This window comes from Xiphias gladius, chromosome 5, assembly GCF_016859285.1.
Source record: "Xiphias gladius isolate SHS-SW01 ecotype Sanya breed wild chromosome 5, ASM1685928v1, whole genome shotgun sequence".
In the NCBI taxonomy this organism is placed as follows: domain Eukaryota; kingdom Metazoa; phylum Chordata; class Actinopteri; order Istiophoriformes; family Xiphiidae; genus Xiphias; species Xiphias gladius.
Genome location: NC_053404.1, coordinates 17,407,052 through 17,479,140, shown reverse-complemented (window position 1 = coordinate 17,479,140; position 72,089 = coordinate 17,407,052). Strand labels below are relative to the sequence as shown.

At 40.4% G+C, this 72,089-nt stretch overlaps 1 protein-coding gene and 1 long non-coding RNA gene across 2 annotated transcripts; both read right to left on the bottom strand.

Moving 5' to 3' along the window:
• Window positions 1–34,504: 34,504 nt before the first annotated feature.
• Window positions 34,505–38,625, bottom strand: LOC120790224 (dermatan-sulfate epimerase-like protein). The gene has a single exon (XM_040127584.1). It carries the CDS (start codon window positions 38,296–38,298, stop codon window positions 34,654–34,656), a length of 3,645 nt encoding a protein of 1,214 aa, XP_039983518.1. The 5' UTR covers window positions 38,299–38,625; the 3' UTR covers window positions 34,505–34,653.
• Window positions 38,626–40,411: 1,786 nt separating this feature from the next.
• Window positions 40,412–45,831, bottom strand: LOC120790225. The gene is made up of 3 exons (XR_005707515.1): window positions 45,812–45,831; window positions 45,188–45,238; window positions 40,412–40,822 (listed from the first exon to the last, which is right to left on the bottom strand). It is a non-coding gene; the product is annotated as an uncharacterized LOC120790225 (long non-coding RNA).
• Window positions 45,832–72,089: the final 26,258 nt, after the last annotated feature.

The window sequence follows — 72,089 nt, the reverse complement described above, 5'->3', positions numbered from 1 at the left end:
TGCATCGCCACTCAATATCTGAGAAGCTCAAGCTGCTTAATCAGTTGAGAGAGAATGGCGAGATATGGGCAGCACACAAATCAGGGTCATTTCATTGCTGATAATGTCCTTGAGGACTTTGTGGCGACTATAGACGGGGGAGGGGGGGGGGGTGTTTAAACCAGCCTCGCCCAGCCACCGGCAATGAGAAGCTCCATACAGGCTTTTCAGTTCCTGTAATCTTCACATCTGGAGCGAACCTCTAGCAACCAATTAACTAATGGCATTACACTTGAACCTAGCGTTAAGTTTTATTTTCAGCTTTCAAAAGTGTATACACACACACACACACACAAAATGGAGATCAATATGATTTGGCATTCAGTGAGGCTCTTGCCTAATATTGGAGGATTTGTTTGTGTTACAGAGACACCTACTGGTGCGGATCTGCCGGCTTTTAGCAGTCCAGTGCAGAAAGAGAAGGACTAGTGGACTGAAAACTCGAAGAGTTCACATTTGGTGTCGAGTTGTGTCCTCGTTTTTCCACATGGCTAAAACATGGACCGCGTGTGTGTTCTGTGTGAGTGCAGCTCATTGGTGCTTTTTACTCTGCAAACAAAGACAGATGTGTGTAGATTTGGATTTAAGATTCTGATTTAATTAGCTTGGACTCTTGGGGCTGCCTCTAAGGTAGTTGCTCCTACATGCTGCAAAACTCATTATGGATGAATTAATGAAGTGGGATGTACACTTGGCATCATCCATGTGGCATACACTGATGCATTATGTATTATTATTATTATTTTAGGGCCTGAGCAAATCAAGTTTGTTTGTCGGGGGTATATCAGGGACAGCTACGGAAAGGCACGGTGACTCTAAAATTGTAAGCACATCATATAACACTTAAGCGTCGTGTACCTTCACACCCCACATTCTGTTAGCTTATCCTATATCATTTTATATGATACATGCTGAGTGCTTTTTATATTCTGCTTTGGATTTGCACATCAATGTTAGCGCTGCCGCCGCTCCACATCCATCTAGTGTCTGGATTACATAAAATAATGTTCACTTCAGATTCCATTTATTCAACTAAGGGAAGTGCTTTACAGTCCATTTCCATTTCCTTTGATTAGATGTGGTTGCATCATAAAAGAAAGAAAAGACTTGAGGTGTTCTCGAGTCTGAGGGGGAATTTGTCGCACACCTCGTTTGTAAAACCTGGACATCACTAACATTTATTTATGCTTGTTAAAGGAGCAGTTTTTTTTAATTGTTTGTTTGGACTCGACTACTTAAAGCTGCACCAATGAATATATCTACGTTAATAATGGATAATGTGAGTGTGTCTGATTTGAAAGGAATAACTCGTAGTGACAAATCCACAGAGAATGTCACCGGTATCCGCAGGTTCCCTCAGGTCTACGGAGCATTTTAGAGTGTTTAAGCGTGACGGGAATTTTACTGTTAATTCACACTCACACCTTTACTCAACCCCATTTCCTGTTTTCAGCAACAACAACAAAAAAAAAAGACAGAAAAGCACTGGAAAAGTCACTTTTCTAAAGCCCAAGGTGACAATATAAAATAGATTTTTTTGTCCAAACAACACTCCAAAACCTAAAAATATTAATTTTACTATCACATAAGTCAAAGAGAACACAGCAAATTCTCACAATTTAGAGACGGTTGACAATGAATTTTGGGCATTTTTGTTTGAAAATGATTAATCGATTTTTCAAAATAGTTGTAGATTATTGTTCTATGGATCAATTCATCGATTAATCGGCTAATTGTACCAGCTCTAAACTGTATGCTACCTGCCCAGCAGCAAAAGGCAAACAGCTATAATTAGCGACTAGCAGGTCAACACTGTGTTGCACTCAGCAGCTAAAGAGCCAGATATTTTTCTTTGGAAATGATGAAGACCGAAAACAGAGCATAATATACTACATGACTAATTAAATTGAAAATTAGTGTACAGATGTGTGTTTTTGGTAACCCTGGAGTGCACTGCCGGAAAAAAATGTATCACCAAAGTCTAAGTATGTGATAATACTGCAGTGAATCAGCTTTGTGTGAGACCAGCATAGTACACCGTAACGTGCCATACCTATGTAATGTGTATATGGGCCCGTTGCAAATGACATGAGCTCTACTGTAGGTGATAAACTTCACCTCAGCATCGTAAATATCCCTGGCTTGTTTATGGCATCTTATCGCGCAGCGTGCTCAAAGATGCATCATTAATTTAAGAACCTTTCTAATGAATGTGAAATGAAAGACTTTGAAGCTAGCAATTTCTCTGCACTGATCATATAAGGCGAGACTGTAGTGTAGTGAGTCCATCCCAGTGTGCTTGTGAAGCTAGTGAGCTCTGACGCCCCACTTTGCTAGCCTCTCATCTTTCACCCATGACAGAAATTACATGATTCAGTGGTCCTGTGGACGAGCTGATGGACAGCCAGTTTCTAAAATGTTAATAAACACACCGTTTTATATAGCAGCCTTTCATTTTTCACCAACAAACACAGCTTTAACCTTGTCAGCTGACCCCCCTCCTGCTGCAGAGGTTATGGCTATACTGACATCTGCAATTCAATTCTCACCCACCCCCCTTTTCCAGCACAAAAATAGACATATGTGAAAACAGTCCCAAATGAGATTCAAAAGCAGCGAGTTGTTGTCCTTGTCACTTCTGATCTCATCGATACAGGCAGAGTATAAAAGCAAATAAACTGATGGTTAATGATTTTCAGCGGTGCACTTGACCTTCCCACTATACGAGTGCTTGTCCTCAAGGAAACGCTCCAGTGCGGCTCAAAGCTAAGTCCACTGGGCAAAGTACGTTTTGGATGCCAGACAAATGTCCCCATAAAGAGCTTGTTTTCGGCATCACTCAGTGCTCTGGGACACAAATGGTGTGTATGTTCACGTGTGCACAGAAGAATGCGATGAAGAAGTCCCATTGATCGGTGACATTTGCATCAATACTAGAAAGTGATTTGTCTGCAGAAATGGAAAAAAAAAACCAAAAAAAAAAAAAAAAAAATTTTATGGTCATGAATTTTATCAAAAATTATGATATTATATTACTACACATTATACTACATTTTGTACATGATGCGCAATCAGGTTTCAATATCCTCTCCTTTCAATATCTCAATCCTCAAAAAACAATGGAATATTGTGTTATGGGTCTTTTCATAGTCTATCTTTTTTTTAGTGGGATGGATGCTCTTCAATCAATGCTGCAGAAAGACACACAGTTTTTTTCGAGGGGTGAACTTTTCTTTTCAAAAAGCAGCTTTGAGAGAGAGAGAGAGAGAGCTGAGAGCCAGCGCTGCGAGTCGGTTCGGGTTCCTCTTATAAGCATAAACAACATGTCACAGTATTTTCTTCCTCTTTCAACACAAACTGGATATTCCGTCGCCTAATATGAGACAAGGATATTTACAGTAAGCCTACACTGTATCGTTTAATTGATTGTGCTCATCTCTGCCACAATAAAGAGGGCAGTGAATCTTGAGGGCAGTGAATCTATGTTGTAGTTTAAATATTGCTTTAATTAATGTACAGTGTAAGCATGAGGTCGTTAACTCGCTGCCTGGATGAATTTTGTAGTGGGGAAGGCAGCCGCACTTGGAGCCCACTGCACAACCTATTTGAAGACAGTGTCATCTAGTGGAACTCGTGTGCAAGTACACACACCGCTCGACACCAACTGTACCCTGTGTATGGGTGCGTTTCAGTCATGTGTTTGTGATCATGTGTGCACCAACCTTTTCAGACCAAAACAAAATCCCCAAACGTGTTGTGTTTAGGAAAATGAGCTAATGGAAAGGAAAACACTTGAAGATGCAGCTGAAAGCAAGAGAGTTTCTTTTTTTTTTTTCTTTTTGTCAAACTACAGGTAAGAAATACAATCACAAAGCTAAAATCAAAATTAGACTAAACAGGGTACCACAGTCATAGTGAGTGCAAATGTTGTGCATTTGTCTACTAAATGCGTTTGCCTTGTGATGTTATGACTGGACCCGTCTGAGATGCCGGCCCTTTTCCACCCAAATGCGTGCTGGGATACACACAACAATGGGAAATGGAATAATTAGGAAGTGCAGGTTTGTGTGACTGGGTTTGCCTGAGCTCAGTGCATGTGTCTTCATGGGAAGGGGGCATTATAAAATTAGGAGCTACGATCTAACAACGTGTCAGATGCTTTTGTATTGTAGTTTCATAGCCACTTGGTGGAGCTCATCCTCCTTTTCCCATTTCTGATCTAGTCTGTAGAATCACCTGATTTGCTCTAAGACTATATTTAATTTTCTACCCAGTGCTTTAACTAAAGGCCCCACAGTGCACACCCGCACAGGTCTCGGGACCGTGACTGATTTGACCTCAGGTTAAAGTTGGGCCAAATTTAGCCAGGAGCTACACAATGTCACCAATCTCTTGTCTAGTGTAATGAAGTATAAGCTGCGAGTTGCCACGCTCCAGCAAGTTCAAAAGCGAGACGGTTGTCAAAGTGCGCACATATCCATACAGTCCCGTGAAAAGGTTAATTCCGGCAAAATGAGGTAAAACAACTGTGTGGGTCTACCTAGGGCTTTAAGGCCAGGAGCACCTTTCTCTAATGCTCTGTGCAATAAGATATAACTTCTTTCTGCAGTGGCTATTTAGGCCATTTCCGCCTGATTTTACATACCTCTATTTAATGCTCAATGCACGTTACCTCTAATGCTGCTCACACCATCATGCCAGCAAAACAGGTTTACTTTCACTTGTGTGTAAAATGCTTGTTGAGTGAACGTTTCATATAATAAGCGCTCATAAAGTGACAATTAAAGTGTCACAGCATCCACGGCATTGTATTAGTGTCTGCAGGATTTGATGAAGATTATACTGACGTGACTGTCAGCTTTAAGCTGTATATGCTCCATGTGTGGTATAAACTCGATGCTTAAAAGGTAGCCAAAAACAAAAGTAAGTGGCTGGCGGAGCCCACTAAGTGTTGCTCATACCAAGTAATCTGAGGGGAAATGAAAAGAATATTATTTTCTCTTCACAGTTTTTAGATGTACACATCAACACAGTTTAGTCTGAGTTATTTTCAGCTCTTTTGAATGATTTCCCTTTCATCAATTTTAATGGGCTTTATAAGAAACAAGTGACATAAATTGCTGTAAATGATTCAGAGATTTATTGAATGAAACCTAATCAGTGAGTCAGTATAATGGAAGAGTACAGCATGTTGTTCTCATAAGATGGTTCTGATCTGAGAGAGGAACAAACATAGTTTGCATAAAAAGCTTTATTTTAAATCCATCAGAGTTGAGCTTATTATGTCTGACATTTAAAATCTGCCTTACCGAGTGGTTCCATGCCACAATTTCACATTACCAATCCGAAAGTATATTAGCAAAGAAAAGACAAATAGGACAGACAGCAGTGCTGTTTGAATTAATTTTCAAGGGTCTGTCCAATCTCTGGTTATGAACACAAATTATTCAAAATAATCCACAGCTTTTTACTTTTCATGCAGTACATACGGTAGTTAAGCCAATTTAAATGCTGTGCACAATAACCTGTTTTATTCGCATAAAGGGTAAAGAATCACAAATAAAAAATGTATGGGGTCATATCTGAGAACTACATTTTGGGAAACACACTTACACAATAACATTCACTTTCTCACTAAGATTTTGATGAGAAGATCGATACCACTTTTATACCTGCAGAACAAATATGCATCCACAGCCAGCAGCCGGTTAGCTAAGTTTAGCATAAAGACTGGAAACGGAGGTAAACAACCAGCCTGGCGGCTCCCTCCAAAGGTAACAAAATTCACCTAACCTTTAAAGATACTTAATTAACATTATATCTAATTTCTTTAATCCACAAAAAAAGCATAAAAATGACACGCCGGGCTATTTCCTGGCCGGGAGCAATGACTTCTGGCAAATAACTCCCTGTAAAACACTATTACACTTTGGATTTTGTATTGAATAATCAAACAACAACAAGATATAAAGTGAAAATTAGTGAACTTTAGAGGTGTTGGTAGGCAGATTTTTTTTTTTCTTTTTATCTTGGAATAGAGCCCAGGTAGCTGACCCAGTTTCCTGTTCTCATGCTAAGCTAAGCTAACCAACTCCAGTTTCCAGCTTCATATGTAGCGGTATCGATCGAGTGGTATCGATCTCATCTAACTCTCAGCAAGAAAGCACATAAACATTATATTTCCCAAAATAAACTATTCTTTTAAATCCTGCTGGATCACAGGCACTCTTGTGAAACTGTTCCACGTAGTTGTTTTCAGAATTTATTATTTATCCATGCGGCCTGCTATATGTAGCATTCTGGTAACACATTAGCTGCGGCTTCTAAAATGGAGTCTGGGTTAAGCAGGTTTCTCTGTCTGTGGTCTCCTTGGAGATGAAGGCGGAAGCTCTTGTAATGGACACTCCGTCTCGAATGAGTTATTGGCTGTTTGTTATTCTCTGTTGAGAGAACCAGTTTGAGGGTTAGAGAGCAGCTAGCTATTTATGCACGGCGCCTGAACAAACAAGTGTGGAGACACCTAGGCAGGGCCATCCAAAAGTAAAAAGCCCTACATACAGCTCTCTAATATCAAAAATCTCCTTTTATGTTTGTGTCATCAGTGGATTAAACAGTGTGTAAAGAGGAGAATGTTTTATATTACCTAACTACTACAGTATATTTCTCTTCCATTTAAAGAGCTACAATTAAAAATAAAGCCAGTTTATGCTATGGCGCCATAGGAAGGAAATGGTTTGATTCAAGTTCCCATAAAGTATTGGATCGAGTGTCACGATGAATATTCATAAATTGCTTTAATGAAGACCTCACATTGATTAAGCTTTTTCTAATGGGCTGTATCATAGTGAATGCCAGGACATAATTGGATTACGGTGACTTTGGGAAGTACTTTGAGATGGTGCCCACATTGGAAATGAAGATGTGCAGCCTGCTAACGGCATAATTGACAAGGATGAAGATGGATGGATCCAGGCGACTTCCAAGCTCGTCCTGCCTAAAGCAGAGGAGCCTGCAGCTGTGACCTGCGCACACCAAGGCAAGATTTACAGTAATTAGATTCAAAGGCCCTTTTTTTTTTTTTTTAGAAAAATCTGTTCCTGTCTAGATTCAGTGGAAACGCTTTTTATCCCGTTTCCTTTCAGGGTAGATGGGACTGGCAACATTTTTAGATACAATTCAAAGCAATCCCTTATAAATTACTAATTATTTTGGGCATAACTGAAAGATGGAGAATAAAAGTAGATAGAGAGTAAAAATCATTCACTTTTACTCCTACTCAGAAAACCGAACAATAAAAGCTATTTATCAAATTTCACAGAACTTGCTGGTCATTCTGTTTAATTTAAGAGCGCTTCAGAGGTCTCTTAATTTTCCTACTACTTTCATGTGTTTGTTTGTGTTGTCATATAGTTCTACATATTTCTGAACCACTTTGGATTGTAAATTGATTTCTACTAAGGACTTTCTACTCGACCCTCCAGTTGAGGTTGTGTCATCTTTGTTTTTATATCAAAATGTATAAAATGTTTGTCCATAAACTCTTGATTAATTGAAATGGCTTTCTATTCAAAGCAAGACCTACAGTAAACCATGGCCCTCATTACGTCTTCATTTGTATTCCAGACGCAGCTGGGCATTAGCTAATGTCAAAAATCATCGCTGTTCAGATTTCAAAAACGTCATTAGGGTTAAGCTCGTTATGATTTAAGAACCACTCTATGTATTCCTGAACTTCTACATATACAAAGCACATCATTTTAACAAATTATGCAAATCCTTCCATTCTTAATCAACTCTACGTCCCATTGAGGTCGGAAAGCCGGCTTCAGTCCTTTAGTGGTGCATTTCAACTGGCTGGCTGGCCACCAAGAAGCATCACTATGAGGCGAAGAAATTGCTGTTGTCGCACATGAAAGTGCTTTGAGCTATGCATCTAGCACGGACCGGGCTTTCTTGTTATGTTATCGCCGGGAGAGGCAGGAGCACAGCTGTAACATGTGGCTGCAGAGTTTTCGCAGTAATGAATGAGGTGATAGGCAAGCTGGAGAAACAAAGCTGACGTCTCCTGGGTCTGATTAAACTGTTGGTTTAATAAGCGTTTTGGCGGGTCCACAGAAACATGTCCCAGCGCTTGTCTTTGTGTAGATAAATGCTCGATTCACATCTAGATTTTAGTTGAATCCTCTGCTTTTCTGTGAAAATGCACTGAGAGACATAGTACTTGTTTTTCATTATTACTGGCTCAGAGATCTAAGATGAATATTATGAATTTGGGAAATTTTCATCTCTTCTTTCCTGTCACCCCCGAATGCATTACGCACCATGTACACAAAAGGTAGAAAACGAATTTTATTTTTTAGAAAATGCACAAATAAACACCTGGTGTCACCCTCCTTGAGCAATCGGTTACATAAAATCTTGGCTTGAAAGAGATGCATGTCATTCTGGGCACCTCCCTTTATAGGTGTGAGGGAATCACACCACGCTTTAGTCAGTGGCGGCATTGGAGCATTTTCCCGTCTTGCACCCCATGGGAACATTGCCCAACTCCCTACCATTATCTGTCTCAATAGCCACGTGTCTAAACATGACTTCTTAAACAAACGGGGAAACAGGGAGTGACGAATATTTTATATAACAGACTGCCATGAGAAAGTTCATAATGATCAGTCCACGTTTCAAGCTGAAAGACCTGTTCTTTGAGTTTTTTTCTTTGTTTTTCAGTTGCTGCTTCGAAGGATTTTCATTTTCATATTTTGTAAATGGTAGTTGATCATTTACAGTTGAGTATGACCCAATAATATACTGATATATATATGTGTATACAATCCTTTTTGAACCTGGATTTTTGAGTTGAACATTTCATTTCAACAAATTCATTCTTTACTCTTAATTCGGATACCTATTAGCTTCTGCAAAGTGTTGGTAACCAAAAAACAATTTCAAATCACAGAGTACAACACACCACGAAAATGCAAAACAAGTCAAGTGCAAAGATCAGAAAATAAGTGCAAATCTAGTTCCAGAAACAAATTGTCAGTATATAGCAACAAAAAGGAAATTAAAACCACCCAAAAGGTTCCAAAACAGCAATAACTAAAAATAATATTTAAGTGAGGGTCATCCATTTTGAAAGCGTATCAGCTTGTTTTCTGTCTTATGCTGGTGAGGTTCCTATTCCAGGCAGAACAAGCTCTGTAGACAACAGGTCTCATCATACAATTTGTTATATACTAGTTTCTTCCCTAGTATTTCCCAACGACATGTAACATGAAGTACTGAAGACTAGATCTGAATTTAGCATTGACCGTTTGTTAGCACTTGTTCCATATTTTGGAACAAACTGGTGGGGATGAGCAGCTGCAGTTACCTGAGCCAGCCAGGAGGTGGCAGCCATCGCAGCTACTACTACTACTTCTACTACTACTAAAGTGGAGTCTTACGGCCTCATAAATTGTCTCATTTTCATTGATTTGTTTACCTGAAACAGACAGGTACTCGATCAAACTGCTATTAGATGCTTCATGAAAACAGATTCTTTTTGGAAGGGTGAGCTAATCTCCTCTTGTACTTGCTATCGACAGCCAAGTACATAATCGATCACCGCTCTGGGAAACTTTGAGCGTCATGATGCCACTTGAAAAACAAATAACACCTGCCAAACGTAATAACAGTAAATATAAGTTACTTTTCTCACCAAGCTGGATCCACTCAGTCCAAATGTGTACGCCTGTGGAGAGTCCTATCACAGACTGTGCTCATTTCACACAATAAACCGAGATCAGGTGAATTAAGTGCTCTTCCAGCGTCGCGAGAGCAAGCTCAGTCCTAAGTCCCAAACAACCTTTGGTTACCATCTTGTTTTTTAACTGCACGGCTACTGCATGATGGGGAAAGGGTAAAGGTGTCCTAACTGTTCCTCTCATTCATTTAAAAAAAAACAAAAAAAAGTTTCAGCAGCACAGAAAAGAAAAAAATATATAACAAATGGATTGACAACTGCTGCTGCCTGCTTCTTGCTACTCTCAGCTGGATCCCTTTTGGCCACGGAGGGTCATAAACCGGGGAGGTCACAACGTGGAGATTGGTGTTGTTTTTTAAAGCAGAGAGAGGGAAAATACAAGGTATACTTCTGAACCATGACCTTGTGTCTGTAGTGGCTTCTGAGCTAGTTACTGATAAATATCACTCTAGCAGACAATGCCTGAAACCATGGGCGGATTACCGAACAGCCCTAATTGACAAAGGGCCTGGGGCCTGAGAGCTGAACTGACTGTTAATATTTCTTGTCTGAAAGTCAAACAGCTCAGTTTAAAAAAAAAAAAAAAAAAGATACAAAATGACTACAAAGAGATGCAAAGCAACCACAAAGATTAACAAAAAGTACGATTAAGGGATGCATCGTTTGTACATACGCTGTTTTGTGTCTCCTTCAGTCTGGGGGTCTCATGTAGGGGGCAGGAGGCCTTTTACCCGTCTATGCCCAAGGGCCCATTTTCTCATAATCTGTCCATGCCTGAAACGTTTTGTTTGAGCGACACTCCGGGCAGTTTAAATTTAGCAGTAGTACAGAAGTGTCGTGGCGTGAAATGACACGCAAAAAGCAAAAAAATGAGTAGTTATAGCACGCACAATGGCTTAATAAAGGACCGGGCTGCTGAAACACGTTGGAAATGTGTCAGAGTGCAGACCTTGTGAAAACCGTTACTCACGCAAATTACCGGACAAATACGGTCTGAAAAAAAAAGTATGTTGTAACCTTGCTTCCATTATCACACGAGGTCTCGAGAGCAGTCAAACACATCTTTCATGTGCTGACATTAGAGAAATATAAATAAGAGATAAATTTGCTCTTTGTCATTGTCCCTTCCAGAGGAGTCATTTGAAAGCTCTTTCATTGATGGTTTTTCAAAGGACGAGGCAGGCTTTGTTTTCATTGCGGCCTCACTTCTGTAGTATTTTGATAACTTTTCCTTTTGGAGGATGTAAAAGAGTGAATGAGGCAATCAGTGCTCTTTCATGAGAGGGGGCTGCACAAGCGGCCATGCAATATTAATCCAATCTGCGGAGGTGGTTTGGCTTCCAAGCCAGAATCTCCCAAGGGGACTTCTCCATTACCTCTCCCAGTTTATCTCCCATTCCTCAATACTTGATAAAAAAAAAAAAGAAAAAAAGCCTCATCCCACTCAAAAGTTACACTGCTTTTGTACTTTTGACTCATTCCTTCCTTTGTCTCTTGAAGATTTTCTGTTCTATTATTGATCAATGAGGCTGAAGCTGCTTTAACAATGCATCATGAATAAATTGTGTTTCATCAGAAGCTGATAAAAGATTAAAAAATACAACGATGTGTCCATTATTTTGATGTTGTAAGTGAATCTTAGAGGACAGGGGAAAAAAATAGTTAAATAGTTCAAGTAAGATTGATTACACCTTTAGTGTTTCTTCTAATTAAAGCTTTGGAAGAATGTCAAGGATAATCATGAAGAATTTAGGTAATCGTCACTTTTATTACCTCCGCCAACGGTGCTACATTTTCACCCGTGTCTGTTTGTTGGTTTGTTTGTGTATCGGCAGGATTACGCAAAAAGTACTGAACTGATTTGCACCGCACTTGGTGGAGGGATAGGGACAAATCCAGAAAATTTACTATAAATTTGAATTTTTTCCTATAAAGTCTGGTGTATGTTTTTTTGACTTTTGCCTTGGCGCAGGTATGTGCCCTACTGAGTGCCATTGTAGTTTTGTTATCTGATTCACTCTTTAGCTCTGCATTATACTGACTCACGATTCTATAAGAAAATGAAACAGTTCCCGCCTTTTATTAATTGCAAATGAAAACTGTCTATTTAAATTATAATTGTCAAGTTACAGCGTTTGTAAATGCAACCAGACTGTTAAGCCTGACAGGAAAAATTACAGTGAAATTAGTTTTTGCAGGCTGATAATAGTATGATTGTATTAAAGCTGTTGATACAGTAGCTTGTATTTTATGCCGACATTCAATATTTTTAAGTTTGATCGTTTTCAGGCCAAGAAATGACACAGACTGACAACCACTAAAGTAATGAGTTTGTTTCAAGGACGAAGCCTGACAAAGCATCAACATTGGACCCTGAAACTGCACTGAACTTTTAGGGGTTCCTTAAGGAATTCTTTACCACACCTATTGGATTAGGTTTAGTTCTATATTATGGATATGCTGGTACAGTGAAGAACCGAATAAGTAATTTATAGCAGAAAACACTGAAAGATGTTGATTTTGTGCTCATTAATGATTGATTGTCTATTGATGTTTCAGAGTGAAGAGGAGAAACATCTGCCATACCAGCAGTGGATAAATCTGTCCTACAAAGGCAGACAAAGGGTTTGAAGTTTTCCGGCAAACCGTAATAGATAGAGAGGTTGTAATGCTTTAATTTTATGCCTCTTCAGGCTGATTATCCCAAATCCTACAACCTAAAACCGAGAAAATGCAGATACTCCTCTCTCGCTTTGGGTAATCCTCAGGGAAAGCATGAAAATGCAGGATCTACAAATAAAAATGTGTTCTTTGTTGAAGAAAATAAACTTTATTTTGATTTACAGTTCATAGCTCATAAATCTCTCTCTGTTATGTGGGTCAGTTTGTCTATTAATGATATTAAAATCAAGATAATAGCTATAACCTTAGCAAATCAAATCACCAGATCAAAAGCTTCCATGGCTAACACTCTGTTAAGCTAGTCACTGTTACAGGTTTAGTTTATCTGGGTTTTTTTCCCCTATCATGGTTGGTTTTAGATACTGGCTCATTTAGTTGTGTGGAATAAAAAATAAAAATAAAAACTGATGATGTCAGTTTATCAAGATTTGATTTCTCTCCACATACAGATAACAGCTAAGGAAAAAAAAAAAAATCAGTAAGCACATTTTAGTTTAAGCAGAGGTTAGCTGTAGCCATCTGAGAAAGCATCAGCATGCGGGATTTGTTATGTGGAATTTTGAAGACAAAAATGAAGATTGAAATTTCTTATTTTTGAATTTCAGTATACATCTAGGAAAAAACAACTTAGTTTAAGTTTTAGATTTAGCAAAGGTTAGCACTGGCTAACCAGCTTCCAGTTACCAGTCCAGCTAGCTCTAATTTGTTAAACCTCTGTTGCTTTTTTGTATTGTAACTAAAAGGCAGTTAGAGCTCCGTTTTAGCTACTCGAAAAATTGGCATGTCTTGTTTTCACATAAATTATAAATTAATATCGCGTGACAATTTTTGGTATGGTGACAGACACCAAAAAGTCAGATTACGGTCATAACTCAGTTTTAATACATAGTTACTGTATTGTGGCTTCGTTGGGCAGGAAGGTCCAGTTTTTCTTATGCCATTTGTAAAATTCAAAATGCATCACACAGCTAGTGGTGGAAGTGTATAAATATTTGCATTAAAATAAACTAAATATATAAGTAAAAGTACCAACAAAAATTGCTAGTTTCAAAATAATATATGTTATATCATTGGATTATTATTGCTTCATTTATGTGTAAGAACCTCTTTAAAGTTGAAGCTGGTAAATGTGGGAGTAATTTTAACTACTCTATATATTGCTAGGCAGCTTAATGAATAGTAATACATCATAATTTTTTAATCATTTTTGTTTTAATAATCTGAATCCTCAAAGTAACTAGTAACTAAAGCTGTTAAATAGATTCTGTGGAGTAAAAAGATCAATATCTACAACATGTAATTTAAAACTAAAAACCATCCCAATGGATCTAGATGAGAAATCTGGAATCTAGTTGCAACAGTTTATATAGAAACTGTCACAGAGATATGTATGGGAAGTAGAAAGGTTTTATTTCAGCGTAAACTGGCAGCACTGATTTTAAAATATGATTTAATGAATAAGAAATTGGAGGAGCTGTCAAAGCTGACTGATTGGATTGAAAATGGCTCTAACACCTCCATACCTGAACATTTCATTTTACATTGTGGTTAATGAGCAAAATTAATTGCAGACATGTTTGCAGAGTGATGCAGACAGATGATTAACTTGCCATCTGCCCATACACTAATAACTCAGTTTCTGTCGTGACATGCTGAAATTAGGAACAAAATGCTTGAAAACCAAAAATTCAGTTGGTATTGTGGACTTGCAGAGGATAATTGAATGCATGCAGCGTTCAGTCTCTGGGCGTGACGGTACAAGACATGGCAGGAGAAAATTAACAGCTCTTGTCCACACGGCCTCTTTAGAGCGACCGTATCCCAATAGCACAGGAACACTCTCCAGTTGCACTATCAACAGTTTTAAATATTTAATAACCTCTGTCACAGGATCTCACTTTTGACATTGACATCAACCTCCAAAGTGTTTCCATTAGACGGCCTCTCATACTCCTAGCGCCGACAAATCTTTCTAAAGCACTTCACTTCAAAGATCAAATGGTCTTGAGCTCAGTCATAGCAAAGTGTAAATAAGAGCCCAATACTAGTGTCCCCCGACTAATTTGTCACTTTCGCATGGATGATCATAAGCTAGAAAGGCCAGGAAGTATGACTAAAGCGCTGTAAGGACGCCTGGAGACAGTCTTATGAGTTCTCCGAGGGTTTCTTGCCTGGTTGTCACCTGGACGACCGCCTCGGTGACAAACTTCACGCTTTACATCGGGGACTCTAGGGCCGATCCCAGTGGCAGTGGTGCTGTAAATAGCATGCTTTTCTCCCACGTGCCCCTTGTTCCTGCTGTTGGTTTCATATTAAGAAAAAACTCAAAAGGTTGCAACAGGATCAACAACCAAGTACGGGGAAAAAAATAGCAAATATATCTTGCACAAAAAAGCTCGATGGAAGGAATGGCACCATTAAAATGCAAGGCTCCCTGGAGTTAACCTGTTTGCACAGCTTTCTTATTTTTCCTTTTAAAGCATACCAAAGTGATAAACATTCATTTCTGAAGTTACGAACATTTGTTTGGCCTATTTTCTACTTGCCATTATTTTCTAAGATTATCATGTTTTATTCATTGGGTCGGATTTTGATTTCAATAATCCTATTGTTTTGCTCCAAAAAGTAATCTACATTGCAAATGAGGAAACCGGTGCGCCCATTTTTCCTGCATTTGACAGTCCTGCCAGTCCTGTCCCTCATATATGGGGGTGCTTAATTCCTGATCATTTTTTAATTACGACTCAAGCAGTTTAATATCACAGCCTGATTAAAATGTTATAGGACCTGGGTTCAGCAATAATTACAGAATGGCTGGCCAGAATCCGCAGAGTAAATTATTTTATTTGAGGAACATAATTACGTCTACAAAATGCATCACTGTGAATGATTTAACAGCACCTATCGTTCTAGAGGGGAGGTTTAATGGGTCATTTCAGCAAGCCCTCCTGAACATTATATTGACTTGGAATGAGTTAGGATCCCCTGCTGGATTCAGCAGGAGCATTGGTTATGGCTGCTGTTGTGTGAAAGCAGTGGGGAAAAAAATTTCTTAAAAAAGAGGAGCAAGGTTTCGTTTTTATGCAAAGAAACCACCGGTATTTCCATGAATTATAGCCCATGGCATATGTTTAATGTGTCATATGTTTAATGTTTTTATTCCATGAGCCGGATGTCGTAGAATATATCTCGTTATATTTTGCACATTCAAAAAAATTGAGGTTGTCACAGTCAGTTATGGGCAGAAATGAGTTTTGTTGTTGTTTTATCTCTGCATCTATATAGTTACATCCTAAGTTAGTCAGTAAGGGCTATAAGAATTAGGTGAAAAGTGCCACGTGGAATTATTTTTCCATTCAGTGTTAGTCCCCAAACGCATTGTGTGTATCCTGAAGGTCTAGTAAACGTGATAAATGCATTTCCACATTTGCAAAGCCTTTTTTAAATTTTTTGAAAAGACCGCCCCCACTCAAAAAATGTGTTTTGCTTATTGTTACTGTCCCTCATTTGTAGGTTAGAGCTTCGCCGTGCAGAATGATGCACATACAGAGTTTGACTCCAAGAGTCAAGTTTCTAAGAAGTCTCTATGTGCTCAACTGAAACCTGAGAAAATATACTATACCAAACGCAAACCTCTTTTATATCCTCCCAATCTCTGAGATTTAGATAGCATGAGCTTATGTTTTATACTCTGAGAAAGAGCAGTGAATCAAACAATTGACTGTAGTCCTAATTCAGATGCAGACTGCCATCAGTATTCTGTACGTGGATGCTTTTGCTTTACTTTGCGCTTGATGAAGGAAAATATGACCGAATAAAATGAAATCATACCTTTTAAATATTATTTGAATAATTGCGTAGTACAGGACATTTCCTTCTCAGCTCATATAACTAATAAGCAGGAACCATACTGTGAAATTAGTGTAGGAAATGTTACCACAGCAGAACAGTTCACCACAAATGTCAACTTTTAACTCACATTAATAAACAGGACACCCGTGTAAAATCCCCTGACAAGTTTAATAATATGAGGGAGAAAAGAGGAGGCGCTGTTGACATTTGGACTTATTTTTGGCATAATCATCTATGTATATTTCCGCCTGCCCAATTTCTTATCTCTGTGGTGCCACAAAACTGGAGCACAACAAAAGCGGTAGCAACATGTAAAGACATCGTCAAAAACAGTCAGAGATGAGAGGAGCTACTTTGATCTCACTTTTTGGCTCTTAACCTGGAATCAGGAGGAGTTGACGAGTGAAACTAAAAAAAGAAGCCTCTTTCAGATACACACCACTTACTGTCAAAATCTTTTCGAATGCCCCTATCAAGACATCTATCTGCTTTCGATGTGTGCATAGTTCTTTTGCTAAGGTTCTCATACAGCTTCTAAACCTATGGCATTACAATACCACCTCTCTATAGTACCTAGCTCTGCATTTGGACTTGGTTCCCACGATTGTCTGCCAGCTCCGTAGCAACACCTGCAGGTTTATGGGGCCAGCGGCCTGTTGCACCACCTGAATCTACTTAATGAGTTACTGCGGCGTGTCTGCACCAGTTTGCACCAAATCCAAGTGTGTTGAGACAAGTTTGCCACAGTCACTCTGACTGTTTCTTTGTGTACTTGGGACACGGCAGCTAAAATTACTTCTTAAAAGAGCAAAAAGGCGTGCCGCAACCAAAGCAATCTGTTGTTGACTAAGTCATGTAAATGAGTCACACGAATAGTGTCTGCAGCACATGGATGAATGGGAAATATACAAAGGGATAAACACAAAAGTTGAGTCCAGCCAAGCAGCATTACTGGCAGTTCCTATATGTAAAATGTAGACATGTAGACATGTAAAACCTGAATTTCCAAAGCTGCATGAGAAGAAACTTTAAAATCCATATATTTAATCCCTGCAAGTTCCAAACTGTCTTTGTTTTGAATATTTAGCACAGAGAAAAATAACATTATCCACAGTCTCCATTTAATTGCAAGTATCACAGTTTGCCCTTGGATGTGTTCTGATGAGGTATAAAGTTGAATTTAGTTTTGTCATATTCCATTCTCATCCTACTAATTACGCTCTTTTCTTTCCCTTATTTCCTAACTCCTGCTTCTTGTTGGACGGACCTGATATATGATCTCCATGCCCTAACCTCTTTCACTGCATCTTAATTTTCTTCCCAATGAAAGACTTTTTTTTTTTTTTTTGCCAAATCTATGTGTCTATGTGCTTTAACTCAGATTTGGCGTGTTGCTCCACTATTTAATCCCCCTGAACCCCTACTTGAGCTGGTACACATATGGCCATCCTGACAACCGAATAAACTGCCACATGGTCAGTTATTCTTTTTGCCATGTTAACTTTCATAAACAAATCAAAACAAACAATGTAAACCCATTTAACCTGATTACTTCCCGGCTGCTTTCTTTCTGCACATGCCCTCAGTCTTGACATAAACGTGTGGGATGTACGTTTCTCCACCTACAGAAAAAGGTGGCTTCCAAGCTGAACTGGTCCCCTGCGTGTGTATAATATATATATACACTATATATATATATATATATATATAAACACAATATATACACAATATATATATATATACACAATATATACACACATTTATATATACACACAATATATACACACACATATATATATATATATATATATATATATATATACACACACACACATATATATATATATATATATATATATATATATATATATATATATATATATATATATATACACACACACACACACACACACACACATATATATATATATATATTAGGAAGACTAATGCATGATGTATGCATGATGTATTCATCACTTTAGCACATGCCACACATTGATTAAATGTTAAATGTAAACACCAGATAGCATTAAACCACATCTCATGTAACCAGTTGACCCCAAATCTTCAATCGGAATGAAAAAAAAAAAAACGTGTGCGTGTAACCGCAGCTATTGACTATGAAACGCGTGTTCTTGAAAAGCTCTTGAATTTTAAGTGTTTTTGAGGGTTAATTTATGCAATTTAGAGTCACTATTTATCAGAGATGTTATGAAAGTTGCTGTGATTGTGTTTGATGTCTCCCTTTGAAGCTTCTTTAAAGCCTCTCTGCTGATACTAAAACAAATTGACTCCTGCTTCAAACCTATAGCCACATGTGCGCTGCTGTGAACTGTACTCATAAATTGTGGACTATACGGACTGAAATATGGAGCTAAAGAAATCCAAGCATGTGGTCGTCTGATGGACACATGTTTCAGTTGTTGTAGGGTTAAGGTATTTAGAGCGGCATTCTGGGTGGAAAATCTTGAGTAGGTTTCCAAACATAAGCAATTTAGTTGAATTTCTTACAACTAAAAACATTAAGATGATATATACATTAAGGATCAGATTTGCCCCTGCAAAAAGAGTAGTGCCACTGTGTCATTCTTTTTAAAGTGACTTTAAATGAAACACCAAACCTGAAGGCAAAGCAAAAAGCTAATACTAGATTCTTCATTTTTCTTAAATTCAACTGCACAACAACAGCAAACAAGTGGACGATACATATAGTGTAATACATCAGTGCTTTAAGTGTGTTTTTAATACTCAACTATGGGAAAAACTGAAAGAAGACCTCTTAAGGTCATCAGGGCAGTGTTAAAAGAAAGTCCACAAAAATTCAAGACAACACATGCCATTATAAATTGCATCAATAACCATGCCTGGTTCATTTTAAATGCTGCTGAAGTAGAAGTAGGTTCTTTATATTGATTGATATTGATAATTCAACACGTTCCTCATCCATCACTTTCAAAATATTGGATTCTGTTAATGAGAACTTTCTTGAAACAGCAAATGACCTCTTATTTTTTCTTCCTTTCTCATCAAATATTAACCCAGCATCTTTGCCAATACCCCTGATGAAAGTCTGTAATAAATTGGCATGGCAACCAAAGAAAGCGAAGCTAACCAGGTTGCTATTGACATTACGTCTGCCAGACGTTGGCACTGCAATCAGCCTGGGCTGAGAAGCCTTGATCAAAAATGAAGAAATCTAGTTTTCAGTCATCCCTGTTCCTACATGATCGGCTGTGAGTGAAGGAGCACATTATCAAAAAAAAAAAATGTATCATCAAAAAAAGCAGCCAAGAAAAGGTTCAAATGGATATCTCAATTGTGCATCATTAGGTTACAAGACCTTCGAAATTATTCAGATTTTTTTTAGTGGGTTTTTACAGCTATGTGGCTATTATATTATAACACTTATATATATGGACTGCACTTGTTTAGCACTTTTCCTGTCTTATCAACCACTCAAAGTGCTTTACACTACATGCCATTCACCCATTCACAGACACATTCGTACATCTCAGTCATACACACACTCAAACATATTGACGACACAGCCATCAGGCAGTATCAGTGTCTTGCCCGGGGGCACTCCGAGCCAGGAATCAAACCGCCAGCCTTTCGGTTAGTGAAGGACCCGCCTGAGCGGCCGCCTCCTGAGCGTCGGCTGCCCATTACGTGTCAAGACGAGAACACAGTACATATGGATGGCCTTTATCTAGCTTCCGTGATGCTCAAAGGATAGAAAAATTCACTTTGTCTGAAGACAAAAGTGTTTATAGCTGTTCTGTAATGACACATTCAAAGGTGGCCAGAAAAGCCTGTCACCGCAGAGAGAGGCATTCAAGACACAATACTCGTTCAAAAGGGGATCATTTTGGGTCAAAGGGCATAAGTCTGGTTTAATATGACAACAACTGTGAGCAGAGCATTATTACAAGCAGTAAACCAACATGAGGGCCGACAATCTTTAAAGGGAATCTGATTGATTTTTCTCAGGAATAAGCCATTATCTACAATCAGTGGTCTTCAGATGAGAAACGGCCGGTTAGAAGGACATGGCAGAGGCGAATGCACAAAACAGCTGCTGTGGTGTGGTCAGTTCTTACAAACAGCTTCAAGCTTATTTTGACAGATAACAAGACAGCAGAGGGACAAAGAGGCGATTCACAGGCTCATCTAAGTTTGTCAGATTTCATGATCCTGATTTCCCTGTAAGCAGCCTGTAAGACTCATCACACGTGACAACATACATAAATCAAAAACCTCATTTCTGTGTGCGTGTGCGTTTGTAACAATCCAGGACACTGTTTAGCCCACAAGATTATTATGGTGAATATTAGGGAAAGCTTCAAAGTTTAACACATTGAGGTGTTACCTAGAGCCTCTGGGGGCTGCATATAGACCTATGTTTTTAGCCACACATGGCTCTAAGGATGGCAATGTTGGCATGTTGGTCCACCACTTTGGTCCAGACCGAAAAATCTCAGCAATTATTGCACGGGATTGGGATTGGATGGATTGTCAATACATTTTGTGCAGATATACATGGTGCCCAGAGTATGAACCAAAAAGGATTTTGGTGATCCCATACATCCAGTGCCACAAGCAGGTCGACAATGTTGACCTGTCCTGTAGAAAATCTCAGTATCTAATGAATGGATTGGTAAAAATTGGTGCCACCAGAAGGTTGACATTGAGAAATGTCTCAACAACTGCTGGGTTGAATTTCCATGAAATATGGTAAACACATTCACATTCCTCTCAGGATAAACTGTACTAACTTTGGTGATACCCTGACTTTTCATCTACCGCCACCAACAAGTCAAAATTTCACTCTGTCCCAAAATTTGGTTTATGACCTAATACTTGCAAAACCAATGACATTCCCATCAACCTTAGCTGTACTTTGGGTTTTGTTTTTAGCAAGTGTTAGCATGCTAATATGCTAAACTACCTGGGGAAGATGGTAAATGTTACACCTGCTAAACATCATCATGTTAGCAGGTACATACTGAATACTATTCTAAAGAAACAGCAAGACCTTCCTTTAATTTATTTTTTATTTTTAAGTTATTAATTATTACATAATTGAAAAATGTCTACCCAGTACCCAGATTTAAAGGAATATCGTTTAAAAATCATGCTAATTCTCTGTGTTCCTCATTCAAATATAGTTAAAGGTCTCTAGTGCTGCAAAACCCTCCACATATAGTTCAATTTCACGGCTAGTTAAAGATATTATGAAAAAAACTATTATATATACACTGATGTCAGTGTTCCTCTCCTTTGCTGGATGTTATTACAAGATGCCTCTAAGCTTAAGTGATTATCTATTTAGGGCAGAATTGCTTAAAATAGTTTTCCCTACTTTTTCCACTACAACTGTTTTCATTTTACTGCAAGAGTAAGTGGAATATTTTTACTCATCCATATCCTGGCCAAAATTGTGTGTCTGTGTCTATGTCTGTGTCTCTGTGTGTGTGTGTGTGTGTGTGTGTGGGGGGCAGCTGAAGTCATGAAGTCGTGAACATAAATGCTGCATTCAACTTAACACATGAAATCGAACACTGCCAGACATTTTTCAGCAGACGTGGACATGTGGTTAATGAACTACATTATGTGGGTATTGGAGTTGGTTAATGCCCCAAGGACAGGAGAGGCTTTCACTTCACTCCGAGGCGTAATGGATTATTTGGATTGTCTGGTCACAAAGGATCCAAAAGAGAAATGAGCTCAGCTTTAATCTCACAACTCGATAAGAATATGTTGATGGAACAGGGCAATTTGATAGTTGTATTTTTTTTTAAACACCGAAAAGGTTACTCCTCTGTGTTTCTTTTTTTCCACTGGGACTAAGAAAAATCTCTTCATTGCACACCTGTTTACCTTGCACAGACCTGGTCTGAACAAGATAATCACTGCCAGTAGAGGAAAGCTGCTGCAGGGCTAGTAAACATGTGAATCTGCTGTCACGTAGTCTTCATTAGCAACTACTGATGGATTTTGCACCCAGTCATGACAGTAAACTGAGTGCATCTTGTTGTTTCCATTGTTAAATTTTTCTGTTTATCTGTCGTGTCTCCAGAGGGAGCTGAGAAATACTTAAGACTCCAACCTTTAACATGACTGTAAACAGTGTGTGACTGCAGCTTCAGCTCCGGGACTCATTATGCTCCACTCACTGCCACAGCACCAGACATTCAAAGGAACAGTACACATCATCTCTTTGCACACTACAGTTTCAACTCGTCACTGCTGCTACTTTTGTAGTTGGAAATTTTAGACACATTTGTTAATTTGCAGTGCCTGTGGACTAAGTGCTAGTGTCCAAATGTAGTATATCTGTCTATCACGTTATGTTAGCAGTGCACTAAGGTGCCTCAGGGCTCTGCATTATGCCAAGTTTACGTCACACTTGGTAACACCTTGATCTATGGACGATATGGAAGCTACTGCTGAATATGCAGTGATGTTCACCTTTGAGTCAGTAAATGTCACATGAAACTAAGGGTTAAAAACAAGTTTATGTTCTTTAGGCATTTTAAAATGTGACTCAGTCTGTAGTATAATCTATTCTGCCTTTATGAATTTCAAATTAATGTGGGTTTATATATAAGTCATTTGTTATTGGCAGCTGCCAGCTGGGCTTATATTTTCGCCTGGCATGACTTCAGACAATATCCCAATGGCAAACTTGATGGGTCTTAATGGAAGTTCACTGAGGAGAATGGACTAAATTTGCATGTTGACAAAGAAAGGGAAGGAAACAAGATAATGGTGGTACTTTGGCTGTGTCCCAGATCAGGGCCTAGATCCTCCTGTCCATATTTCTGGAACAAATGTCACAACTAGTCTGACTCACCAAATGTAGACTGTGGGTATAAGCCTGCAATTGGCCACGTGTCTCACACAGCATTCTCCTCCCCGTCCGCTATCTGCCTCTTGCTGTTTTCAAAACCCCTTCGCTACGGGAGGCAACAGCAACCTCCGGGCCGGCAACCTACATGCTGAAAATGGCAAATTTTGACGAAGATCTGGATCATGCAATCACGCAGTCGACATATGTCTTCTACTGTTTTTTTTTTTTGGTGGCGTTTTCTTCTAAGGGAATTAGCCATTTTCACGATTTTCATGATCGCTTCCCAGCGTGCAAATGTTCCACCAAAACAAGTTCCCCCCAACATTATTTTGCAGTGGCACTGTATCCTGGGCGTGGCATCACCCAAGATGACTGCAATTGGTTTAAAGAAAGACAAAGAAGCCAGAGCGATTTTTTTACCCTATAGGAGAATGATAATGGGCGCAGCCATATTTATTGTGTATACAGGACATACTGATAAATGCACTTGTGCTTTGACACTTTTTGACATAAAGTGCCTTTGCGGTCATGACCAGCTGCAGATTGGCCACGGCCATTAATGCTTGTATATTTCAAGTCTTTCCAATATTGTCATACTTGTATCTTTAGATTGGCTTTGTGTGTGTAAAGGAATGGTGTATTTGTGTTTGCTAATTCACTTTCTCTAAATTGCCCCTTGAGAAACAAAAGTGACACTTTAAACTCCGGCACCATGAAATGTTTCCACTTTACCACTCGTATTTACACTTTGTAGGCCACTGGAAGCACCTTCCCAGTGATTAACTTGGAAATTTCTGACTTTACCGGTTGACGAGGAGCGCCCGAATGCATCATTAGCTTTAGTCTGGGAGGATAAACTGTCTCATTTGAGAGGGGGACACAGGTTCAACCTCGCCTTCAGATCCAGCCTCTGAATTGAAACAGCTTGTAAAACCCTCTTTGGTGTTGTTAGCAAGTGATTATTTTTGCTAATTCGTTTTGGTCCTGTTGCTCATCTCCTGACAGCTTCATCTTTTATTTACACCACTCACCCGGTTTCGCAGGTGAAGACCAACTTCGGGGGGGGGGTCAACAATGCTCTCAGTCTCCCGGTACAAATATCTGCTATTGTTTAATACCAACTGACATTTTGTAGATTGCCTAAGATCATTACCTGGACTGCACTTGTATGAATATTATAATTTAAAACATCCTTGTGTGATTGCATATAAAGCAAATGTTTGGCAGCGTGTGCCTTGTGCAGAATAACAATCAAAAAACTGCACCATGCATCAACTGATTAAGCTGTTCACATAAAATGAAGCCACTGACTCCAACTCCGCACACATATACACCCACACACTCACACATCCTCCCCTGCTGTGGAGGATATTTTCAATTAATCAGGCTCTCTCATCAATAATGCATCACCCCTGCAGCCAGTCACTCTTCTTCAGCCATTTAATGAGGCAGCTCAGCCAGAGGGACACCATCCATGGATTACTCCTATTAAAGTCAATGCTCAGGAGCAAAGCCGCTGTGACCACGGCCAGTTATTAAAGTAATGCCATCATTTGTGCCTTCGAGTCAAATCAAAACCCGTCAAAGGCTGTTTGCAAAAGGACACGAATGACAATAAGTAAACACCCTGGGAGCGAGTGTGTGGCCATATGTGTCGTATCCCAGAGACCAAAAACCACAGGTTGTTAAAAATCTACTGCAGGAATTCAAGAGACCAAAGGAGGTTTGTTAGGAGTGATGAATTATTAAAAACCAACGTTAGTGTGACAGAGGGGAATGTCCCGGTTTGATAACACTTTAAAGTTAAATTGCAGTTCAGATTTAAGACATAACCCCAAGAGTCGGGAGAACAGCTGTTGAGAATAAGCTCAGAATAAATCTCCTAGCTTATACATACAGTAGATTCTGTGAAAAGTTTTGCAGTGTACATTCTCTAAATGAGGTGTGGAGCTGTACATGAGCCTAAGCATTTAGTGCATCACATATCTTTTTAGCATTCACGGCAGAAAGTGATTAAGTGGGAGATAAATTGGGTTAGCCCTGAAGTAAACATAGAAATACATTCCGGCCATGAAGCAACAGCCATTAGGTTCCTGTTTTCTTTGATTTCTCTGATACCTTTGGTGATAAACAAATATAAGTTTGGTATTTTCCAGTAGATTTGTCTTCTGCCATTACAAAAGGCTTGCCTGCAATTCAAAGTCACTGTATGGCGACAGACTCTGTCGCTAGCTCCAGTCCACCGTCCTCTCATTTCTGTATGTTAATTAGGTAGTTTCATAAGCCGCGGGATTTGCACAAATTTTTCACTCAATTCAAATCACTTTTAAACTTGTGCGGCATGTCTTTGAGTCAGTTTGCACCACCCCAGGTAAATTCCACTCCAATCATATTTTCCCATTGACTTCTTATGCAATTCTACTGCTTCTAAAATTCTCCTCACATTCTGTCAACATTACAGTAACGTCTAACAAAAATTTTTAATGCATTTCCTATTATTTCAAATTCTGCATTGTTCACATCCATATTTGCTAGCTTGCAGTCTTCTTCTTCCTTATCTTTATTGACACAGAAACTAAGTTTCTTGGAGTGTTACCCGATTACTTCGCTGGAGTGAAGCCTTTAGAAGGAATGTATATTGCACTGCTGCACGTGCTGTACAGGGGCCATAAGGTGCAAAACACAACAATAACAGAGCAAAACAGTTTTTTTGTTGGGTTTTTTTTTTTTTGGAATATCATTGTGGTTTCTGTAATAAAGTTGTGTTTTGTGAAAGGTTGCGTTTTCTCTTTTGTTAGTATGTTGTGTCCTGTGTTGTTCTGTTTTGCAACTCAAGCGTGCTGTGCATGATACAAACAAAACGCTGACCCACTCGTAAAACCATTGCACTTCAGTGCTACTATCCGTTATGTGTCCTCTTTAGTGGGATTTTTTTTTTTTTTTTTTTTCTGTTTTAATCTGCAACTGCACCCAAATTAAGGGACCGTATCCACAAGAAGGCAGGATGTGGTGATCAAGGCTGGATTACCAACCGGGCAAAGCGGGCAACTGCCTCTGGGGCAGAGCTGAGCTCAAGACACAGATCTGAGCACTTCTGCAGACTGGAATAGATAAAGCCGAACCATGTGGCTCTTGAGTTCGTCCCTTATCCTGCTGGTCATTGTATCCTGTGACAGAACAGGTCATCAACGACAATTCAACAGTCGGTGTAGCCTACAAATCATCACCACTGTGTGCCAGCAAAGATGACACCTCTTACTATCACCTCTTACAAGGTGACTACACCTCTGTTGTTGTTTTTTTTCCTTTTGTCTTTGACCTGTGTCAACTATGTCATGTTGTTTCTCATATTAAGTTCTTAGTATGTATTTTTCTATGAATTAATATGCAAAGGAGTCAAATCCCGTCTATAACTGCTCTCCAGACTAGCGGTGGTGTTGTCCTGGCCTTGTACATTCCTTATAATTTCTTATCATCTCCTCGCTTTTACATTTTCTTGCCAAGCAGGCCAATAATGGTGATCTCTAAGGACCACAAGCATATGAGCTGGGAATCTGACCATCTGGCTTCCTCTGCAGCTAAAATTCACGGGGGATAAAAGAAGAGTGACGAATGTCCCTCATCTCCTGCCGCCTGTCAGAAGCGAGATGTCTCTCTTAAAAATAAAACACTGTTGTCAGAAGCTATACAAAGCCAATAGTGCGATAACAAGGGAATGTAAGGCTCTCTTGAAAGTGAAGTGAAGGTCACCACAAGGGAAAAGAAAACTAATTTCAAGTTTGCATTCTTGGATTGATTCCAGAGGCACAGATAGCCACACTGGGTGGGACAGTTATGGGAAGGGGATGATATAAAATCTGTGTAGAGTATAATGATTTGCTTATCTCTGAAGCTCACAGTGCAGGCCCCCTGTCAATTCTTTATTGTAGGAAGTAGTTTTTCCATTTCTGCTCTTTCAAAAGCCTATGAGATGAGAATATGTAAGTGAGGACAGGGAGAAGAAGTCCTGCATCAGTTGTTTCATTTCTAAAGACTCTACGCCAAGCTGTTGCTCTACTGTAATTTCCAAGGCACACTGTGACCAATGTCATGGGGACCATTACTCCTCCTCAAGACATAAATTCCACTAATTAGAGATCAATGACTCATGCTTTATGTAATTAGGCCGGATGGGATGCCCCCACAAAAAGATATACATTCATCTCCTTTATCTATTTCCCTATCAGTTCTATTGTATATAACATAAAACACGAAAATGGTCCCATCGGCAGACATGCGCTGCCTAGACGTGGTTCAGGAGAGCGGTGGCCACGGCAGCACTTTGACAGCCGGGGTTATGGTTACTGGGTCCAAGTAATGAAGGACTACTGGGTGTGTCATCCAGGAAACCGGCCTCTCCCCTCGTCTGTCTGTTGGCGAGCCAGCTGGAATTCAATCCTACACCAGGTCTCAAACGCCTCTGCGTGGACACCCTTTGCTTTAATGGGCAGAAACAGCTCATTAAACCACAAAAGCAGGCTAACCCCTTTCCATAACAGAATTGGTAAACTCACATAAGTCAGACAACAGGTAAAATCATTTAGTGGATTTTGTGGGGTTTTTTTTTTTTTTTTTAATCTCTTTTTCCAGCTTACACAACATTCTGCACATTTTTGCACAGTTAGCAAACACAGTGGTTGAAATAGGAGGAAGGGAGGAGCCGGGCACAAAGTAATAGTACTGTACAGAGGCTCAATTTCCCACAGTCAGCGAGCGGTTTCAGCCCTGCAAACTGTCCATGATATCCAGAACAAGAGAAGGGATTAACCAAAATGTCAAGAGAGACAGGTTAAGCTGACAGGATATTGGTTTATACTGAAGGGTCTCACTTTCAGAGTCAAAAAGTCAGAAACTTCTTCCCTCAAAATGTCATGTTATATTGCTAAGCAGAGAAAAATTCAATACCTACAGACTTTCATTTGACTTTCAGACGGAGGAATTGTCAAAGAACCTCAAAGCTTTTGGGAATAGAGTAAACAGCACTAAAATCTATGTTTGCACAATAAACAAATGGAAGAAAATATCACTGAAATCTGCCAAGGACATTGAGAGACATTTTACACGCAAATCCTCAGAGAACACAGCATTTCTATTAATAGCCCAGCTAAGCAGTTAATGTGGAATTATTTCATTTTTTACAAATCCAGCTAGCAATCATATGTTCTGTCAAAATATCAAAAAGAAACTGGCAGTAAAGATTGCAAAGCCTCAAGTAGTTTTTTGATATAGAACTGTGGTCCTGCCTCAGTATAGACATATGCCTGAAGTGAAATTCAAAATGTCTCATTTGGTCTGATTTCCCTCCGCTATAAGACCAGACTAGGGTTCATTAGCAGTTGCCGCTGTGCTTTATTGGCACGGAAGATCCCATTTTCACTACCGAAATGACTTGCCACCAGCTGCAAATTGACAGTGTGCCATATTCCCTTGCAAGTCAGCTCTTATTAACAGCAATTCCTGGGATCTGCACCTCCCCGTATCCAAACTCAGCAGTGTCATTAGCAGGTAAATTTGAACAGTGGGGTCTGAGGACTTCACAGGCATTGTTTACCACGGTGAAAATTACTAAATATGGGAGAGTGGCAAGCTGCTTACACCTTGTCTGTACAGTCTGAATACGTCCCGTGACCCTCCTCTGTCATCTGAAGGACACGTTCGTATCAAGTCACGCACACCAAATTCATATATAAGTTTTAAAACTCCGAAAAATGATGGCGCCGCTCTCCTCTAGCGGGCTAATTCTCCAGCACAATAGACTTATACATTATCGATGATTACTCCTCTCCAGAATACCAGGCCGCTCGCTGACTGATGGTGACTGCAGCCAAGGTTAATTAATGAGCAGTGGCAGAAGCAACGGCTGCCGGCGAGGGAGAGGCTCTCCCGGGACCCACCAGTGGCAAAAGATAAAGGTGGAACAGGGAAGGGTATGACTACTCAGTTGAAATTGAGTCCCCTTTTCTATCTGGATAACCTCCGTGTACTTAATAGTCGGAGAAACCTACTTGATCACTTACCCGAGCTGCTGCGTGCAATTAGATTATAATTTAGCTTTTCATCATTTTCTCTGTGAAACCTTATTTCATGCAATGGTTATGTACTGGTTATCAAACATCAGAGATAATCTGTGAGGCAACCTTCCTGCTTAAATTAGTTCTGCACATCTTCTTCTTGTGATCAGACATCAAAAAGGTTTTAAGTGTATTTGTCTTTCTGTGCAGCAGACGTTCATGTTATTTTCAGATGACATATAGCTTTATTTTTATCCTTTCTGCTGGATGCCATTAAATTTAATTGATAGAGAATATCTATGCAGACTTAAATTTAATGTGTGTACTCACCTTATTAGCCCTTTAAGTGTCCTCGTGGTAAAAAGCCCGATGATAAAGAGGATCTGTGTTCCATCTAAAAATATAAAATTGGTACTGCTTTTATATAAGGCACTCTTTGTAAAGGGTAGATTGTATAGAATAGCTTCACTAATGGTTAGTAAATCACTGACTTGCTTTATAGATCAGTTATAACACATTAATAGGGAGCAATTATAATAATAAAAAGCAAATATCTTAACGTGCACAAATAAATGTCACTTTTGCAGTTAGAAATGTCAATAAAGTCATTTATACATAGTCAGGATCTTCTCACTTTCTAATAACCGGGCAACCTAAAAGCTTTTCTCAGTCAAGGCTTATATTATATAAAGTATTCAAGTAAAGACTGATTAAGTAATTAAGAATTAATAAAATCAGTAGTTTCAACCTATATACCTTGTGTAAAGGTTGACTATTGGATATAAGTGGTGTCATAAAATATAAATTTGGTGTCAAGTTTCTAACCAGAAAGCCTTTATATAGGTTTTTTAAGTTGTAACTAATAGGTTTATCGATGCTTGATAAATCCTTTACTAACTCCTTAACACTTCAGTTAAAAGACATTAACAAAAGCAACACTTGGCTTGAGAACAGCTTTTGGGTGCCAGGTTGTGAAAAATCTCTCCCATGGCTTTTAAGAAAGTAAGAAAATCACGACCTGTTATTCTAGACTTTATTGACAAGTCTAATCGCAGAATTGATGTTTATTAGCCCTTTTCTTGAGGACTTATCAACATTCATAACCACAGACTTGATGGCTTATTCGAAGTGTGAAACACATTCAGCAATGACTAGACTGTTAATGACTCACTAGCAAGAGAGATTTTTCGCAACCTGGCAACCCAAAAGCTGTTCTCAGTCATGGCCAGTAATAGTTAATATAATTAGTAAATGATCAATTAACCATTGGGTTTATAAATGTCAATGCAGTTAATAAATGAATAAAGGTACTAATGAAGGCTCTCTACTTTCTCACCTCCTAATCAAAAATCAAGAAAAGTAAGTGCGTCATCTGCAATTATAAATGTTAATAAGACACTAATAGAGGGGCTTTTCAGTCTATAAATGTTGATGAATAGTTAATAAATACAAAGTAAGTTACAACTTAGAAAATGTTTGAGGACATATTTGAAGGTGGAACCATGGAATATAGTTGTATAGTATATAAATTGTATCGAAGAGCTTTCTTAATGGTCAACAAATAATTTGTTAATACTTTATATATCAGTTATAAGCCATTAATAAAAGCATTTATGGGTATGTTGCCTGTTGTGAAAAATCTCTCCGGCTGGTGTTTATCCCCCTCCAGCAAGACAATTACTCTGTCTTTTACAGCTGCAGGGCATCTTTACCACAATCCATTTATTAGCTATTCATTCACTTTTGCAAATAAGCCATCGAGTCTGCAGTTGTAGCTGTTAATAAAGTCAGTAACAAAGGGTGATAAACACACATTCTGCTGTTACACCTGCTAGTAAAGCCACCGTTAAAGGGTCACGGGTCACAGGAACAGTTAGGGAAGCCGCCATCGATAATATGTACCTGTAAATGTTTACAAGTTATTGATAAAGAATGTTCTACAATACTCCATCAGGTCTCCAGTATCATCAGCAAAATATACTTCAAGTATCAAAAGTAAAAAATACATGTTCTGCAGAGAAATGTGTCCTTTGAGTGTATTATTACAAATGACATCACTAGATTTTTAAAGATGCATTAATGCTCAAGTAGCATTTTACTGTAGTAGCTGCTTGAGGTGGAGCTAGTTTTTACCTCTTCATACTGTATACAGTTACTGTTGGCAGTTTAGTCCAGTGGTTCTCAACCTAGGGGTCGGGCCCCCTCAAAGGGTCAGAGGACAAATCCGGAGGGTCAGGAGATGAATAACAGGAAAGGAAAGAAGACAAAAAACAAAGTTCTAATACACAAATTGGATTATTTATTTTTATTTATTTATTTGGACTTTGGTAAAAAGTAGAATATTTCCCTCTGAAATGTAGTGGTGTAGCAGTATAAAGTAGCACGAAATGGAAATACTCACGAAAAGAGTAAATATACTTAGTTACTTTCCATTACTGCTGGATTAAAATAATAACAACAATTAAAATTTTTATACAAAATCGCAACCCAAAACCTACCAATACTGGCTGATCGTCTCTGAATAATTAATTAACCGTTAATAAAGTAACTTGTGAGAACCAATAAATGGTATATAAAGTTGTTGCATAAGTGGTACCATCGAATCTAATAATAGTAGCTGCTGTAAAGGTGAGATGCATAACTGCATTTAATTTAAGTCATTTGCTACTTTAACACACTTGTCGATAAAAATCTGAATAAAGGGAAGGTTAAACTAAGCAGTGATACTGAGATTTTTTCCAGTTGACTCCCAGATCCAGAGTGAATCAAAACAAGTCTACTTAGCAGCCAATGAGTGCAAGTCCAGACTTATAGAAACCTCCCTTCCAAAGCATTTGCGTGAGGTTCTTTCAGTGAATAATGTGCCTCTGCATGGAAGGATTAGGCACAGAGGACCCTGCCAAGCACTGGAGTGTTACAGGAGGGATCAAGAACAAATGAGTAATGAAATGACTGACTCATTGAGACCGTTCTGAAACATGAGATGCGGCATGGGCTCTTTCGAAGCCGGCTCCCGGTAAGTTCTCATCTCAGCCGGAACATGACATAAGAATTTCCTGACATGTGTTTAATTGTTGGCTCCTCCTTGTCATGCACGTCACCCGTATAAGCAATTAGGCTCCTGTCATCCGTGTCTAATAAAATGGAGACTTCGCTGCTGCATAATTGTGGCAGCTCACAGGCATCTGCATAAGTAGATGTTTTACTAGTGAGTTAGCAGTAACCACAGTGAAAGAGAGCATGTGTGAATTAAAATCTATGTTCTGTCTTTTGTAGTCATAGATAATAGCCAGTTTAACACAAGCATATAAACAATTTCTGCTGCTAATGAGTACTGATGGTATATAATCACATGCTACACACTATTATCATAGTGCAAGATAATTCACTACACCCAAACAAAGACTGGTTGCCAATATATTCATGAATTTATTATTTTCTTTATATTATCTCCACCTCCTGCTCCAGAGCCCACAGAAAACCATTATAAAGAAATGATTGTAATTCAAGGCCACAGAAGCAAGGAACCATATCCCCACGAGCAAATACAAAACAGAGTTGGTAACAGGATTGCAACACCAAAGTGAAAGCATGTCTGCCAAGTCTACACATTCAAGGACCACAAACATCAAACGGTTTTTTTTAGGGAGTCAAGGGTTTCAGCGTTCATAGAGAAGAAAACAAACAGGACTGCTTCTAGCTGAGAGAAGATGGATAGTTCCAACATGGCCACAGTATGGAGGTTTTTTTTGCATACAGATGCAATGGAGAGCCTATAATCGAGTGCACCGTCTGCATGTTACATGTGACCCATTTACATTACAGAAATGGTTAAGCAAGACAGCATCAAAGGTTACTGAGGAGCGTACATTTTTGCCCAGGCCAAACAGCATAACATCACATAGTAGAAATGGTCTCTGACTTTTCTTTTTTTATTTCTTCCTTTAGCTATACTTAATATTCATCCTGTTTAGTCCACTGCTCGCTGAACTCTTTAAAGACAAAGGCCCAAAAAGATCATCGGATATCTGATTGGCCACGACAGGAAATGGAAACTTGTGCTGTCTGAATTTCCTCCAGGCTTTTATAGTGAGGATAGCACAGCTCTATAACACAGGGTAAGCCTCAGTTATGGCATTTTGCAGATTAATATGAGTATCTGAGGGGGATGCTTTGGAAATTGCTTTGACTAGAAATGTGTCAAGGCTGACAGTTTCTTTTTTTTCCAGTTTGATCCCCATTAAGCACTTCCCTCTGATCTAATGCAATGAATGCCAAAGGGAGTTATAATAATCATATTCATTCCTGATCCTTTGGGATATGTGTCTTTGGAACCCATAAATACTTAGAACTTTCTTTCTTCTAGACATAATATCTTTAGAGGTTTATATATCTTCATAGGTTTGAGATTTCCAAGCAAATCCAGTACATACAGTAAAGTTAGCCTTGGAAAATGCACTGAATCCCACATACAATCAAGAGTCCCTGTGAAAGTGCTACGCCACCAAACCGTCATGACATCTTTGAGCTTAAAATAAAATCCCTTTGCTGCTATGATGAAAATACAATCCATATCAATTAATTTACTCGTCTTTATCATAACAATAAAGCACTGCTGTCGTGTTCTTGTTCTCTGCTTTGTTTTGAGTCTATACATTGCAGCATTTCTTTCTACAGTTTTAAAGGGAAACGGCACTCAAAGTTCAGAGATAAAAATTCATGACAGCCAAATTATTCTCCCAAAACTACAAACTGGAAACCGAGACTGTGAATAAATACGAGTGTTATTTTCTTAATGAGCTTCACAAAGGATCTGCTCCAACAAGTAAATATCTCTTGATCCCCCCCAAAATAATTCCAGTAATAACAGATATGGATTTTGCGCAAGCATCCTTGTGACGTCACAGATTAGCGATGGGAAAAACGCTCATTTTTTAATCTCTAACTAAAACATACAGTAAATAATCTTCACTGAGAAACTGAGCTGTTCTAGGACGCTGCAATAACACAAAACCTATGCCGAAATTCAGTGGCGTTCCTCTGCATGTAAGACAGCAAAGGTCTAAAGTCTCCCTCGCTACAAGTAGGTGTAGAGAGCTGCTGTGGGAAAAAGAATAATAACAGAAGCTCCTTTCCACCTATTTTTATGTAATTTATTCCTCCCTCACCAACATCTGTTGCTGCAGTTGGTACAACACCTAACATACACCCCAAACAAATACAACTTTAACAAAAAGTTAAAAAGTTAAAGTTTTTAACAAAAAAAAAAAAAACTTGAACACAGACAGAAATTCCACCCGGTTTCCCCTCAACTTGTACCATTTTCTATTTAAAATTTAATCTCAGTGCAAAAAAAAAACAAAACAACTTTTCAGAACTCGGTGGCAGCTACAGTAAACAAGACAGCTCAATATCAGCTGACCAGCAGCATTAAGTTAACTGGCAAACCTTGTGTAACCCAGCCTCTTCATCACACTGCCACATACATCCTCTATTAGTCTGATGTCCTTTCGGGGCATTTTTTGTCTCCACATGTTAATATTGGCTGGTGAAATGTCTCCTTCATACATTAGATTGTACAGGTTCGTGGAGGTGGTGAAAATGAGTTGATTGAGGGCTGTGGGTGAGACAGGCACCCCCAGAAACGTGTGTATGCTTTCCGCTGTCTCTTGCGGGAAGTTGACCACGTCCTCAAACCTCACTTGGAGGTAGGACTCCTCGGGGAGGCTCTCGCCGACCCTCAGCACTGCTGCGGTGTGAGCCTGCCACAGGTGAGCCAGGATCAGGACTGGGTTTGTCTCCGAACGGGACAGCAGCCTCTGGATTACTTTAAACTCAGGCGCCCGACTTGGGCACCGATCCCTGACAGCATCCTCCTTGAATATCAAGGAAAGGTGCTGCGGGATGTTTTTAAGGGTGTAAAGGCTGGGTTTGCTGTTATAAACCATGAGATAAATCCACGCTCGAGGGTCTCTCACCATGTAGATTGTCCTCAAAGAGGGTCCCACCACCTCCTGAATGAAAGGCATTTTGAGTGCCCAGCTTCCACTCCGCATGTTGAGGACAACCCGTGCATCAGGGTACTCCGCAACATGGCGTCTCATCTCCCTAATGTACTCTGCATCTCTGTCCAGACTGGCCCTCAGTTTGCCCTTCAGCTCAGAAGCTGGCTCCCTTCTCCTGGATCTTTTCTTTCTGTCCCTGGAGGGGCCAACCCTTTGGGGCTGTTTGACCCTGCTGCCCTCCACCAGCTGAATATTTTGCAAGTGCAGCTTGGTGTTGTGGACCAGCGAATGCAGCCAGCCCTGAATAATCTTAAACCGTCCGTGCACAGCGTCTGACCTTGACCACTCGCAGGCATCGACCAGAGAGTCAAACTCAAACTCAGTCTCAGGAATGTCCACGTGCTCAGTGGGGACCCTTATGTAAACAAAGTCCGAGCTGTTGTAGAAAAGATGCTTGAGTATTTCCGATCCTGATCCAGGAAGGGTTGTTATGACGATGGAGGGGAGGGGGAGCCGGTGCTGCTCGTACAGTCTGATTTGTTTGTTTACTTCGCTTTTGGCACCCGCACCTTTCCATTTTACCCCACAGAGAAGCTGATCGCAGCTGTTAGACACAAACAGCAGCTCGGCGATCCACAGAATGAGCACAGAGAGGAGGGTGTAACGCATCAGTCTGCTGAAGCAGACGTAAAACTTTCTCTGCATGGTGAGGAACCCTATGGCTACGCAGAGAACAACCCCTGCTATCACATTGACTGTAAATCCAAAGTCAAACAGCTGATTATCACTACTGATTTGTTTGGGGATGAGTTGAGTCCCAAGACCATATCTAGTAATTTGAGATCTATCCTCAACTTTACAGTGCCCTCCAAATCCTAAATAATTGAACCTTGCCCCTATGTCTTTATAGTTTGTAGCTACAGAGACTATCTTCTCTGTGTTATTTATGGTTAAAGAAAGCTTGACTCCATTTTTGCTACTATCCATAAATTTACATTTGGACACTTTAACATATGGCCCATGTAAAACATAAGCTACTCTGCTGACTGTGCCTGTCATTGGGAAAGTGACGTTGACATACTGAGTCCACCTCTTTTTAAACTCAGCCGCCTGCTCCGCCTCCTGTATCCTGGTATCAGGGCTTTGACCCTGGGTGTCGAACCAGAACATTTTATAATGAGCATCCCACACGTCCATCATCGCACCGTTATATTTGTCCATGAATCTGAAAGGGACGTATTTAAAGTCAATGTCGAGATTGTGGAAAAAGGCGCTGAATGACCTCACGGGCGAATCACCCCACTTCTCCACGTGGTCAAGCACCAGCAGCGTCTGTGAGTTGAGCAGAACCAAGGCTCTGAACACACTCTTTAGTCTCATGGCAGGGGAGTAAGCCGACACAGCTTCCCCACTCACAAACATGGTGTCCCTGTGTGAGGAGGCGACAATCACCTCCCCTCTAGCGTCACCCACGCCTTCATCAGTCCAGCGCAGCCACTTAGCACACTCCCCCAACTGACCCTCCCATGGACTGTTACACTGACTGGTAGGAGAGGGGCTGAACACTAAAACATTGTTAAGATAGCTGTACTTTGGTCCATAAAGTGCCTCAGACACAAATACTTGTCCATTAGGAGCAAATGTGAAAGAGTTCTGGTCCGGGTGCTCGTGACCAGGGTTAAAGCTGTTCCAGCCATCCACCCAGGAGTAAGGTTTGTCATGGACAATGTCATAGACTGCACGGCCACCCAGCCTGCCAGACTTAAAGGAGACAAAAGTATTCCCCTGACCATTGGGAAGCCCTGCTCCGTAGGTAACCACACCCCAGTTTGAGAAAATATGCATCCTCGCCTTGCCAAAATCGTGGGGAGGCTGTGGTGTGAGGTGGGAGTTGTACCAGATGTATTCCGTGTGAAGTGTAGCCCAGCGCTGGGCAGATGACTGCCCCATGGGACCATCCTTGGGTCGGTGCTTTCTAATCTGTTGTGCCAGCCAGTTACCCGTTCCGTTCCTCATGATGAATGTGTCGAGGAAAACAAGCTGACTCTCTGGCCCATAAAACCAATTGTAGTTGGAGTCTGCGATCCCAACTGTTCTCTGAAAGCCCGGCAACAGAGTGGCATAATAAAACCAGAAGTGTCCACGCAGCCAGTTGTTCTGCATGTTGTCAATGTTGAAATGGCGCTGAGCTAAGAAGACATACTGTGTGATGGACTTGGCTGTGTAGCTCCCATAGGCAACTCCTTCATCCAGAGACCCATCAACAACATGATTTAGGAGAAACATAGTTTTCTCCATGTAGTTCACTGCCACTTGCTTCCAGATCATGGACTCTGGGTCATCGTGTGATCCAACCACTATTGCACCAGTCAGGATGGCTAATATGTTTGTAGTTTGATGATTCTGGAGATACTGTTTCCCCCACCCTCTGTACTTAGAGAGCTCATACAGCTCTTCTGTCTCCGAGCGAATTTTCTTGAGGTAAACATTCCTTCTGCGCTCATCCAGCTGAGAGTAAACAAAGTCATAAGCCGTAGCAAACCCAGTGAGAGAATGCGCCATGGGGACCTCATCGTTAGGGGCACTGGTCACCTTCCAGTCGGGGTATTCAGCCATCCTGTCCATAAACTTGATAAGAAATTGCAGGGCAGCAGAGTCTTCTGGGCACAACAGGCAGTAGAGAGCCAAGGGAGGCAGGTTGTTCCCATAAATCTCATTCCACTTACTTGTAAACTCCTCATGTTTCACAGGGGGCATGTAAAAGGGGACATTAGACAAGATCGTGAGCACAGCCGCCCGGATAACTTTAAATATGTGACTGTGGGTGGTGGAGGACCTTTGCCTCAGGTGCAGCACATCCACTTGGTTAAAATATAGGTTGGGATGGGAATCGGCAGACTGGAGTTTCCACTGCTCAGCCGCTCTGTCTCGGGTGAGCTTGACCTGCAGCAAGTCATCCGTAAAAACGTCTCTGTCTGTGGTGTTGAAGACCCCCGAGAAAGCAGTCCCCACTGCCAACAGTGGTAGTAGAAAAACAGCATATATAACCCAGTTCACTGCCATGTTGCCTTGCATTAGTGGTTACATTTTACTGGATTCCAAAATTAGGCAGCTGATTGTGTTCATCCTTTAGTTGTATTGTCCCCATAACTTAAAAGTCCAGGTTATATTTGTTAGGGGTGTGATAGTCCCTAAAATTGATATTTTATAAAGACAATATAATGCAATACCAAGGTCCCAGGCATGATAGCCAAGAAAAGCGGAAAAAAAAACTTTAGTGCAAGAGCAAACACTATCCGTATCCAGCTGTAACAATCCCGAAACTGTTTCCAAAGGCAACGGAACACGTCACATTAAATAGAAAAACGTCTGATGGAAAGCAGATGTGTCTGTTCTGCTTTCCGAATTGAAATTCAAGATTTAAAGAAAAAAGAAAAGCCGTCGTCCTACGCCCGCTCGTTTCCCTCCGTCCCCGCGGTAACGTGTTGCTCGTGAAGACCGGCGTGTCCCCGGCTTCGCGCGCGCCAGCACCTCACACTGATCTCCCTCCCCGAACGCATTTCCTCGCGGCCAAACGCCCGTCAGCCCCAGTCCGTGTCCGGTCCGACGGCGGCCACCCAGAGGCTACGTGTGCAGCCCGAGCGAGCTGCGACATCCACGGGCATGAACCTCAGCGAACGAGGCATCTCCGCAGAGAACATTGCTCGGTCCCCCCGCTGCAGAGACTCCAAACTGCCTGGTGCTCAGAATCGCACATCCTGATCGGGGAATTCATCAGTGTGCATTGTTTTTTCTTTTTTTTGGGGTTCTTATCTTTTTTTTTTTTTTTTTGGTTTTTTGCTCCAGGCTTTACCTTCCGCGATTAGTACGGCGAAGTCCGAAAAGAGGAAAGTTATCGTCACTCCTCAAGTATTCAAAGAATGAGACATCCCCCCCCCCTCCTCATTGTCCGCAGGAAACAGTAAATCAGCCTCCCGAATGATGGACGATCCACGTGTAAATCTGCTCCGTCTGTAGGGATATTTATGTATCCGCTGCCGTTGGAGACACACATCTCACGAGTAAGGCTGTGCGTGTGTGTGTGTGTGTGTGTGTGTGCAGTCTCCGGATGCGTCTCCGCTGTGTCCTCCCGACTGTTCAACACAGTCAGTTTGATTGTTTTCCCGCACTGGATGGAAAAATTTCCACCGTACAAACTGTAGAGGGAGCCGTGACTTCAGAAGCCCAGCCTCGTGTCTCTCGTAGAGAGTGGGAAGTTCTGAATAATCATTCCATAAAAATCTTCAGGGCCCCCCCCCCGCCTGGATTCCTAACAGGGTGGCTGACTGGTGTTAAGTTCCTGCTCACTATTAAGACTGAGACTGCAGGAGGAAAATCAAACAAGTGGCATTAAAGCACACTCTTTTTTTTAATTATGTGTAATAGAACCTACACTACTCATCCAGCGTGTCATTTAAGTTAACATTTTACAGAAGTGCTCGTTTGCAACAGGCAGGAAAGGGCACAAAACGGGGAGAAGGGAGATAATTAACAGGAGGCAGGAGAATCAGCAATGTAATAGTAAAAAGCAACATGGCCAGGGACAATATGCCATCGCCCTCCCTAAAAGACACATAACCTATGTTCTAAATATAAAGCCATACTGGCCTACAGAGCCAAAAGGCACTAACTATTAATTGGCTAAGTTTGAATTAATATGCATTTAATGAAAGGTGAAGTTATTAAAACTAGCTCATTACTTCAAATAGACAGGAAAGCTGGGGCAGAGACAAGAGCATATTCTGTTTATAGATACTGCGTTTTCCCTGCAACCTTTGGAGTCTCCAAATACAGAGCACAGTCATGATTAATCATCAGCCTAAAAAGGTGTAAATTAAGGCTTTAAAAAAAAAAAAAAAAAATTATATATGTATAGCAAAGTTTTGCTATATTTTTTGTTCCTTTGTAGGGATTGAACAAATGAGATACAGTATAGCTGCTGGCAGACAGATTTTGTTACTTGGAGAGAGCCGTGCTGTTACGAGTGACTGTGATTCTTCTTGTTCAACCTTTTGTGCACCATTTGGCATTTGTACCTGCATTTGTAGCGATACAACATGAATACATATTACACAGATGACAAGCATTACATAATAGATCCCATTCACATATTTAATTTTGAAATTATTTCTTTTATTTTTTTGCCCAAAATGTCATTGCACCCTTTTATCAGTTGCATGCCTCTGTGATATATTTCATGTGGCAACAGAAAAGGCCTCCAGTAAACTCAAAAGCATCCCCCCTTCGAGAAATACGTGACATTTGCTCGTTCTCACACGCGGCACCATGGACTCCGATCACCTCATTCTGTGTATATTAGGTTTCTGTGCAGCATCTTCATTCAGTGATGGATCGTTTTCTCTATACCCAGTTCACGTGTGTTCTGCAGCACGCCAAATCCACGGGGAGCACTGTTTCTCTTTTTCTTTTCTTTTTTTTCTCCCCACAGTTCGAAAGCACATGCTGCAGACAAACAGTTGGTCTCCTCAGGATCGCTGTGAGGACACACGCATAGTAATCCCTCTTAGGACTAAAGTCTTCCACAGTGGGAGAAGATACACTGCAAAAAAAAAGATGCCTCAGTTTAAACAGCGATGATAATAATAAAGTCACCTCAGTCAAGTCTCTTTTTTTAAAATGAAGACTTTACTTCAGGAATCAGGAAGAGGCTTGAAAACCTTGCAAACAACTGACAGATTTTTTAAAATTTACTGATTGGTCTTAATTTTTAGCATACTGTATGTTCCTTCACTGCAGCAACTCTGTAAAGGAACAAATCACCAATTAATTGCCCCTTTTTACCCTTATATTCCATTGCAATTATGTAATCTGACTGAATATCTATAGTTATGTCATTATTACTATACTCTATATGTCTTCTATTCCTGCACAAAGTGTCGGCAACTACGGTGGTAACTAGCGGCCACAGCAAGTTCATTTTCATCGTCACAAATCCCAGACCTTCATTCAGAGATAAAACTACTGTAACCTGCTGTGGAGAGCAGGAACTCTATGTCACTGTCTCTGTAGTCGGAAAGAAACTCAGTGGAAGAGGAGCAGTAGAAATCCTTTACACCAAATGGTTGAGAACAGGATCACAAGCTGAAGACAACGCACTTTTGTCCAAAGTTGCAGTACCGCCAATGGCCACTAGGCGATGGTTCCAAAAAAAAAAAAAAAAAGAAGGAAAGAAAGAAAAGAAAGGATGTTTCACTATGACCAGTCACGACAGTTGCTGCTTTCTTGCTCAAACTCAGCTCCAACTAGGCTCCCCTCTCTGCCAGCAAGATGTAAACCCAAATCCACGCTTCAGAACACCCTTTCAAACACTTTTAGGAGACCTTGCCAACATTACATCCATGTTCTATCAAGAGCTTGTGGGCTACTGCTAAGTATGGCTATATCAGGGGCTAATTAAGGCTTTTATTTTCCAAAGATAAAACAGTGGTGGTGTATTTCTACAGGGGCCCCGAGAGCTCAGCGCACTGCAAACACATGCAGACAGACAAAATAGGAGCAAATGATGAAAGCATCAATTTAGGGAAGAAAACGCTGTGAAGTGAGAAAACAGAACTAAATACAGAAATGCTGCAAGAACACAGAACACAATGGTAATTAGTTACAGAACAACAAAAGTTTACTTGAGGTGTGTTCATCAATTTTTAGTGTCCCTGGTTTCTTTTCAGCGCGTTTCTGCTCTGCTTCTGGTTGTGATTTCTCACTTCCCCCTAAATGCTGCACATGTGCTGTCAAATTAGTGAAAAGGTTTTGCTTCATTTGTGTTTTGTCTATTTGCATGTGTTTTCTTAAGTTAAAGTGCGTTGGGCTATCAGAAGCCCTCTTATATTTGGGTGGAAAAAAAAAAAAGAAAAAAAAAAAAAAGAGGTGCTTACCCTCCTGGCTTGTTAGTCAGTGGCTAATACTGCAGTCCCCTAGCAGCATCAGTAGCCACCAACTGTTCTTCCTCAACATCTGACATGCATTTTCACTTTTGAGAATGGGTTAAATTGGCGTATATGCTAGAGAAATCTAACCCCCTGTCCTGCATCCATTTCTCTGGAGATTCCTCTTACTCTGTGCCATCATAACATTACTGCCTCACCCCAGTGGCGATGGGTGAAGTCAGGGAAACGTACACACATTCACTTTCTTTCCTCTAGTATCCTGCATCTTACAAAATGCTGTTGTTAGACAAAGAGACTTGCAGGAAACTATGTTGCGGTTGGTCTTCAGGCAGCAAAAAAAAACAAACTCCAAACCCCTTTCTAATGGTCACTGACGTCAGTTACTTCAGTGCTCAGTTATCATGTTACATACTGTGAGTAATCGGGGCGGTCCTCTGACGTAAATTTCTTGTCAGTCAGTGGTATGAGTGCCAGTTCAACCTCCTTGCTGAACTTCTGTGATTTAAACTCACAATGTTTGTTTCTTGAATATAAGTGTAGGGGCTTTACTTTTCAGAAAAAGCAAAAAAAAACTCAGGCGGTAGGGTGGAAAAATTCACTGAATTTAAACTGGATTTTAGAGGCTAGCATTTTCCTTGAATTTATAAAGTCCTCAAGCTTACCATGTTGTGTAAGATATTGGCAGTTTTTGGGCATTTCCGACATAAATGACACTGCAACTCAGCAGTCTAGCTATCAATATTGAAAAAAGGCTGATTTTTAAAACTGAATCCAAGTAAAACACTTTAAATGGAAATTTTTTTCCCCCCCTTTGCAGCATGCACCCTTCTGCTGCGTGCGCTGCACAGACTCTCACTTCCATTAATTGTCCATCTGTTCAGGCTCCACGTTTCTCAGCAGAGTACTTTTGACTAATTTGATCTCAGTTTAGTTTCCTCTACTTACATTATGTCCTGCCTTCACTGGGAAAAAGAAAAAAAAAAAAAAAAATCAATCCTCCAAATGAGCTCTGAGCAAAAGGAATGTTTGACACAACCACCATCCTTTGAAATTTTGCACCAAAACTAACTGGAATACCTTCTAATCGTCACATCACTGCGTGTCTCTTCCTCCCAATCAGACTTCTACTGCAGAGAACGAGTGAGCATCCTAATTAGAGGAAGCCTCAGTGTGGTGAATGATGTCAACCACAGTAAACTAACACTCTAATCACTCTGATCACAGCTGTTCGGGCCTCGTGTTGAGCAGTAGGTCTCCACGTCGTCGCTTGCCACTGGTTGCCATGGCGACATTTCAAGCACGTTTGATCGTAGAGGAGAGACGGTAGACTGCCAAGAACGTGTCAAACATGGATCCTGAATGCACCGCTGATTGACAGGTGGCAACTAGTGTCCCCTTGCCTGCTGAAGCTCTCCTGCTGTTTATTCCGACTGTTTGAAGCTTTGCAAATCCGGGCTTTGCTTGTTGAGTTAAACAAACTTCCAGCCATACAAATTGAAAGGAGAGGTGTGTGCTGACAGGCAGTGCCCTTATTAAAAATATGCCGTGCTGGGAGCAAAGCGATGTGCGAACCGGGCCCTTGAAAGACTCCCCTCTTTCTCTGCCTGCAGAGAATTTCAATTTCCCCTAAGAGTCTCAGGTTGCTCAGCCTGCCTGTGTCCTGCGTCCAGTTCTCTGGGTAGAGGCAGAGGGAAAATTGGCTCCAACTGTTCAGGTTTCAGAGATGGTCTCGGTGCCTCCTATGAGGGCGTCTGTCAATCACAGTAGTCTCTCTGAAAACAAACCATGCCGCGGCACTAAACCTTTCAATCTACTCATCCACAGAACAGGAAATTGTTTTACCTGATAACCCTGGAAATGAAATTACTCAATAGAGATGAGTCTTCCATAATAATAATAATAATTAAGTCCACCCACAATTTTTCTGGGGGATTAATGAGCTTAGTTTATCAAGCCGTACTATCAAACCGTGTAGTTTTCACCCCAGTAAACGAAGGGGAAAGACTGGCGCTGCTCCAGTAGCAGTTCTCGATTTTAGAGCATAATTCCCTTATATACACGTTGCATGCTGTAGTAGATCGCACGTTCCTTCACAATTGTAGCTGGTTGTTAATGACTGCACTGCGTTACCTTTCAGTGGCCTTCGCATCTGTCTGCTGTCCTCAATACCTGCTGCTTAACGTGGACTGACATCTGTTGTCGTTCCCCTTTGCTGATGTCGTTTCATCCCTTCATCGTACACCCCCCCCACCCCCATTCCAGTCTGCACATCACCTCTGTCATTTTGTTTGCACATTTTCTTTGCTTGTGTGAGTTTTCTCATCATTTCCGTCTTTGCAGTTTACACAACACCTGTGACATTTCCCATAGCTTCCATCAAGTGGAAACAAGAACAGACAGCAGCTGACATCAGCCAGTGGGTAAGACGTCAGACAGATGCAAATGCAAAGTACCAGTGTATGCTTTAAAACCCAAAATGAGCATGTAACACTATTTTGACACCTCAGATTTATCTGTTTCTTTTAACACGCCCTGATCCAGACATCCACATACAGTCTCAGGTAACTCAGTCAAAGAAAATATGGCTAAACACCAAAAGGATAAATCCAGTTATTTTAATAGTTTTAGCGAGCCTTCCTGTCGGTAATCATTATTCCAAGTCCTTTATCTAGTGTAGCCTTGAGGAGCAAAAAAACAACAACACTGGAAGATTAAAACAGCACAAAAAAACATAACATTTTAAGGGACATTTTGATTTTGAGACATGTTGAAAGTAAAGGTGTAAATGCTTGGCCCTTTCAGTGCCAGTCAGCAAATCCATGGTTGTTTACTTCGAAATAAAGTATATAGTTTTCAGATATATTTTTCTAAAGTTTTTTTTTTAATCCCTCTTTACTGTGTGTGTGTGTGTGTGTGTATGTTTGACCTCGTTGGCAAGCTGCAGCGCACAGCACACTGCCCTTGCAGGGATAATAAAGTTGAGCTGAGCTGAACTGCATTAACAGTAACACTGTACTCACGAGGTTAAATGCTGACATCTTTGAAGGTGGGCGACACCGCACAAAAGGAGTCTGACAAGATGAGAAACATGAGCGGTCGGACAATCAGACAGGAAGAAAAACTACTAGCCAACAAAAGAGTACTACACAAATGATCATCATGTACAGACTGATACGCTTGTTCAACTTTGACACATTGTACCTTGCATAGTTGTATACATACAATGGGTCTGACTGTGTTCTGTAGACAGTAAGGACCACAATTCACTGGCCCGTTTTTGAGCAATTCATCGCCTGTCACCAGCAATGGCTAATGTGCAGAAACAAAACCTTCACAGGGTTGCTCTTGCACAGACACTCTCTGTGCCTGTGTAACATCACGGAAAAAAGTCACTAAATGTCCCACACTGGCATACATGGTCTCAACAGTACACTCTAGCGTTGCCAACACACAGCAGCCCTGCTACACACATACTACTACACAAACTACTCCTCTAATTAGCAGAATCACGCATAAAAATGAAAAGAAGTGAAGGGCTAAAGTGTAAAAGTCTCAATCCATGGACTTAACACTTGCTTAAAGTAATTTAACATCACATATACAGCAAAAAGACTGAACATAAACAGAGCAAAGGAAATACATACCTTCCCAGAGGAAAGGTCCTTAATGAAAAGAGGAAGTAAAGTTCACCGAAGTGCGACAAGTGCAGTTCATAAAATAAGACAAGTGCATATTATAATACATTACACTTCCCTATATAGAAAGGTGTCCAATCTTTACACGAAACCATATTTACTCCCATTAAAATATATTGACAACATATTGACAACACTTTAGCAACGGAGAAAATAGGAAATATACAACACCGGAAATGCCAACTTGTACCTTCCAAAATAAGAGTCTCACACATAGGGGTTTACAAGGATGTGCAATGCCCATTTTATAATATAGCGAACATATCACACTGCACATGAACACAGTTTCCCTGTGCGATGACAGATTTTAACTGACATTTTGAGTGTGCTCACCGTCTTTTGTTTTTACCTCCAACGTAAGTGATTTAGTTTCTCTGGTTTGTTTACAATACTGAAAAAAGAATCAGTTTGACAATGAAGGGAGAAAATTAATGTATGTGTGTAACATCGACGATTCACCGATGAGTTCTGCTCCACAGGGCCCATGAAAAATTCAGAACACGGGCGGCGTTGGTACAGTACCTGTTCAACTCCTCGGAGGTGTACAATAGGCTACAAGTCCTGAAACCTTCCATGAATATTTCAAAATGCTCATTTCGGCATCCCAAAGGATAATCTTAATTTTAAAACAGTACACTTACGTGAGAGCTGAAAGGAAGAGAAGATCAAAATTGTAAAATCTCTTTAAAACACGATGAACCGAACATGCAGCCGACTGAAGCTCACAGTAGTCCCTGTCACGGCTTTTGTCACAATACGGTGCATCCTCTGCTCTGATTGATTTAGTTGTTTCCCCATTTGCTGATACAGCTATGCAGATATTGGTTTATGTAACACGAGACATTGACTCCGTACTGAAGCAAACAAACAGCCCTCAAAACTAATTCCAATCCTGAAGAGTGACATGTGATTTTCTCTGAGGGTTCCACATTAAACGTCCCACTGTGACTGATACATCATTCAATGTTGTGGTTTAGCATTTTGCAGAGTGAGATTACAACACCATCGATGTTAGGTTTTTACACCCGAGTCTTTCTCGCTACTTTCAGAGAGTCTGGGGTTTAATCTGACACTGTCAGGACTCATCTTTTCGCAGAAAACACATCAAAGGGTCGGGGAGAGAATCAGTGTTCTCCTAGGTGCACATTATTCAAATGGGCAAACTTGCTTCTCATAGTTTGGGCTCTACATCTTGCCAGCTTCTGCAGCTGACATGTTGCTGTGAAGCAGGGGGAATAGGAGATGAATTTCTAGTGTCATTCATGGCAGCATCCAGTGGGAAACTGCAGTGTCTCTGAAAAGGGACTAAGAGATGAGACGCAGTGCAGAGATAACTGTGCCTACTTCACATCATGCAATGTGTTGGCAGGAGAGCACAGACCTCTTCTACAGCCTGCACCACTGGCCCTATTCCCTCGGCTCTGTCTGTGATGCACTCAGAGTGGTGTATGAGAGCTTTACATAAATTCATGAGACTATTTGGCCCTAATTAAAATCCATAAACAAGCGAACTGCAAGTTCATCTGCAGTTCACAGCAAAATGTCTCATTGATTTCCTGTGTTCTTATAACAGCCAAGGAATTCTGAATGGTGGCCTTTCAGGGTAAATTCATTGGTTTACAAATAATTTTCCCCTCCAGAAAATCCATTTGTAAATGAATTGTTATGATTCATGGTTTTTGTATCTTTTTTTCTGGTGATCTTGTCTGTAAGAAAATATCTCCCGATACTATGGGTCCTGCATCCACCTACTGTTTAGCCAGAAATGGATCTATGGATGGTAATGTTGGTCTGTTGGTTCTCATGACATTTTGTACAGACATTCATGGTCCCCAGAGGATGTACCCTAATGACTTTTGCGATCCCCTGACTTTTCGTCTAGCTTCGCCGTGAGGTTGAAATGTGTGGTTTGGAGCGAAATGTCTCGACAACCTTTGGACAGATTGCCATGAAATTTGTTTCCGACCTTCATGTTCCCCTCAGGATGAGTTGCAAGAACTAGAGCTGCAATGGTTTGTCAATTAATCAATTACTCGATCCTCAAAAAATTAATCAGCAACTATAATTGATTAGGCATTTCAGTCCTGTTTTCAAGCAAAAATGCCAAACATTTGATAGTTCCAGGTCCTCAGTTGGGAGACATTGCTGTGTTTTTTGACTTTGCATTGTAGTAAACTGAATTTCTGTGGGTTTTGACTGTTAATCAGACAAAACAAGACTTCTGAGGCCGTCACTTTGGAGTCTGGGAAACTGGGATCACCAGTTTCACTTTTTTCTGATGTTTTAGAATGATTTTGTTAACTGATTAATTGAGAAGTTAATCGATAATTCAAATTATTGTTAGTTGCAGCCCTAGTAATAACTTTTGTGATCGCTAACCTTTTCCTCCAGGACCATCACCAGGACAAAATTTCAATTCGTCAATATTTTGGTTTATGATCAAATACCTGCAAAACTAACGATATCCCCAACAGCCTCAGCTTTTTTGTGTTTGGTGCCAAATAGCAAATGCTTAGCCTGCTAACCAGCTCAAAACAACACTGTGCCAACAGAGCTGCTAGCATTTCTGTAGACCCTTAAGGTCAAGCCATGCCTGAACAGAACTAGTTTGCATGCCCCTTTGTCTGACCACATTGGAAATCCAAAGTGTTCGTAGTTGTTCTGAAATGGCCACACTGAAAGGAGGAGTGAAAAATCTGCCATCCCAGAGAGGGACAACATGTAAATATGAGGATAATTGTCATCCCTGGAAGGCATTTATAGTTTGGGGGAAAAAAACGGGAAAAAAGCAACAGATAGTTGTGTAACAAATTTAAAAAGAGCTACAGAGAGAAGCTGAATACTTGGCTCCTTTCTCAGCTCACAGGGTGTTTCTGAAACTACTGGAACCATTCAACAAGCAGGTCAGACAGAGTATACTGGCAGCTTTAGTCTTGTTGTATAAAAATACAAACTTTATACTGTATCACCAACTCTGACTCAATGAACACACACACACACACACACACACACACACACACACACACACACACACACACACACACACACACACACACACACACACACACACACACACACACAGGGGTCCAAAAGTCTGAGACTACTTTCCCATTCTGTATGTAGAGTCATATAAATAAATTCTGGTTTTGCTGGTATGAGAAAATACATAAAAGCCATCGACCTGTTTTAATTTCCATCTCTAAGGTTTTCAGTATGTCTTTTTTGTCAGACTGCCATCATTTCCTGCCTGGCAGACACAGAACGGTGCTCGGAGGCCTTGCCTGAAGAAGCAGCTCTGCAGGCCACCGAGACTCGAACTTCAAAAGGAGTCAATATTAGGAGTGACCAGTAGCTGAATGTTCCCCCGCATAATTCTCTGGCAAGGCTGAGCACTAGTGCTCCCTGCTTTGTTTAGGTTGCAAGCTTGGCCCGCAGGCAGTGTGATGTTGTGTGGAATGAGTTCTTCGTACTAGTTCTCTCAAAAACACACTATGTTCTTCTTCAAGTGATACTGTTACCATACTTTAAATGCATTGGATTCTGTCAATGGGAGACACTTCAACAGCCAAATCGTAAAATTAAGATCATTTGAAAAATAATTATGCACAGTAAGATGGCCTGTCTTGTAATCTGTTGGAGGAAATCTAGAATTTTTCAAGTTTAAAATTGCTTAGGAAAGACAGGTAGGGAATAAAAAGCGGAGTAGATTCCCTGTTAAGATGTGTCTGCAGCGTACTGAGAATGTTGAGACTAAACCACACTTTGATGAAAAATGGAATTATGAACACAGTCTTGTCCTCACTGAAGGATGCCTCACCAGAAAGAGGCCTGCCTTCCTGAACCTTGAAGTAAATCCCTTGACATATCCTGATGCGATTCTTAATTAAATCTGAAGTTTCTTACAAAAACATGGAAACTTTCCCCTCACAGGGAACATCCTTTTTTGACAGTGCAGTATGACTTTTAAGGGCATGTCTTAATTCAGCTGAAAAATGCCACCAAATCAATTTAACCACATTATGGTAATCACACCTAAGAAAAGTTTCTGTCACTACATGTTTAAGGCTACACATCAAAGTAACTGCCTGGTTGCCAAAAGAGTGTATTGATAAGATAAAGTGTCTGATTAAATAAATGTGTCAGCCAATGATTTGTATTCCCAATGCCTGCAGTAGCTTTTCCTGCCATGGTTTGGATCCACTCTTCTCTGGCAGCAGAGTCAGTGCTAATTACAACTTATGTAATGATTTGGAGAGATAATCTAGGCCTTCCATATTTATGATGGCACTGACTGCCGCCTCAAACATATTGTCAGACTCTGACAAATGCCGGTCATTGCAAATGATGCCTATTATTGCTAAGCTCTTCACTGGAAGACCTCTTGTGCCTTTTACAGGAGAGCTGTCATTTGGCAAGACATTTCTGATTTTTTGTGTTTGTAAATGGTGAATAGAATCTGCTCCGTTGCCTCTTACGAATAAATACAGATAAAACTTTGTAATCATGCCCAACAGCGATGTCAAGGTATGCGGACACACCCTGGAGTACGTGTCTACATCACTGCAGCAAGATCAGAACTTAAACCAGCGAATACAGGATTTTCAGCTAGAGGAAGCCAATAAGCATATTTCCCAAAATGTCAAACTGTTGCTTTAAATTTCCATCATATACCAACCAGAAGCACACAACCTCAATATAATGCTGATGCATTTTAAACTCAAAAGTCAAGAGCAGAACCACTGTCTAGCACATTTCCTTTAAATAGCCCAGGTTCTCTACAAATATAACATGAAATTGCAATGAGAATGAGATTATGCACGAGAGAAAAATTTTTTTTTCCAGTGTTGGAGTCAAAGAGGAATATTCCCTTAAGTCTTCTAAATACTTGTTCTTTTGTATGAACAGCCCTCCATGTTAAACCCCCATCCTCTTTTTAGCATATCTTTTGTTGCACTTGAAAATTCTCCTTGATCCTATGGCCAGTGTTTCAAACTTTCTTTTCAATCCAGATGTTTGGTGTTTTTTTTTTTTTTGCTGAAATAAACACTGATTTCTATTTGGGTTCTGTATAAAAAAAAGCATAGCAATGTGATTACATTTTCTCACCAGACAAAAAGTCCCTGGTGCCATTCAGACAGTCAGTGTTGTTGTTACCTTAATAACAGCCCATACTTATCATTTACTTATCATTTTTATATAAATTTGACGGCAGCAGCAAGACGGCCTTTTAAACAGATCCTGCAAGAGACATTTACAGGTGTTATAAGAGCTCTGGGATTTAAGCAAACTTCAGGAGCTGAGTGAATCCAACCATCCAACAGTCTGTCAGCCTGCTCAACCCCTGACAAGGAAGAAATCACATTATAGCCTGCTTGGATTGATTAGCTTCAGGCTCCTGACTCTTGATTGGCAGCTTCAATTCTGCGACACTCTGCAGGGTAACGTAGAATGGTGTCTCAAAGTGTCTCACTGATTGAGCTCCCCAGACCACAGTGAGGACAGGGAAAAGTTGGACAAAATTTTAAAATGTATGCAACCAGGTTGGGATATTGCTATGAACACGTCCATATCATCAGGGCTACAGCCACCATTGAGGACTCTGAGGTCATGACCTGAGAATATAGGGTTTTAGCTACCTTGGATTTTAGATTCTGCAGTTAAAAACATACTCCAAATATGGTAGGCTGATTCTAGTATTTGGCCGACAACATAAACAAATAAATAGATAGAATTTTTAAAAATGAAGGATTCAACACCTGACCTCTGTCTTTCAATATTATTTGCTACAACTCTCCATATCTTTTAAGATAAAGTGGAACAATTCTTCAGATATAAAAGTGACTGAACAGACTGAAAGGTTTATGAGGATGTACGTGTTATTGCAAATAAAAGTATTAAATGTATATAAGCCAACATTTTAATACACTTTTGCAGTCTGATATGCAAAGGAAGTGTTGTAATATGGCTGCATTGACGAGGAAATTCCAAGCATCGCAGGCAATTACATTTTTTTGCATCACTGCATTTTGTAATATGAAATTGTCACAGAGGTAATTTGATGCTTTTCATGCTTTCAAGGAAGACTGAGCTATTCAGGAGAAAACAAGAGCAAAACAAATACCTCTTCCTTCAGTGCTCCTTCAGAGGCTCCACCCCCCAAAATTCGTAGATGTGCATTGGCACGGCGATGACACAATGGCAGAATTCAGAGCGTCTCATACAGCGTGGATGTGGATCCTCTTTCTCATAGCTGAAGCATAAATAAACATAATATAATAGTGACAGTAGAGAGGACTGTAGGTTTGTAGCTAGGCTAAGAAGGACGGTAACATTAGCTGGCATAGCATTTCGAAATTTTGCATCAATCCAAATAATCCCACTGTGCTATTGAACTTGAACTTGAACACTTGAACGTGTTTTTAGGCCTCTGGGTCTATAAAACCCTTTGCATGTTTACAGACATATACCATGATATAGAGTAACGAGGCAGCAAACGGTTGCAGTTGTTGCTGTGAAGCTAACAGGCAGAGAGGAAGAGAGCCTTCCCAGAGCCAGCGCACCAGCCGCCGACAGCGATACTTACAAATCTCCTGCTGCTATAGCTAACATCACACTGACAACATATCTTGGCAAACTAGAAAAATACGCTGAATGTCCGTGGGCAAGTAATTTAACGTTACCGGTCACACAAATGGGACACAGGTGCCTGCTTGCTAACTAACCGTTAGGGATTAGCTATCACAAACCTTTAGCAAACAGGACAAAACAATACTGACCTATTGGCTCGGTGAAACATAGCAGAACTAATGTTATCCACCTGTCAAGCAGAAACAGAGTAGCCTCAGAATCCATCTTCATGCCTTTAAACTGTGGCTGGAAACTCTCACCGACGGTAACGTGGCTCTTCCCTCTTGCCTGATCATGGCATTTCTTTTTCAGTTTTTGTCCGTCTGACCTTCTCCTCTATAGCCATCTCTTCTTCTTGACAATTCGATTATGCTGTGGAGTATAAACCGCCATCATGCAGCCGCCGGTTGATGTTCATTCCATGCATTCACCTTAACATCGCTGCTGGTCTTTCCATCTGAAGTCCCAATCAATCTATTTCAAATCTCTACACAGTCTGGCGGTGGCAGAAGGGTAGACTCCTCCTTTTCCTTCCCCTGGTAATCCTTAAATTGGCACCATCCCTTAGCATGTGCTAGACTTACCATCTCTCGCTCCTACTGCCCCCTTTCCCCCCATCTCATCTCTCCTCCATTTTCTTTCTCTGGTCTTGTACACGAGCACAAACGCCCCCTGTTACTGACTGGCTGGATTAGTGTTGTGCGGCTCGGTCCGAGCCACTTTGTTTGTTTCCCCTTTACAGAGCCAGGACCGTGTAGGAACACCCCGGATTTTTTTCTCAGCGCACACACAGAACAGGCAGCTAGTGGACCATGAGGAGATATGGACAAAAAGTGTACTGGATTACAATTCCTTACTATAACTTTATCCACGACTAAAACATTATGTAGCCCTGCATCAGAGAGAGAGTTTAAAATTGAGAGTTTCAAGGACTCTCCGGCTAATGAAACCATTTTGAAATCCACAGAATAAAGTCAATAATTCATGGGTCTCAAATGTTAAACAAGGTTGGCTTTCTCAAGGTTGCCTTAATGAAAGATTTACAAGTTTGAGATAGGATGTTTTCACCGTACTAGGAGGATTAGCTGCTCATTGAGTGAAAATGCAAGTGTCTGGAGAATGGATATGGCATTTACCCCATACTGTTAGCCAAATGCCAATCTAAATGTACTCAAAATGATAATTCTTACATGCTAATATTTAGCAGGCACTATGTTTACCATTTTTTTCCCGTCAGTTTAGCGTATTAACATTTGCAAATTAGCAATTAACACAAAGTATAGCTGAGGCTGAGGATGGATATTAGTTTTGCAGGTATTTTCACATTAGTAACACTACTGGACAAATTAAAGTTTGACCTGATGATAGCGCTGAATGAAAAGTTAGAGGATCACCAAAGTTATTACAATTTATCACGAAGGGATTTCCAAGTTTCACAGAAATCCATCCACTGGCTGTCGAGACCTTTCACTCAAATGTCAACCCTCATGGTGGCGCTGGAGGAAAAGTCAGGGGATCACCAAAGTCATTAGGATTCGTCTTCGTCTGGGAACCATGAATGTCTGTACAAATTTTTGTGCCAATCTATCTGATAGATGTTGAGATATTTCAGTCTTGACCAAGGAGGTGAACCTGCCAACATCGCCTCACTGCTAGTGTGGCTTAAAAGAATCAAAGTCTCCACAGTGTAATTAAAAATATCAATATTGTTTTAAAAATTGTGCAAAGTGAGAGTAATTCGCAGTGCTGTTTGTATTGATTGCATTTAACATCACTTAACTCTTTTTGTTGTGTTTTGCAGTTCACTTCACTCAGCGTAAATAGCATGCTTACCCCAGCATATCTGTTGTCTTTGCTTATTCATTAGGCTGGTCTGTAGCATAGAGGTCACACCACGTGCCTGATAAGGTTGTCCTTCTGCCTCCTCCACAGCTGATTTGATCAATCTACATCATTACAGCAGCGTAGGGCAGCCTGCAGGGAGAGCCCACTTAATGCCCTGTTCATTGTATATCTTGACTAGTTGCTCAAACGTACAAGGATAAAAGCACTTTTCTGTTCTGCCTGAAGTCCCCCATTACTTAGTCGAATGTCACATGGACATGAACACACATACATTAGGAATATCTGGGTAGCTCTGTTATGATGGCATCTGTCTGAATCCAGTCTAATTTATCCTGCCAAGAACAACTTCTAGCCAAAGATCAGTTTGTGAGAAGCCTGCTTTTTTTTTGTTCCTGCTTTTTCACATTCTTGGATAAATGGCACCAGCAGTAAGCATTTGCATGGTTAGGCAGAGAAGGCCCATTTATCTTAATCAGGACTAATATCACCATCAGGGAGATAGAGGGGCTGAGCTATCTATCACATTCCTCCCTGGCTTTCTTGGGGAAAAAATTGCTTTCGATCAATCTCCAGAAGCAGATAAGTCCACGGCAGAGACCTAGAGCTTCATCACGTCAATGGAGGGCATTTTGGGGGGGGGTGGCAGGGTTGCCAGGTCAAACTCCATCGGAGGTATTAGCTATTAGAGACCACACAGTCCGCACTGAATCAAAATGATCGCTGATGGTAATGTTTCCTAAAACATCAAGACTGCTATTTTTTCCATTTTAGCTTTCTCTCTTAACCTTACACTATTGATTTCAAATACTGTGAGAATGTATGGCTGAGTCTAACCCTTGCATTGATGTTAGTATCATAGCATATCATCCTATAATGACCTAAAGAAGGTTCACTTACAATTTGGCAGGCATCAGTATTCTGCAAATAAGCTAGTGAGTGCAATGTGCTGAACAAATCTACCTTTTGGAGCGGTTCATATTTCCCTTTCACTCACAGCATTTTTCATTTAGCTGCTAACTTAATAGCCCTTCTAAAGCAATTAATTTGGAAGCGATTTGAAACTTCTATGGTGTCACTTTGTTCCCTCATTATTTACATGCAAACTCATTTCAAACGAAATTAAAGTCATCCATGTTGTGAGTGACAGTCTTTTAAAGAGCATCTAAAAAAAGCTTTCATTGCAGAGAGTGTGAATGTGCTGTCAAATGTGATTGCTATACCTCAGAGGACATGACAGATTGGTGCTTTTAATGGTCCCATAAATGTATATTTTTCCAAAAGCGGATGCAAACCAGCAAACACATTTTCCCAACAAACGGTGCAGTGAACGCAGCAGAGCAGATGGCATATGTCAGCACAGCGACAGTCCACTGTCCAGGAATTGTGGGGGAGTCGCTGAGACCAAGACAGGAGATCAACCATGCGCTTGACACAGCAGAGTGGCTCAACAGACCTGGGCCACCGCACCCAGCTCCCTGGAGCCTCTCATCCCTCGTCACAATCATTCCACCGCAGACCAACCGTAATCCTATTTGTTCAAATAAATAATGAAATAGCTGCAGCCCCACACGGAGGCACACAGAGGGTGGTAATTGCTGCATTTCAGAATGGATCAGATGGGCTCTGTGGGAGGCTGGCTCAGCTCCACTGTGACCTTGTGTGTGTTTGTAATTTTCCACAAGCTTAGTGGATATGCAGCAAGCAGGGGCCCTCAGTGGGTGCACAGGAATCCTAGCACCTAGTCAGTGTGCCAAGGCCATCCGAGTGAATGGTTCGGTCGGATGGAGCTTTTCTCACGACTAAGAAAAATTTAAAAAAATAAAACACTAACAAGGGAAAGATGACATGACAGCCATTAGGCAAGAGCAAGGCTGTAGAGTGAGTGTTATGTCCTTTGCTCTGCTCTGATGCACTGTAATGTGTCTTGTTCAATTTGTTTACGTGCAATGCCTGAGCGCATTACAAGGACTTGTGAGGGAGGAAAAAAATAAAATTTTAAAGCTCTATCCTCCAATTTAACTTGGACTTCACTCTTCTGCAGATAAACCTGTAATACCAGACCTCAGAGTTTTTCAATTAATGTTTATCCTGTCCTGCCAGGCAGTGTTTGCCCTCATAATCCCATTATCCCTGACAAAATATTCAGTTATCTGTAATATTTTCGGATGCCATCCTGACCAGTCAAGCTTTGGACCATGCTTCTTTCACTGCAGCCACAGTGCTGTTCACCATTGGCGGCACCATCTATTTGCATGGTGAAATACTGCACTAAGGTAGGTTTTCCCAATTGGTCTAAATGGTTCGTCATTTTGTGAAGTTATAGCCCGTTGTTGTCAGTAAGGTGTTACTGCAGTGACTCTCATGGCCCATCTCTCTATATTGCTGAGACGTTAAGCAGAGTCAGGGACGGGTCAAGCCAGGAAATGTCGCTAGAGAATGAATATGACTGATAGACTGCCATAACCTTCCACAATGAACACTTCAGCCTCCCAGTTCTTTAAAATGGATATGAGAACACTGTATGAGAACACTGTAAAATGTGTCCAGATATACACAGTAAGTGACCACAGTGAAATCAGTAACATGCATTTCTTGTTAAGTTTGATATTTAGAGCCAAAATATCATGAAGCCTTTTGTCTAGCATAATTAACCCACATTGAAATAAAGGTGCTTTAAACTAGATTACACAGACTAGACATGACATGACAATTACTCAGCTTTAGAAGTGTTGGTAGGCGTATTTTATCAGTGCTGTTTACCTGGCAACTGCTACAGTGGTACGTAATCCACTGTAAAACCAAGACTTGTACGTTTTTACACCACGTTTTTTTGTACAGGTTTAAACATATAAGATACAGTGTTTTAATTAAAGCTTAGACCTATATATCCATTTGTTTAAATGACAGGCCAATCAATCAAACAAGTAGTTATATACAAATATTTTCAGTTCTTTGTTCTGATAGAATGGGTCGATATTACCAAAAAGAAAGATATCAACCAATACATATGTGATTTCTTCTTATTGATTATAAATGTCAAAGATTTTCTTTTGTTATGTAAGTGGTATATTTATAGATTAATTTTACAGTTAATAACCCTTTCAAAAAATTCTAACTTATATTCTATATGAGCGTGTTCAAGCTATTCATTTAAACTACTGTATGATGTTTACACAGAGTAAAATATTGTGGCTGCACAATTCCATCAGTTAGAATTTTCTAGATGCCTTGGGTATCATTCTATTCACAGTTCTCTCAAAATTCAACCTGACATATCTGGTATCTGTGGAAACATTTGGATCCCCATTAAAATGTAACATAAATTCTGTTTGTTTGGACAATGTTTGGCTGCACAACGGGGGTTTCTAAGGACTGACCCACTAGCAGTCATTGTTAAGGTTAAAAGTTCCTTTTTTAAAATACTAAATACTGCCTGTCATAGATACTAGAGCTCTTCTGTTTTGGGAGTCACTCAATCATCATTTTAGAAGTACGTTTGCTATGTATCAAGGTTTTGGCGCTAAGAATTTATAGTTAAAAGGTATAACCTCGGGGCACAAATGCTGATTGCACAGATACGTGAAGCTAATTGATTGAGCCCAGAGAGTCCTTTTACAAGCCTGTGTCAAATGGACCACCTTTCACCACTTGCAAAGAACATTTGTGGGGAAAATAATTTCTAGAAATCGCTTGTTTGTGATGTTTTTGCCAGAGGCACAGTAGTCCTGAGAGAACATGTTACAGAGGAGCAATTATGTGTCATGTTTTTATTAGATTTCTAATTTCACCATTCAAGCTGTGCAATCTGGAGATAAGAGAAACTTGGGAAAGGATAAAACTGCAATTTTGGTACTGTTAAGGCCATTCTTTTAGCTGTTGACTTGGAAATCAATAACAGACCAACAATTGTGATTTGTCTTGCCACAAAGTATAGAGTTGCCTCAACGATCCAAGATCAGAATTCTCTAATCCCTGCAGGTGAGAACTTGTACTCTTTGATTCATCGCTTCTTTTAACTACTCATTCCTTGTCAAAGCTCGGCTTTCCACTATCATCAATCATTCTTTGCTTTACCGATGTCTCGCCGGTATTCCAAGGCCCAGGACCTCCACCAGCCATGCAGCCAAGATAGCAAATCTCCATGCAAATCAATCTGATAGACAGAAACCAAATTAAACCTGTCACTTAAAAGAACATTGGTTGTCCCGCAAGATTTTTTCCTACACCTTTTATCTAAACTCTCTTGTTTGTGTGCCTGACCGAAAACGTTGTTTTGTTCCAGCTACAAGTATTTGGTGCGTCTTAGATGTCTTAGAACAGCAGTGAAAGAAATTTCATTCAGTGTCATCATCCCGAGCCATTAGTGAGGCTATTTGATCAGTGCTAAAGCAGAGCATGGTCATGGATGCTGGCCAAGCTCCAAATCACAGTCATACCACTAAGTGAAAGAAAGTGATGTGCATACACATGTACAACAAAGTGTCCGAAGGTACGCCACAGCTCCATGGGTTAGAAATGACTGTGTGGTTTATTTACCCATGCACTGCTTGGAGAGGTTCATGGTTCGGCGACCGGCAATGACCCGAGGGGTGCCGAGCCGGCTGAATGTGCAGAGCTGTGTGCACACTGCAAGGGAGGAGATAAGCATCCAAGCTATGGCCTGTTGACAGGGTGACAAGTGAGGAAAAGTTGTCCGGAAAGGTGTGGATTTCATGCCCTGTGGTCACTGTGCATTCAGAGGCTACCATTTCCATTCGAATCCTTGTAGCTCCATTAACGACAATCTGAACATTATCTTAGTGAAGCATTGCCATGCTCACTTATGCATGGTCTCTAACTGTTCCATTTGCATTTCATGTGACCTAAGGTAATTTTGCCAAAAGGCATTTTGTCATGTCACAAGCACACCAAACGCCGCCATACAGAAACTGCTTTCCAGACTGTTGTCAATCCAGCTGCGCAAGAGTGCCCTTAGAGAATTGTGCTCATTTCAATATTTATTGAAATGTTATCAAAACCACTCAGAGTGACTCACAGCAATCAATGCTGTTTAGGCTCTGTGCTGTAGAGGCAGGTCTCCTCACTCTTGCTAGTATTGTTTGTCTTTGTGCCACTCACGCTCATCCCTCTGAAGGGAAGATGTTGGAGTCACACATCCGTAATTCCTGCCTCAAAGAAACAGTTCAGATTAGGATGCACGCTGACTGACAACAATGTGTTTTAATTGACATAGGGCATATTTTGCACATGGGATAGAGGCGCAGGAACATGGTAAAGGGCAGGGAACACTATGTTACACATAAGGCCTGCCATGCAGGGTTCCTTTATATTTACAACAACATAATCATTTGCCAGTACTGCCAGTTTTCCCTCATGCTACTTAGAACCATCAGTTTGCCTGAACGATCCTCTGGCTGACTGAATGATCACTGTTCCTGTTCCAAAATATACAACCCACTGACAGTAGCAAACTGTTACACTGGCGGCAATAAAGTGATACAGAGGATAATAAATGATAAATGAAACAGTAGTCCACTGGGTGACAGTATTCATGGGAAAAGGGAAACATGAGTACTTAGTCCCCATGTTGCACCGTCAGCACTGTGACTGAGATAGAAGTTTGTCAAGATAGACTGTGTTCTCTGTGTTCTCAACAGCCAAAATATCCGCGTGCCTCTCCCTGCACTTATAATGGGCAAAGAGAGAGAATGGAATTGCCTTTTGGGCTTAAGTGGTCTGAGAGGGGATGGATTAAAGAATCATGAGATAAACAACTGACAAAGTCAAACCTGTAGACCTCACTGGTCAGGTCACGCCATCTCTGCGTCAGCAGCACGCCAGGAAAACATCCTCTGTTTGCATCAGTGACTGCTTTTACCTGCATTTTGAGTGTACATTCATTGCATTTAAATTAGCGTAAATTAAACTAGTAAAATCTATTAAATTATTTTAAAAATGTATAAATATATAGATCATCATTGCTGAAGTCACTGAAGAACTTCAAGGCACAATTTGGATATAGCACAAACAGTGATCTTAGTAAAACAGTTATATATCCTATATTTATGCAGTAGTCGATGTACATATGTTTGTTGTACCCATAGATCTGATATGAGAGAAAGTTACAAAGGTTATGACACTGATATTATTTCAATCTTAAAGAGACACAAAAACATGACTACAAAAGTTTGCTCAGTTTAGGATACAAGTAGTCGAAATATGGAACAAATATCAACAATGAAACAAACTCAATTTGATTGAAGAAATTGGTCAAAAATAATTGCAATCACAATCTGATTTCATGCTGCAGGGCACAGTAAAATCATAATATATAAAACCGCTGTCAAAAAAATGGGAAAAATGACCATGTTTTGAGCACTAACCGCTGTGAAAAATATAAACATGTTTTCTGTGACTAATTCACAATGAAAACCCTCCAGTGTTTGGTTTGTTTTATCAGCAAGTTAATTCAGCTCTCATGCAGTGTTAAGAGAGTTTAGAGCAAACACTGAAATAGATATTAAAAATTACAGTAACGCTGGATTACATGCTGCAATATAGGTAGGGCAATTTGATTTCCCAGCATGGGAATGGCGGACCTCACCACTAACAATAAAAACTACTGTATAAAGAGGCAAGTACACAATGTAAATACATTGAATGACTTTTGGTGAAAAAAACATCGACTGTAAATAATATTAAAAAAATTGAGTGTGATTTCATTAAAATCTTAGGGATTCAAACCTTAAATGGGTAAAAATTGGTAATAAATTTATTTTTAAAAGAAAAAAATCCAGCCTCAGGAATAAGCAATTGATCTCAAACTGTAAACCTCTCAAACTTTCAAAAGAATTGTTTCTCTCTCTGGCAGCTGGAAGAAAACTTTCTCCACAAGGTCAGAGGTTTTGATTCAGTATTCTTGCATTTGAAAATCCCTCTATACGTCTTGTGGCTGCATTCTATTGTGGTACTGAGCTTCAAGATTGCTTTTCTATTAAATTCCACTAAAGTGGTTTTGGAAATAAGGTAATGCTTAGGCTACTACAAGAATACGGAAAAAAGTAACAGAAATGCAAAAAAACACCGTGGATTTTTCTTCCGCAGATTTCAGCGCAACAATAAAACAGGATACCAAAAGATGATGGAGAATATCATTCAGCCCGATTTAAACCAGTAAGTGAGGAGCCTGAATTGTGCACGTTGGACCATTTCGACTTGACTGTACCTGACTGCCGGAAAAGTCCTTCAGGCGTTCTTTGGCTACGACTACTGATACAGGTGTGTTCGGGCACCGGTCTTTTTCAGCTATAAGAGAAGCCCTTCAAATTGAAAGGACAAACAGTGTATCCATCTGGCTCTTCACCTTTAGCCTCATCATCCTGCCAAAATACAGATTCCACTGGAGCTGAGCCAAGCATAAAGGGTGACCTACTATACCAGTGTCTCAGCACTACATCTACATCTACTACATCTTTTTTTTTTTTTTGTATCTGTCCTTCATGTATGAGGTCTTCTCATAACCCTCATACACAATTTTTTTCCCCCCCTGCACAGTATATAATACATTCACTGCAGAGGTCAAGCCAGAAGTATATCACTGCATCCCACAGCCAACGTATGAACAAGCCAGGGATCTCACAGGACACTGAGCAGATGGCAAAACCGCACAATGTCAGCACTTTCCCCCCAGCAACCTGAGAGACTCACTTTGGTCATATGAAACACGAGACACAGCAGACACCTCCGAACTCTGTTTATATTGCTTTTCGCTTTTGAAGGAGAATTTGAAAACATACTAATCAGTACCTCCTATTCCTTAAAATATAAGCTACTACATAAATGTCATCATACTGTAAAAATCACACAGTATGCCAGCAGCCGGTTAGCTTAGCTCAGCAGGAAGACTGGAAATATGGGGAAACCCCTCACGGTTTAGCACTTTATATCACGTCAGTTTAGCCCGTACAAAAAGTGTAAAAAACATCAAGTTGTGTCACTTCTATTTCTGCCACAAAGTATGAAAGCAATTAGGCCGCTACTTTTATTGTTAATTTAACTATTTTTCACTCGAACAGTAAGTACTGTAACTTCTGTGTTAAAATATGCAATGTGAAATAAGAAGCCAAGAAAGCCACACGAAGAGTGAAATGCTCAGGAATTGCTAAGCAGATATTATGACGTTTTAAGATGTTTGTAACTGACATTAGCATTTTAACATTAGCAAAGTGTGAAAAAAAAATAGGATTATCTCTCTAGTAGGTGCTCTTAAAGATTAGCTTGTGGTGATTTTGTGTTTGTCAATGAAAATATGGAAGATGTGTTTTTTTAATTTCTATATTTTACATAAACATTTTGAAGCAGTATCAGTTTAGGCCCATATAATTCCCTGAATTTCACTGAACAGTTTCACTGACATTGAAAACTTATTATATTGATTTTTAGTGGACCTATATTAAAATCGTTTCACAAGGTTTTACAAGGCTAACGTAAATGTTAGTTAGGTTGTAGGTCGTAGTTTTTAGGTAGTTTAGCAGAGTTTCTTTAACACCTAACACACTACAAGTAAAAGCATTTAGCTAGTTTTTCACTGAAAACAAACAAATGAACAAATGAGATACAATGTGTTAATCACTGAGCTTTAAATGTGCAGGTAGGTGGATTTGGTTGCCTTTGGATAGAGCCAGGCTAACTGTTTCCCCCTGTTTACAGTCTTTATGCTAAGATAAGATATCCGACTGCTGGCTCCACCTACATATGTACCATACAGATATGAGAGTGGTTATCAATAAGCTCATCTAACTCTCTGCAATAAAGTGAATAAGCATATTTCCCAAAATGTCAACCTATTCCTATAAGAGAGACCTACTATCCTTTTCCTTTATTTTCTGTCACACACACACACACACACACACACACACACACACACACACACACACACACACACACACACACACACACACACACACACACACACACACACACACACACACACACACACACACACACACACACGTTGAATATCCATATCAAACCTGGCCAAATTTTCAAATAACAGGCTAAATGCACATAAAAGTTATCCCTGTGAGACAAAAGGCGTAAGACTGCTCTGAACGCTAGGTTTCCAATGGTTATTTCTACTTCCACGACGAGCCGATGTCAGCTCATAGGGAACTTCTTTATATGGTCATTCAATCCAAGCACGGCTCCTTCCCCCGAAACAGTCTACTTAAGTAGTATTATAGGTATTTAATGTACTCCAGCATACAAATAACCGTCGGTTCAGGTTCACTACACAGTTGTTTGGCGACATTAGTTTTTGTATATACTGAGAGCAGACGTTTTCCACTTAAATCATAATTTTAGCGCATTGCCTAAATGTACACCTAATAACAGGGGCCTATATAGTAATATTTACCTAACAGATGCCTTTGTTCCTGCAGATGTCAATGCTGTCCACTCTTATATTCCGGGTATGACTCGAACATGTATGGTTGGATTCGACAAGTTGCCATTTCCAAACAATTATGTTATGTCACTTAGTTTTAGTTACTAGTTATTAGTAGTTTGCTTTCAGAACCTCCACACCGATAAGAGGATAAAGCAGTGCTCACAAGCGCTGGGTACGCTGCCCCACAGCACGCTTCCGGATGTTCGGCCAATCAGAAGAAATCGGATTTTTAAGGAGGCCTCTTGAGGAGGCCTGAGCTAATTTTGCCTGTTTCAGCCGGAGGCTCAAATGAGGAGCTGCATAACAGGCAGCTTGAGATAAATAAGGACCTTTTTTTGAACTGTAAATCATGGCAAACTACTCCAGTGGAATCGCAGATTAAAAATATAGAGCTGGAAATTAGCATAATAGGTCCCCTTTAAAAAGACTGCACTATCAAGTTTCATTTCTTTTTAATCTAAGGCTTTTATTACACCAAATGTTTAAAAAGGTACCATTACACCTAATAGCAGCTTCTGCAAAACAAATTGAGCTCCAAGACGAGACAATACACCCATAATGTTTGAGAGATGGGGTTTCAATGGATTATGTGTGACTTGGCGAATCAGTGGTCGAACTTAGTATAGAGAGGGATTGTCCTCTCACCGAGGCATCAATTGTCTCCCACTCTAATTCCAACCTGTCTCTAATATCCCAGAGAAAGGTGGCCAGCCACTGTTGAGATCCATCACATGAAGCAAAGGTACAGTTGGACGTGAAACAATTGTTGATTGTTTTTCATCTTAACTTGCTTCCTGATGAGGTTCATTGATCTCTAAAGCAATCCATGGTCCCTGGCTCCACATCATTTGTTCCTCTGTTGAAATGATTGGTTTGATCTCCCGGCCAGGCATCGGCTATAATTACTGAGATGGGATTTCAACTGTCAGCATGATAAATGGTCATCTGACTTTATTTGTCTTGGCCTGCCATTGGCTCTCACTGTTTCCTGTCACTGAGGTATTCTATTTCCTTTACTCAGCATCACACACAAGAACCTATTGAATACCTCTTCCATCTTTTCAACAGAAAATCTTTTGATAATAACACAGCTAGTCTTTGCGAGCAAAAGGGCTTGACAAGTCAACTCTGTTTTTTCCAGGAAGGTATTTTTGTTTTGTTTTTTACTACTGTCAAAAAACTTAGTTCATCTACCTTTGCCTCTTTGGTCATCAACACACATCGCCTGCTACTGAGTGACTTTTTTTTTTTTTTTAATTTTGTTACAAATCATTAAGCTGGGCTGCAGCGCGAAGTCACAAGGGGAGAGATGCTTGCAGGTGCAGATCTTTGGAGGTGTTTTCGTGCATCGATGAATACAGCTCCTGGCCCTGGGTGACCTTATCCCTGAGAAAGAATCAATTGTGTTTCCAAACTGCCTGTGTCAGCTGCTAAAATAGGAACACAAAGCTAACGATAACAGTCAATACCATGAACAAGGGTTATTCACAGTACAGAATAAAGGTCTTTATTTGTAATGTAAATATTTGTCTAAATGGACAGGACTGCAGTGGACCAAATGAATGAGCTATGTTGGGGCACCTCTAAAATAACGTGTAGCTAGGTTGTCAATAGAAATGTTTTCTTAACAGCCTTTCCACGGCTGCATGTGCCCTAGAAAGCACCTTTTAAAGCAACCTATCCATTAGCTGTTAAACAAGCTGTGGAACATTTTGTCTTGCTGAACGTAGCTACACTTCAGAATGCATTTTCTGCTCAACAAATCAGAAATCGTAGTTAAAGTCATTCATTTGGTGCTGTACTCAGCCACCAAACAAAAAAGCTGCAGAATCTCAAGTTGTCAAGACCATAATAGAGCGGGGGGTTTTTTTCTGTCCAGCTCCTCAGAGCCTTGCATTTCTGCGCGGCAGTGCTTTTTCCAGATCAATTATTCCCACTAAAATAAGTAAGAGGTGGTCATGAAATATTAAAGCGGAGGCAGAGCAGGGGTTGAAAGCTTCCCTAACGCGGGGGTGTTGTATCTGTTTTATTTTTCATGACGATGGAGGGACTTTGGCGCGGAGGAGGCGCTGCAGTCGCTTGGGGCCGTTTCCGCGGTAGCTAATTTAGTCTGCGGCCCAAACTACCAGATGAAGAGCCCATTCAGAGTTGAAAGAGGGCCAAAGCTCATGGCCGGGGCCTCCCTCCTCCTCGCCATCCACATCACAAGCCCACTGTTACCTATTAACCACAGGACTCCTGCTTATGATTTAATGCTGCTGCAGTTTCAGCTGCTGACTCAGATTCGGTCCTACCACTCACAGAATGAGAAGGGAGACAGTTACATGTTGACTTTGTGTGCCTCGCAGCATTGTTAGTGTTTTCCGCGCCTTTCATCTCCTTACTTTAGCTTAGCGACACACGGCAGGAGCGCGGTATCTGATTAAATAGTCCGATTTGTTTGGCTGATTGAAATGCAGGAAAAGAAAACTTCCAAAGCAGTCTTAATACCAAGCTTGACAAATATATTACCCTTACACTTTTTTATTTCGCACACCACAATGTTGAATGAAAGCAGCCTTTTAACCTGCACCATGTTTCGGAAGTTCCACATTTTGCCTCAAGCCCACACATCCTGACATACTGTTGAACATGTATATTACCTTGTTGTTGTTACCTGTACAATACCTTCCACAGGTCACAGTCTTTTCCCAGCTGTCATGTTTTATGTATTTAACATCTTTTTTTCCCCCCCTCACTGTACCCATCTCCTCTGTATTATGGAAATGTGGTATTAGCTCTATAGCTGTCAAAGAAGCAGATGCTACAGTACACTGAGTGTGTATGCGTGTCTGGGAAATGGGGCAGCAGTGACTAGGCACATCTCACTGATGGAGCTTCAAGCTTATTGTTATTACTGTATGCGAGCCAAGCATCAGTCTGTTCCAGATCAAACTGTGCATTTGTCACTGTGAAACTGACGTTGAGAGGGTGGTGTTTTTCTTCATCAAATCTACAGAGTACGTTTCAAACAGCACTTTTCAAACTGACCCTTTAAAATATGCGTGTACTACGCGGAATGAATACTACTCTCACCTTCCTTCATAAAATACGGATTACCACATAAAGTATCTCGGCTTGTGTTGGATCTGTGGCACATTTCAACTTGGAGTTCATGTGCTTGTGCACCTTCCAGTGATTCAAAACTATGATCTGACTACCCATGACACATGTAAAGGGGCCCCAAGATTTCTGGCTTTGAGCCATGGCAGGCCCAATCCTTCATGCTAACATCCATCTCGAAAAACATCATGAGCTAAAAAAAAATAATTTGTAAAAAACACTGTAACTGACGTGAAATAACACCTGACTCCCGGAAAAATTTAGACTAACAAATACTCAAGAGGGTTGTGTCCTGTTTTGGACCCAAGTTTTATGCTACAAATCTAAGTTCTTTCAACTTTTTGAAAATTTAATTTACTGTTATTTCCGTTGCAATGACTTTAGGTGAACTCTAGCAGTGAGCTGTAAACAAACGCCCAAGAGAAAGGTTTGTGGAATACAACATCAAGATCCAGAGATGAAATCAGCCTACGGAGGAAACAAGGCGATGGCTGTTGCAGTGTGTGAATTACACCAGCAGCACATGAATATTTAAAGTGTGATCAGGAGAGACCTCCATTATGTGAGCTACTGAGCTGTAATGTCAAGGCTGATTATGAGAGCAGGAACGGTTCATGTGCCGCTGTTGAGCTGACAAAATCAATCGTCTTGAGCTGTGAATGTATGCACACTGCTAGCTGTCAATTCATGCTTAAATGCATGGCTGCTCATGTGCAGCTGCCTCTACACACGGAGACACGCACATTCACAAACAGAAAAAAAAACGGATTTCAGATTGAATGGGCTTGAAAAACATATTGGAAAATTATTTTTGATAACTTCAGATGTGTTCTCGTTTTCTCTTTTCACCGAAATCCCGTCTACCGTAACTGCATACTTTATGGTCAATCCTGTTGTCACAGAGTGCAAGTGCAGTCAGAAGTCGTGCCACTTCCTTTACTTCTCTGCTAATCTCAGGGGCACTGCTGCAAATTACAATTTAGAATTGATGAATTATGGCATCTGTGCACACCGGACGCTCCTCTGCCCCCAAATCAATTTAAGTGACTTTCCCTCCACAGTGAGAGTGGACTTTTTCTTAATGACTTCATGAGAAAAAATTACAGCTATAAATTTGAAGCCAACACCAGCTTTTATGAAGATTTATTGCCATACTTAATGTTAATACACCACCCCGCCCCGTCTTAACAAATGCTGAGGCCACTGTTGGTCAGCCAGTGGGGTTTCTGGTTGTCCTTGTTATTTCCTCTGTCGAGTGTGAAATTGGTTTGACGGTAAAATGATCAAGAACAGTCAACAAATTCTGTGATAATTGCCAGTTGTCAGATATAAGGTGGAAAAGTCCTTTGTTAACTTAGTTTTTTTTTTTTTTAAATTATGTTCACCACACTCATATTTAAGATTTTTTTCAGATTTTAGGGTTGGTAAACCCACTGCAGACATAAAGCTTTTGCCCATTTCATAACAGAAAAAACATGACCGTTCCTACTGGGTCACTGAAAGTCTCTCAGACAAGACCATCTTGGAATACGCAAAAGTTGCCACTGTAAACACAATTTCCAAATTAGGTAAATGAAAACTGCTTATTATATAATATTATGTTTTTAGGTCACCAGATCAGAGTTGCGACAATTAGTCGATTAATCAATTAGTCGTTTGAAGGAAAATTAATTTGATAATTGATTGATCATTTCATTCTTAATTTTTTGAGCAAAAATGCCAAATATGAAGCTGGAACCGTTTTTACCATATATGACAGGAAATTGTTTTTTTGTTTTTTTTCTTTTAGGTTGTGGACTGTTATAAATAAAGTTATTTATGGACATCACTGGCAAGGTATGGTCAGTTTTTTTTTTTTTTTTTAACTACTTTTTGATGTTTCACAAGCTAAATGATTAATCTATCAATCAAGAAAATAATTGGCAGATAAATCAATAATGAAAAAAGTCATTAGTGGCAGCCCTACAATAGATCATTTTCATTATCACACACTGCCATGTCAAGACGTCATTTTAGTCAGGAATAGGCTCCACGGGCTGACAAGCGCAAACCCCAGGGTAGGAACCTATATTGTGAGCCCCGAAGTTCAAAGCAGTATCTTCAGAATCTTTTTGTTTAGTAATATTTAAAAGCTGAGAAGGTGGGAGAGCTTTTGGTCAGTGTTGGCTGTGGCTGGAATAAGTATGCAGCACTGCAGGTCCAATAGATACCCTACCAAACTCATAACACTATCATTAGGAAATATTTCTTAATTCATTTTTTGCCGGCTGTTTTAGACACTGATGCGACACCCCTGGTAAAGGAGAATTGTGAAGATGGTGATTTTTGCCTCACAGATAATTGCTTGATTTGTTCTTCTGAAATATTTAACAATTTGGGAACTCTTCTATCCACCCTTTTTACCATTAAATGAAACCTGAAGCGCCTATGAAGGAAGATAAAGCCAAAAGAAGCCCAGACCAGGCCAAGAGAACACACAAGGCACAAACGGGGACAATCTTCATCCATCGGCCAGGCGACGGTTTCATAAAAATATGTGTACACGGCTTGCACCGAAATCGCACGTGGTGACACGTTTCCCAAACAGCCGGCCCTCTCGAACTGCACGCAAGTTTGTGAGCCCTTCAGAGCTCATGCACCCCCACACATGAGAAAAACTAAATTATGTTACGTTGCATATCATGGCTTGTTCGATGGAAATAGTATAGAAATGAGAAAGACCCCAGGCTCATGGGTTTCAGGCATGTTAGGTGGAAGGTAAGCTATGTTTTAAAATCTGCTGTAGACTGACATTTTGTCCCATCACACACATTTATAAAAAAAATAGATTGAGATAAAAAATAGATAAATAAATAAGTAGACAGAATTAGATATTTTATAAACATGAGTTCTAATTCCATCGCCCTATTGATATTTTTTAAATTTGTTTTAAATATCACATGCTGCAGCCTGTACTCCAAGAACTCCAGCTGCCATAGGAACTACTGAATATTTTTGTGCCTATTGATTTCAATGTCACCTTCGTGGAAACGCAGTGGCGGTAAAGTGGGTCAGGAAGCTACGAACAAATCTAGAGCAAAAGTAAAAAAAGGGCAACTATCTCCTGTTCCCCTCATATGACCACCTGACCACAAGCTTGCACTGGACGGTCGCTACAAAGCTCGGGTCAGGGAGGACTGCGCCACACAAACTGAATGTTTTCATTCCCTGCGCTGCCCCCCTCAGTGACTACAGTGAAGCAGAGTGATGATGTTTATCAGTGTTCTCCCTGACAGAGATGATGGAGATTAAACGGTAAGGCGTGTGCAGCAGATGGTGACGCTACTTTGAATTACATTTATCTCAATCTGTATTTCCTGAACAACAATCGAAGACCCGAGAAAAAGAAGGAAATGGAGAGGAAACAGGGGAATATTCACTACATTCCTTTCATGTGTTAAGTTTTGGCCAGAGTGTCTAACAATTAATACTTGACCAACGGCCATTTTTAGCTGACCAAGACACAAAGACAGGTATTACTGCTGTATCATTTCTTGTCCCCAAACTAGCTTTTATTTTGTTATTTTCCATGAGTTTATTTTTATATCCCTTAATTTATAGCCACAAAGGACTTATATATGCCCACACTAAGAAAAAAAAAATGAAAATAATAAATGAAAATCACACCCCCAACCTTTGACCCTCCCTGATAGCAAGAAAAAAAAACTCTCATTAAGAAGTTAAAATCAGCAAAACGTAGCGAAAAGATTAGCAAACTATTCCACAGAGGGCTTAAATATCAGCAGTTAAGCAGCACGCTCCTCTTATTGTTTACAAAGCGATGAGGGGATTTTACTGAGATTTGGTTCTACAGGGCGCTCCAAGTGGGCCCTTGTCATCATAAATACTCAAGACGCTTCATCCTGGCACACAGAGCAGTCAGACGGAGCCAGAAGCAACAGTATGGAAGCCTAATTGAACTCTCAGTGATTCCCTCTCAAGGGCTATTCTCAGCGCTCATTATCTTACCCGTGTCCCTGTAAAGACCAGATGAGTTCGCCTTGACTTTGAACCTCCCTCTCCAAACAGGTCACTCAAGCTCCCTTTGTCCTTTCATCCTCCCTTTTATAAATAAGCGGGTCTGCGTTTATCTCCGGAGGCGTGGTTGCATCACCTCAGACAGCTGTCAGCAGTGACACTACTTAGAACAAAGTGGATCCAGGAAAATCTGCTCTAATCACTTTTGTCGTACTGTGTGCTGACTGTGCCAACAGACTGGAAAAATAAATATAAAAATGGGAAACACAGAATTTCCAGGACACTATTATTATATCTCTCTTCTTTACGCGTTACGTGATTACGTAATTTTCACGACTGTCTTCAACATTGTGACAATGATTTTATGCACGTCTACTCCTCGCCATCCCACATTCCAGTGTTGAAGCTGCACTCATCATTTTCTACTCTTTTATCCATGCCTCTCACACATCTCTGTTTGCTTTATATCTCCAAGGGGATCGTAGGGGTTAATGCCGCCATGTAGATGGCTTTTCTGTGGCGTAGCCGCGCACACGGCCCCATTCAAAAGCCATCTGGGTTATTGCACTTGCTACTTGATCACTTGGGCGATTCATGCAGTCATTCTTCGGCGTATCGTCAGGCATAATGCCCCAGAAGTAAGGCCGTACTCCTACCACAGCAAAAAAAAAAAACGTGACGCTGCATACATTCCATACTGAAAGCGCCACACCACAGCTCCCATGCCCAGATGGAATTTGATTTGGACCTGCTGTGGTTACAGAGATGCGAAGCAGTGGCATCTAAAGATAACAAAAGGGCACCGGATACCTTTAAGTGTGGGTTATGCATACAGTCTGATATTATATTACATTGGTATTATACTATTAAACTAGTAGCTAAATCTTGTATACATCCTATCCGTTTGAATGAGATTAATGTTTTTTGTACATGGTCCCTGAAAAATAAAGGTAATAAACTACCGTCAAAATCTTTCCCAAAGTATCTCACTATTCCTTTGACCATTTTCACACTCCATATACTCGAGTCCACCCAGGTTTTTTCCTTCAACAAATGTGAAGAGAAGTCGTTACCGCATATTTGTTTTCACGAGAGAAAATTCACCTGAAAGGTGTATTGACTGTTCAACATGTTACATTGGAACACAGTACACACCTCGCGCATCACATGGCTGCACATGCATCACAT

Bases quoted from the DNA above. Each gene is read 5' to 3' on its own strand.
- LOC120790224 (XM_040127584.1), bottom strand. From the start codon at position 38,298: ATGCAAGGCAACATGGCAGTGAACTGGGTTATATATGCTGTTTTTCTA.